The 63409-nt window shown below is 36.1% G+C and overlaps 5 protein-coding genes across 10 annotated transcripts; 2 read left to right on the forward strand and 3 right to left on the reverse strand.

The window, feature by feature from the left end:
* Positions 1 to 11570: 11570 nt before the first annotated feature.
* On the forward strand, positions 11571 to 12739 carry LOC126689928 (uncharacterized). The gene is made up of 2 exons (XM_050385084.1): positions 11571 to 11588; positions 11717 to 12739. Exons 1-2 carry the CDS (start codon positions 11571 to 11573, stop codon positions 12737 to 12739), a joined length of 1041 nt encoding a protein of 346 aa, XP_050241041.1.
* Positions 12740 to 30854: 18115 nt separating this feature from the next.
* LOC126733048 (putative UDP-rhamnose:rhamnosyltransferase 1) lies at positions 30855 to 32393 on the forward strand. The gene has a single exon (XM_050436164.1). The coding sequence runs from the start codon at positions 30903 to 30905 to the stop codon at positions 32292 to 32294; it is 1392 nt and encodes a 463-aa protein (XP_050292121.1). The 5' UTR covers positions 30855 to 30902; the 3' UTR covers positions 32295 to 32393.
* A 10831-nt stretch (positions 32394 to 43224) lies between these two features.
* LOC126733049 (putative UDP-rhamnose:rhamnosyltransferase 1) lies at positions 43225 to 44975 on the reverse strand. Its single transcript, XM_050436165.1, has one exon. It carries the CDS (start codon positions 44842 to 44844, stop codon positions 43435 to 43437), a length of 1410 nt encoding a protein of 469 aa, XP_050292122.1. The 5' UTR covers positions 44845 to 44975; the 3' UTR covers positions 43225 to 43434.
* Positions 44976 to 49470: 4495 nt separating this feature from the next.
* On the reverse strand, positions 49471 to 52152 carry LOC126733050 (agamous-like MADS-box protein AGL18). 5 transcript variants are annotated; one of them, XM_050436166.1, is made up of 5 exons: positions 51828 to 52150; positions 51300 to 51341; positions 50456 to 50497; positions 50225 to 50367; positions 49471 to 49728 (listed from the first exon to the last, which is right to left on the reverse strand). In XM_050436166.1, exons 1-5 carry the CDS (start codon positions 51828 to 51830, stop codon positions 49641 to 49643), a joined length of 318 nt encoding a protein of 105 aa, XP_050292123.1. In that variant the 5' UTR covers positions 51831 to 52150; the 3' UTR covers positions 49471 to 49640. The 5 variants fall into 5 exon arrangements, 2 of the variants coding, with proteins under 2 accessions (XP_050292123.1, XP_050292125.1); XR_007659611.1 differs by lacking the exon at positions 50225 to 50367 and having other exon boundaries at positions 49471 to 49717; positions 51828 to 52142; XR_007659609.1 differs by lacking the exon at positions 50225 to 50367 and having other exon boundaries at positions 51828 to 52141.
* A 2923-nt stretch (positions 52153 to 55075) lies between these two features.
* LOC126733053 (putative UDP-rhamnose:rhamnosyltransferase 1) lies at positions 55076 to 58670 on the reverse strand. Of its 2 annotated transcripts, none has more exons than XM_050436173.1 (2): positions 56885 to 58670; positions 55076 to 55445 (listed from the first exon to the last, which is right to left on the reverse strand). In XM_050436173.1, the coding sequence occupies exon 1, from the start codon at positions 58303 to 58305 to the stop codon at positions 56899 to 56901; it is 1407 nt and encodes a 468-aa protein (XP_050292130.1). In that variant the 5' UTR covers positions 58306 to 58670; the 3' UTR covers positions 55076 to 55445; positions 56885 to 56898. The 2 variants fall into 2 exon arrangements, with proteins under 2 accessions (XP_050292130.1, XP_050292129.1); XM_050436172.1 differs by having other exon boundaries at positions 55076 to 55449; positions 56885 to 58668.
* Positions 58671 to 63409: the final 4739 nt, after the last annotated feature.

Genomic DNA, 63409 nt, shown 5'->3' on the forward strand with positions numbered 1-63409 from the left:
TTGGCTTTTGCAAACCAACAGAGGAATGATCTCACTGCACAACAAGACCTTCCACCAATAGTAGAGGGCCTTACCCGACTGCAGTTATCAATGAAAGCAAATATTTCCTCCGTCCCTACTAAGAGGGTGACAACCTTCGAGTGACGACAAAGGCGCCAAGGAAGATAGCCGCAAACCTATATAGAAACCCGCTCGTCCACCTCTGCACAACATGGACAACACAGAAATGATGATGCCAGACCATCCACCTCCGCACAACACAATATGTACAGCTCTACCCAAGCTGGGCCGTCAACATTTGCTGGTAATGAGCCAACCACCTTCAATGAGTATAATCCAATTAATGTTAACAAGTACTGCATGAATTAATATCAACAGATTGGGTCATCCACTTCCATAGGACAAGGATTTGAGGGTTTGTTTAGCTATGACCATTATCCCCAACCTAATTCAACACCTCCCTCCTATCACCCATCGCCACCTCCATCCTATGCTGGGCAATACAATTATGGCAAAGATAGCCAGTACAACTATGATTTTTGCACACCACAACCTTCCCAACCACCCCCTCATGTTGGTTATTTTTTCACGCCACAAAATACATGGGCATGTACTCCAAACTCCGAGGAAGAGGCCTCTGTAACAGACTCCAAGGAAGATGCCTCAAATGAGGGCAATGGGGAAGATGCAGAAGATAGCCAAGATATGGAGGTGTCTTCAGATAATGAAAATGACGAAGGTGATAATTATCAAACAGAGGTTGATATTAGAACACAGCCAAGGCGCATGGGGAGAAGTCCTATGCAAGCACAAAGGTACCCACAACAAGTAAATAGGCATCCTCCATGTTGTGGAACACAACAAAAATTGAATGTACCCCATTGTTGCAATCACTAATCAATGTAAAATGACTGTTTATTAAAAATATATTAAATTATTATCATTATTTATGCATCATTGTAGCAAAAAATATTATGCCTAGATAGTATACATAGCACATTATACTACTAACCGTAAGACCTTTGTGAAAATAAGAAATGTGTACATATTTTTTGGCATTTGAAATTAGTGCCCAATTAATCTAATCATACATCTATTTACTATAATTGTCCATTCCTGCAAATCCGACATAGAATCTATATGTGTAGCCACAACTGTAGGCGCATAATAGGCAGAATAAAAAAGGTGTCAAACTTCTATTTTTATAATTGATCTTTTTTCCTTTGCATGATGGCTACTGTGGTGTACATTTTTATTTTCATTCTCTACAACCTCTCTTCCAAACCATCGTAAAAGTATCAAAGAAAAATAAAACTTTCACCATCTAATTTTCGTCCAAATTTACAGCAGCAACTTGTGAGTTAATTTCGGCCAACAAAGTTCGTGAATTTCAAAAAACTCAAAACATAAAAGTTGTAGATATTTAAGTCACGGTTCCAGCACATCCAGCCTTGAGTCAATTGGATTTTTGAAGAGAGAGATACGTCTAAAATACTGATTAGTGCTCAAATCTGATTTTTCCTATTCAAATTGTGGCCCTTTGATTTCTTTCCTTATTTGAAGCTTTCAAACATGGTAAATGACCCAAGCACTCCATAAAATTATACATTTTAAGGTGTTATCGAAACCCTAAACTATAATACACAATATATATATAGACACACACAGACACAAAATAAATAAACGTACACCCTAATCCAACTTGCAGTGATAGAAAACTAGGGAGGAATTTTTTAAAAAAAAAAGTGTTACGTTCGCAATATTTTTATAACATTTTCACAATAAATCACTCGTGATTAGTTATCATTAGTTCAAATTTGAATTTAACACTGAGATTGCTTTTTTAATCCAACAATAACAACCTGCCACTTAAAATTTGTTGTAAAAATATTGTAAAAATTGTGTGCACTTATCATTTCTTAAAAGAAAAAAAAAAAAAAAAAAAGAATGGAATTGTGGCAATGGCATTGCCGAAATAGGTGAAAAAAATTTTTGCTGAGGAAAAAAAAAAGTGGTTGCCGAAATCTGGGGAGGAATTTAAAAAAAAAGTGTTACGTTCACAATATTTTTACAATATTTTCACAATAAATCACAGGTAATTAGTTATTATTAGTTCAAATTTGAATTTAACACTGAGATTACTTTTTTAATCTAACAATAACAACCTCCACTTAAAATTTGTTGTAAAAATATTGTAAAAATTGTGTGTACCTATCATTTCTTTAAAAAAAAAAAAGGTGGAATGGATTTGTGGCAATGGCATTGCCAAAATAGGAGGAAAAAAAATTGTTCCAATTAGTTTGTGGCAATGTCATTGCCAAAATAGAGGAGAGAGATATAAAAAAAGTAAGCATATTATTCTTTCAATATTTTTTTGACTGAACCAGTTTGGTTTGTCATGTTCTTTTAGAAATAGATAAGGATAGATTCAAGTACACTCTCTCATACATTGATTCTTATTCTAAAGTGCACGCTGTAAACAAAAACAAAAAAAAGTACATAGATTCTTATAGAAGAAAAAAAATGACTGATGTGCATGTTGTAAACAAAAAAAACAAAGAAAGTATATAGATTCTTACAATAGAAAAGAAAAAATGATTGATGTGCACACTATAAACCAAAAAAAAGCAAAGAAAGTACATAGATTCTTACAATATGGAAGAAAAAAATGATTGATATGCACACTGTAAACCCAAAAAAGCAAAGAAAGTGCATAGATTCTTACAATACGGAAGAAAAAATTGATTAATGTGTACGCTGTAAACAAAAAAAAAAAGCAAAGAAATTACATAGATTCTTACGTGCACGCTGTGAAAAAAAAAGAAGCAAAGAAAGTAAAACAAAAAAAAAAAAAAAAAAAAAAACAAAGAGTCAATCAACCAATCACCTCAACTCCTCATCTCATCTGGTTTGTGGCAATGGCATTACCGAAATAGAGGAGAGAGATATAAAAAAAAAGTACGCATATGAAAAAAAGTACCATATAAGGATAGATTCAAGTACAATGACATTGCAGAGATTCTTTCAGTATTTTTTTGTTATCGAAATAGAGGAGAGAGATATAAAAAAAAGTACGCATATAAAAAAAAGTACCCTATAAGGATAGATTCAAGTACAATGGCATTGCAGAGATTCTTTCAGTATTTGTGGCATTGCAGAGATTCTTTCAGTATTTTTTTGACCGAAGGAGTTTTGTTTGCCATGTTCTTTTTTGATAAAAGTTCCCTATAAAGATAGATTCAAGTACAATGAGTACATTGATTCTTATTCTAAAGTACACGCTGTAAACAAAAACAAAAAAAAAAGCACATAGATTCTTATAAAAAAAAAATGATTGATGTGCACGCTGTAAATAAAAAAACAAAGGAAATATATAGATTCTTACAATATGGATGAAAAAAAAAAGATTGATGTGCACGCTGTAAACCAAAAAGAATAAAGAAATTGAGATTTTTGCAGAGATTATTTGTAGTGAATATATGTTTATAGTTAAGTAATTTATTTGTATGAGTGTCCTATCTGTGTTGTGTTGTATTTAGTCAATTACGTATCTAATTATACAGTTTAAAATCTAAGAATTTAACTGATATGAAACTTGCATCCTATTTAAACAGCACTAATGTCACTAAAATTTCCACAGTTCTTATTTTCTACTCTTTTTCCCCTATAAATTTCATCAACCTTCTTCTCCACTCTTGTTCCCCTCATAATTTTACCAACCATTTTCAAATCATGCATGCCATACATTTTACAAACAACTATAAGTAACAACACTTGTAAATATCTATCCGTTCGTTATCTCTTAGAATGTGAGTTATATTTCTTAAGTAGTTACTTTTCTTTTTATAATATTCATGTTGATATGTTTTAGGGGCATAGCTAAGCATGAAAATCTTGTTTTTGTTAAATTATTTGTTCATGCAAATCTTGTTTTTGTATTATGTGTTTTGCAACATGAAATGATTTGTATGATATGTTTTAAATTATTTGTCCATGAATTCTTGCCTAAATTTCAAAATTGACATATATTTCCTTAAAGAAATACTTAGTTTGTTAGCCTATAATATACACGTTGTAGGCACACGATTTGCGTTAAACCGCAGTTGAGTTGGGTTCGCACGTAAATGGGCCCGTACAATATCATTTGTAGAGAGTGGGATCGAAAGGCTAAGCCATGTTTACCCGGCTGTGTTTTTGTTAAGATATTTATGCATGGTTCCAATATCTTTGCCTCTAAAGCACTTTCTCCTTTCAGTGGGACTGGAGGAGCCCCTCCTTTAGGTTACATATTTTTTCTTTTATACTCACATGCGTTCAATTTCCTTCGTCCACGTGTAGGGTCGACCCTTTCAAGACTGATACTTGTCCCATCAGTTTTAGACCCGAGTTGTTGGGGAGTGGTTGAGTAGGCTAAAGAAACACGACTCTGTGAGAGGCAAAGCTCTGTCTAGAGCAGGTAGTATGGGCAGCCTTTCCTAGATATTTTAGATTTCTTACAAGATTATCCCTATGCCACTTTTGCCCCTTTCCTTAGTGTAGTTCTGGGCCAGCCGAGGGCTGTACCCTCCTCGGCGGCTTCTCTGGCCCATTGATGCTTTGCGTTATTGGGCTTGGACTACTATCTTCTTCGGCTTGGGTCTTAAGTCTTCCTGTGAACAGGTGGATCTGGCCCATCTGTTGTCGGGCCCCACAATAGCCCCTCAAAACCATGCTGTCCGACCCCTTGGTTGGATAGGAGGGTTTTGATAATACAGAGCATTTATAGCGGCTTACTAAATTCGGCCCTTGATCAACGTCGGCGACTTTTCACCTCCCCAAGGAATGTGCCGGTCTACGAGATGTTTCCCTCGATTTGCGCGTGATGCGTTTATACCGTTTGGTTATTCGTAGTGTGCCTTTAATATCTTCCTTTTACGAGGCCTCCCAAATCTTACGGTTACTGATAACGTGGGGGAATGAAATGAATGCGCATTTATTCGCAGATTTCCTTGAGGATCAGAACGTGTTACGTGCCCCTGTTTTAATCCCTTATATAAAGAGAGAAATCCAGAGGTGATTCTTTCATATCTGAATCCCTTAGGCCCTTCTTATAGTTCACTTCTTCCATCTGGTTACTCCTAATCCAATAATACATCCACCATAGTAGTCGGCCATGAATGAATCCTTCCTTTTCCAGAAACGCCATGCCCTAACAAAACTTGAGATGGCTCGGTCAGGGCAAGGATGGCGGAGACTCAAGATTTGTCTCCCCATTCTTTTAGCCAAAATCCGAAGCAGGGACTCGTCACACCTTACTTCCGGTGTGACTGGGTCGAAAACTTCCCTTGTCATCTCCATCCGCTCTCTCATGAGCATACCTAATATGGCTCCCCTTCTCCCTCTTTTGCTCCTTTTACTTTCTTTTCATTGCTTCCCTCTTCTTCTCCTCCTTCCTACTCATGTCCTCCATCTTCTTTTTCCCTTGCTTTCTTCAGTGACAAGAGCTTGCTGAAGTGCTTCCATGTGTTCCAATTCTTCTTCCTTGTCCTTCATTATTTTTGTATAAGGTTCTTCTCCTGATATGAGTAGTACTGAGGTATAGATTTCAGAGAGACTTTGAAGGCGAGTTCAGAAGACACCTGATGGTTCACTTATTTGTATTACGGATGTTGTTACTGTCTTAGCAGTTCATTTTTTGTATAGGCTTGTTTAAGCCCTTCCTTGTACGTTGTAACAATTTTTCATATTAATAAAAGTTATTGTTACTCTATTTCGTATGTCTTGTTTATATATTCTAACAAAGGTGAAAGCGCTGCTCGGCATAATAGTATAGCATTTGAATCAATAATAACTAAGGCCAAAGTAATCGTTGATAAAAAGATGCCAAGATAACTTTAACAAAATTACTATTCAATATAACAATCCGACCAGTAAGGAATGAGACTTATCTTAAGATTAGCCGTGATGGGTATTAAATGCTCGATAAGGTGTAAGGAGTAGTTATCCGAGGACATGTTACCCACCGGATGAATGGCCTCCTTAGGTTGACGATCATTAGGTTGTTCTGCCATCCCCATGATATGCGAGCCTTAACCTTTTCCAGTATTTAAGCCGAGCAATTTATTCATTCGGGCAGTTGATTTCCCAGGAAGCCTGAGTCCGAGGACTTTGCAAAACCTAGGTTTTGCTCAGGACTTATGCGTTTTATCTTATGTACTTGACCTTTCCTTTAGGCTTGAGTCCGAGACTTGTGTCTTTATCGGTACTTGGTTTCCCTTTTAGCTTGAGTCCGAGGATCATGCAAGCCTTAGGTTCTGTCCGAGACCAATGTCTGCATCAGTACTTGGTTTCCCCTTTTAGCTTGAGTCCGAGGATCATGCAAGCCTTAGGTTCTGTCCAAGACTTTGAGTTCAGATTTTCCCTTTCTTTGAGCATTTCCCGAGGTGCCAAACAGGGGTTGTCCTCGGCCATGGCCACTGCTCGGCGTCGGCCACAGTACCTGGGCCCTTACACAAAGCGGGCCCGGGGCCACGAATCCACCTAGCCCATGAATTAAGAGATATTTCTGCAACTTCTGGCCACGTGGTACTCTCTGATGTCACGGTGACCGAGGTGCGCCTTTACGAGGCTCTTTAATCTTGTGGTTGCAGTTGATGTTGGAAGTTGAGCCAGGACTGTTTTGTCTGTAGCGTTTCTTGGGACGCCACGTGAGTTGACTGCCATCACCTTGTCTTTTCCAATAAATGGGAAGGAGAGAAGTTGCTTTATATACGCACAAATCCTTCAGATTTTCTCCCACATCACAGCTTCCATATCCAGAGTTCTCCTTTCTTGGTATAACATGTTGAAAGTGAGGGTTGGGAAGAAAGAACTGTCTCCGCCGCAGAAGCGCCGTGTCTTCATGAGGCTTATAACAGTAAGGTATGGGCACAGGAAGCACAAGTTCAGGAGAGTACTCCATCTCCACCGAGGGAGAACGGCGTCTCTCCCTCTTTTAGTCAAAATCCGAAGCAGGCTCTGTTCATGCCAGCACTTTGGTATGGCAGAAGAAAGATTTTCCTCCATCAGCGCATCTGCTTTGCGGCAGGCGTATATTTAGAGAAAGGCCCACCACCTCCAACTCCCTGCACCTTTTCTTCAACGGTGTCAGGTTCAAGTTGGGTCTCTTTGGTTGCCTGAGTTATGGGCATGTAAGGGTGCGGGGGAAGAATAAGGTCTCGGAGCTGTAGCCAACCTTTCCTCCGACATACCTCCTCGGCTTTCTCCAGCTTTCTTGTATTTTTCTTTTTCTTGCTTATGTAGTAAGCTTTGAGGTAAGCTGATTCCAGCTTTTCATTTGTACACTGTACTATTTCTTCATCGTAAAAAATGGAAATTGATTTACATGTTTTAAGCGTTGATCTAATGGGCAACACAACTTTGTGAACGAATGTGCTCTATGTATGTGTTGCTTTGAGAATATTTGTGATAAAGCTACTTTGAAGCATAATCTAATCAACTCTCATCTGTCAGCACTATCAGGCATTATATCGATAATTTGTAATAAATCAAACTTAAGAAACTAACCGGGATATCAGTTGGATATTCTGTGATAAGCGCGTGAATATCGTCCAAGGCTGATGATTTATAAATAATCCATCCGAGCAATCGACTGGGAGTTAGGGAACTCCGATGGCGCTTTTGTGTACTTGGTTTCCCCATAGGCTTGAGTCCGAGGACCATGCAATGCCTTGGTTCTGTCCAAAATTTTTTGTTTTTCTTTTTAAGTAGTTGGTTTCCCCAGAGGCTTGGGTCCGAGGACCATGCAAGGCCTTGGTTCTGTCCAAAACTTGTATGCTTCTTTTTAAGTAGTTGGTTTCCCCAGAGGCTTGGGTCCGAGGACCATGCAAGGCCTTGGTTCTGTCCAAAACTTGTATGCTTCTTTTTAAGTAGTTGGTTTCCCCAGAGGCTTGGGTTCGAGGACCATGCAAGGCCTTGGTTCTGTCCAAAACTTGTATGCTTCTTTTTAAGTAGTTGGTTTCCCCAGAGGCTTGGGTCCGAGGACCATGCAAGGCCTTGGTTCTGTCCAAAACTTGTATGATTCTTTTTAAGTAGTTGGTTTCCCCAGAGGCTTGGGTCCGAGGACCATGCAAGGCCTTGGTTCTGTCCAAAACTTGTATGCTTCTTTTTAAGTAGTTGGTTTCCCCAGAGGCTTGGGTCCGAGGACCATGCAAGGCCTTGGTTCTGTCCAAAACTTGTATGCTTCTTTTTAAGTAGTTGGTTTCCCCAGAGGCTTGGGTCCGAGGACCATGCAAGGCCTTGGTTCTGTCCAAAACTTGTATGCTTCTTTTTAAGTAGTTGGTTTCCCCAAAGGCTTGGGTCCGAGGACCATGCAAGGCCTTGGTTCTGTCCAAAACTTGTATGATTCTTTTTAAGTAGTTGGTTTCCCCAGAGGCTTGGGTCCGAGGACCATGCAAGACCTTGGTTCTGTCCAAAACTTGTATGATTCTTTTTAAGTAGTTGGTTTCCCCAGAGGCTTGGGTCCGAGGACCATGCAAGGCCTTGGTTCTGTCCAAAACTTGTATGCTTTTTTTTAAGTAGTTGGTTTCCCTAGAGGCTTGGGTCCGAGGACCATGCAAGGCCTTGGCTCTGTCCAAAACTTGTATGCTTCTTTTTAAGTAGTTGGTTTCCCCAGAGGCTTGGGTCCGAGGACCATGCAAGGCCTTGGTTCTGTCCAAAACTTGTATGCTTCTTTTTAAGTAGTTGGTTTCCCCAGAGGCTTGGGTCCGAGGACCATGCAAGGCCTTGGTTCTGTCCAAAACTTGTATGCTTCTTTTTAAGTAGTTGGTTTCCCTAGAGGCTTGGGTCCGAGGACCATGCAAGGCCTTGGTTCTGTCCAAAACTTGTATGATTCTTTTTAAGTAGTTGGTTTCCCCAGAGGCTTGGGTCCGAGGACCATGCAAGGCCTTGGTTCTGTCCAAAACTTGTATGCTTCTTTACTTGCTTATTCTTCCGAAGGTTTTGCTCTTCGAATAAGGTGGAGGAAGTCGGCCTGATGTTTGAAGCCCCTAGGCTTGCCCATGTCGTTGACACCGTGGAACGTAGCCCCTAGTGGGAGCCTATGTTGGAATAGCAACAATGTGTCGCCGGTGATACAGGCGTCCTCATAGTCCCTTGTTCGACAGAAACTCAACCTCGCCACCGCTCGAGCTAACACGCAAGCCTTCCCACAGACGGCGCCAATTGTAGGCACACGATTTGCGTTAAACCGCAGTTGAGTTGGGTTCGCACGTAAATGGGCCCGTACAATATCATTTGTAGAGAGTGGGATCGAAAGGCTAAGCCATGTTTACCCGGCTGTGTTTTTGTTAAGATATTTATGCATGGTTCCAATATCTTTGCCTCTAAAGCACTTTCTCCTTTCAGTGGGACTGGAGGAGCCCCTCCTTTAGGTTACATATTTTTTCTTTTATACTCGCATGCGTTCAATTTCCTTCGTCCACGTGTAGGGTCGACCCTTTCAAGACTGATACTTGTCCCATCAGTTTTAGACCCGAGTTGTTGGGGAGTGGTTGAGTAGGCTAAAGAAACACGACTCTGTGAGAGGCAAAGCTCTGTCTAGAGCAGGTAGTATGGGCAGCCTTTCCTAGATATTTTAGATTTCTTACAAGATTATCCCTATGCCACTTTTGCCCCTTTCCTTAGTGTAGTTCTGGGCCAGCCGAGGGCTGTACCCTCCTCGGCGGCTTCTCTGGCCCATTGATGCTTTGCGTTATTGGGCTTGGACTACTATCTTCTTCGGCTTGGGTCTTAAGTCTTCCTGTGAACAGGTGGATCTGGCCCATCTGTTGTCGGGCCCCACACACGTATGCTATAAGAAAACCAAAAAAAAAAAAAGGTTAGTATATGTTCATAAACCTTAATAAAATATAATTTAATACTATTATTATCAGTGAATATTTTTAATAGATTACCTTCTTGTATTGCATTGTAATGGTTGTGTAGTGTTAATTTATTAATACTATTATTATGTTTTAGTGTAGATGGCAGAAAAGTTGTTCATTTTTCTCATCCATTCCGGTGGAATAATTAAACATGGAGAAAATGGGGTTTATTACGAAGGGTCACCTCCTTCTATGCTTCCATTAAACCGGGGTGTTACATTTGAAGATCTATGTGATGGAGTAACATCCACACTTCATATAAACAGAGAAGATTCAAAATTGACTATTTGGTATAGATTTCCATTTCAATGTCATCTACATCCTGTGACTTACCAGCAAGTTTTGGTAGCAGATGATAATGGTGTCAATGCAATATTCGATATGTTAGACTGCCAATATGGATTTGTAGGTGCAGAGTTATACGTGGGTGTAGAGTCTATAAGAAGCCACCAAGATGTTTTTCCCATTCGATATGCCAACGAAAGACCGAGTGCATCGTTTAGTTATTCACATAGCGGACACTTCCATGATCCATATGCCACTCATACTGGTCATTATTCTCAAGATGCGGCTCATTCCCCAATCAACATTGGCGGTGCTGACTATCATGCTCCATATACCCATGTTGCAACTGAGGACCAACATGTTCCTTCTCGGCCAATGAACAACAATGATGCTGACTATGATAATCCAACTGAGCATGTCACACAAGAGACTACTTGTTTTGAGTTTGAAGCTCAGTATAACCAAACCGCCACTCAGAGAGCTGCTAATGATCCCAATGATACACATCGCATAGCTGTTACTACTGAAAATGCAGTCCATACATTAACAGAAAGGATGCGGACCATGGATAGTGATGACCAACTTGATGACAACGAGGTCCTTGATGATATTGGAGATGAACAGGAGCCTCCAAATGAAGGTAATCATGAAAGCAGTCCAACTATGGCATTCCATCAACCTTCATCACTAAGCTTTTCACAGAATACGTGGGATAATATGATTGATCCAACCCCACCATTTGAAAAGCCCACTCAGAGTATTTGGGACCCAACCTAAGAGTTTTATGTGGGCTTGCTTTTTGCCGATAAGGATGAACTACAAGCTGCTGTTAAAAACACTATCACATCAAGAGGAACCAAACATTTTGTGTAAGAGAGTCAGATCCAGAATGTTGGTTTGTAAGGTGCAAAAATTGTTCTTGGCGTCTTCGAGCATGCTTCCGGGATACATATAGGTTGTTTGAGGTTAGGAAATATAATGGTTCACACACATGTACAGAGTCCACCCTCACACAAGATCACGAGCAATTAGACACCCATGTTATTGAGAAAGAGTTGAGGGATGTTGTCAAAAATGATCCAACCATAAAGATTGCTTCACTTCAACAGACTTTTTACAATAAGTACCAATATAGGCCTTCTTATTTTAAGGTGTGAGAGGCGAAAGAGAAAGAAATTGGTAGAGCGTTTGGTGATTGGGAAAAATCTTACCAATTATTGCCAAAATGGTTAAAAGTTTTGACTGATTCAAACCCGGGCAGCAGGGTTATTTGGAGAACAATACCTGCTACTATGCTAGGCTGTGCGATATTCGAGAGAGTGTTCTGGGCTTTTGGTCCATCAATTGAAGGTTTTCAACATTGTAGGCCAATGATTAGTATAGATGGAACTTTCCTATATGGTAAGTACAAAGGTACGTTACTGATTGCATCAACGTGAGATGGTGACAACAGACTTTTTCCACTTGCCTTTGCCATTGTGGAGAAGGAAACTGATGATAGCTGGTATTGGTTTATGCGTTGTATTCAGATTAATGTCACTAATCGGGAAGGGTTATGTGTCATATTTGATCGTCATCCTGGTATAATGGCAGCGATATGGACTATATGTCAATCAACACGTTGGTATCATCGTTTTTGCCTTCGCCATATGGCTAGCAATTTCAATCAACAAATTGGGAATAAAAACTTGAAGGCTATGGTAATGTGGGCAAGCATGGAGAATCAGTTACGAAAGTATCAAATAACCAGGGATAGAATTACTCAATTAAGTGCAGATGGTGAGAAGTATTTAAGGGAAATGCCAGTGGAAAAGTGGACGTTAGCATACGATGGTGGACATCATTATGGGGCAATGACCACAAACTTGTTTGAAAGCTTCAACGGAATTCTAAAGAATGCTAGAAATCTACCCATAACTGCGTTAGTTGAATTTACATACTACCGTTGTTTCGCCTACTTTGCCGATCGGTATACTAAGGCATGTGCAGAGGTTACTGCCGGTGAACACATTACGGCCTATGCAAAATATAAATTCAATAAATGGGAAAAAAAGACACCAAAGCATTCAGTTACTGTGTTTAGTCATGAAGATGGTTTGTTTGAAGTCAGAACACCAATAAACCCTAACTCTGCATATAGGGGTAATCATCGTCATGAGGTAAATTTGAGGCAGAACACTCGTAGTTGTCAAAAATGGCAGGTTTATAAGATTCTATGCTCACATGCCATTGCCATGTGTAAATATCAAGGCATCTCTGCAATGCGATATATCGACCGCTGCTACCATTTGGAAGAACAAGTTGCTTGTTATGCACCTAGATTTCACATGGTTCCAAACAATGTACATTGGAATGAGCCTAATTTCCCGGTCTTGTATCCTAATGTCAAGCTGCGCCGTGAAAAAGGTCGACCAAGAACAACTCGGCTTCGAAATGAAATGGATGAAGGGGCAGAGCATCAACCAAGGCCATTGTGTAGTCTCTGTAGGCAAGAAGGCCATAACAGAGGAACATGCCCCACTCGAACTGTGGCTGGCTCCACTAGTGGCTAAACTGAATGACCCAACATAAGTATTCAATCTACTTTAGTGGATTGGTTGGACTGCTGTTTTTTTTTTTTTTTTTCTTTTTTTTAATTATGTTTTTAGGAGTTGGACCATATTGTTAGTTTGTATTATTTGAAAGAACATGGTACTAATTCCATATGCTACGATGTTTTCTATCACTGCAAGTTGGATTGAGGTGTACGTTTATTTATTTTGTGTCTGTGTGTGTCTATATATATATATATATATTGTGTATTATAGTTTAGGGTTTCGATAACACCTTAAAATGTATACTTTTTATGGAGTGCTTGGGTCATTTACCATGTTTGAAAGCTTCAAATAAGGAAAGAAATCAAAGGGCTACAATCTGAAGAGGACAAATCAGATTTGAGCACTACGTACTTTAGAATAAGAATCAATGTACGAGAGAGTGTACTTGAATCTATCCTTATCTATATCTAAAAGAATATGACAAACCAAACTGGTTCAGTCAAAAAAATATTGAAAGAATAATATGCGTACTTTTTTTATATCTCTCTCCTCTATTTCGGCAATAGGAACAATTTTTTTTTCTCCTATTTCGGCAATGTCATTGCCACAAATCCATTCCACATTTTATTTTTTAAAGAAATGGTAGGTACACACAATTTTTACAATATTTTTACAACAAATTTTAAGTGGAGGTTGTTATTGTTAGATTAAAAAAGTAATCTAAGTGTTAAATTCAAATTTGAACTAATAATAACTAATTACCTGTGATTTATTGTGAAAATATTGTAAAAATATTGTGAATGTAACACTTTTTTTTTTTAGTTCCTCCCCAGATTTAGGCAACCACTTTTTTTCTCCCATTTTCGGCAAAAAAAAAAAAATTTCACCTATTTCAGCAATGGCATTTCCACAATTCCATTCCATTATTCCCCTTCCCATTTTCAGCAATGGCATTGCCACAATTACCCAAAAAAAAAAAATCACCTATTTCGGCAATACCATTGCCACAATTACCAAAAAAAAATTTCGACTATTTCGGCAATACCATTGCCACAATTCTCTTTTTTTTTTTTTTTTTCTTTTTTTTTCCCTCACATTTTCGGCAATGGCATTGCCACAATTACCAAAAAAAAAAAAAAAAAAAATCACCTATTTCGACAATACCATTGCCACAATTCTATTCCTCTTCTTTTTTTCTTTTTTTTTTTCCCTCACATTTTCGGCAATGACATTGCCACAAATTTTTTTTTTTTTTTCCCTCACATTTTCAGCAATGGCATTGCCGAAAAGGTGAAAATTTTTTCCACCTATTTCAGCAATCCCATTGCCACAATTCTATTCTTTTTTTTTTCTCTCACATTTTTGGCAAGGGCATTGCCGAAATAGGTGAAAACTTTTTCCACCTATTTCGGCAATCCCATTGCCACAATTCTATTTTTATTTTTTAAGAAATGATAGGTGCACAATTTTTACAACAAATTTTAAGTAGCAGGTTGTTATTGTTGGATTAAAAAGGTAATCTCAGTGTTAAAATCAAATTTGAACTAATAATAACTAATCACCTGTGATTTGTTGTAAAAGTATTATAAAAATATTGTGAACGTAACACTTTTTTTTTTAAATTCCTCCCCAGATTTCGACAACAACAATTTTTTTTTCCTCCCATTTTCGGCAATGACATTGCCACAATTCCATTCAATTTTTTTCCCCTCCCATTTTCGGCAATGCCATTGCCACAATTACAAAAAAAAAAAAAAAAAAAAAAAAAAAAAAAAAAAAAAAAATTCACCTATTTCGGCAATACCATTGCCACAATTCCATTCCTCTTTTTCTTCTTCTTTTTTTTTTCTCACATTTTCGGCAATGGCATTGCCAAAATAGGTGAAAATTTTTTCCACTTATTTCAGCAATTCCATTGCCACAATTCTATTTTTTTTTCCTCACATTTTTGGCAATCCCATTGCCACAATTCTATTATTTATTTTCTTTTTTTTAAGAAATGATAGGTGCACACAATTTTTACAATATTTTTACAACAAATTTTAAGTGGCAGGTTGTTATTATTGGATTAAAAAAGTAATCTCAGTGTTAAAATCAAATTTGAACTAATAATAACTAATCACCTGTGATTTGTTGTGAAAGTATTATAAAAATATTGTGAACGTAATACTTTTTTTTTTTTTAAATTCCTTCCCAGATTTCGGCAACAACAATTTTTTTTTCCTCCCATTTTCGGCAATGACATTGCCACAATTCCATTCAATTTTTTTCCCCCTCCCATTTTGGGCAATGCCATTGCCACAATTACCAAAAAAAAATTTCTTTTTTTTTCCCTATTTCGACAATGGCATTGCCGCAATTGGTTTTTTTTTCGGAGCACTCCACACTCGGGGCACACAGGACAGGACATAGGACTCGGGCAGGGAATTTGGGTAGAGGAATTTCGGTAATAGCGTTGCCGAAATTCAAAATCTTTCTCTCTCCAACTTTTCCTCTTTCTCTCTCCTACTTTTGTTGAATTTCGGCAACACTGTTGCCGAAATTCTCTATCTTTCCTCATTTTGCCAATTAAGTTAGAATAGTACCTATAATGCAAATAAATTTCAGATTTAGCAATATTAAGCCAAAAGGCTCGAGCCTACAACTATATTTAATATATTTTTATTGAATGTGAAATTTGACAAATCTACCATTGGATTATATTTTCTTCTTATGTCCTCCATAATTACAAAATAATAAGAAAATAAAAAATTAATAGGTATATCATCAATTAAATGTTTGAATTTCAAGTTTTTGTTACCTAAAATTAATTATACATAAAAAATAAGTTTATGAATTAAATAGTAAATAACATCTGATTGATATAAAAGTTGACATGTGTATTAAAAACATAAAGAACATATAGTTCAACTGTTAGATTTTAAATATATACAATCATGTTAAATTTTTTAGTGGAAATTGTAACAATTGGTTACAAATACAACTAAGTTGTTAGCTAAATTTTGTTCGAATCATTAAATGAAAACATTAACATTGGCACAAATTATAAAATTTAATATACTTTTTATAGTACAAGTATTGAGTTATAAATTATTTAGTTTGATTGCTTCCAAAAAAAAAAATTATTTAGTTTAATTACAATTTAAAATTTCTTTGTAGTACACTTTTATACTATTCTACCTAACAAAATTATGACATATACAAAAAAGTAATCTTGATAATTATATTTCAATTCAATCTCTAAGAACAATTTTCTGGTTCAGTCATTGTAACAGTGTGATTGGAATCGTCAATAGTCCAAGATGGCGCCATGGTAAAACATAAGATGTTTCATAATTGAGTATGGTTAATGACTGCCTTAGAGTATTTGTTAATGGATAGATTTAAAAAAGTTTTGATACCATTTTTATGAAAAATATAAAAAAATTGTCAAAAAAACTAATCAAATATTTTTTATGTAAAGTTTCTAAAAATATTTTTTAAACTAATGTTTTTAAAATTTATTAACTTTTTCCTTTATAATTTGCAATTAAAAAATTGTATATTCACAACTTTTTTGGAAAACACACATGAATCGGAATCCCGTTTGGTAATGTTGTACTAGTAATATTGTTTAAGGATTGTGGAAATAAGTGTGAGTAAAAAAGTGTGGTGAAAATACGTGTTGTGTTATTTAAATAACGAAAACTGTTGTTTAAACAACACAACTAAACAAACCCATTTTTTGTGATCCCACATGTATAATGGTTCCCACTTCCATGACCGGATTTGTAATTACCATTGAAATGTAAAAGTTAATCAAATTTAAAAAGGTTCGGATTAATGTATGCCCTTAGGGCATTTATTAATCATCTATTTTTAGAAATATTTTATGAAAAATTGAAAAAACTATCAAAAAAATTGGTAACTTTTTAATTTTTCCATAAAAAATTTCATAAAATGATTTACTAATGTATGCCTAAAAGCACACGTTAGTAAAACTCATTTAAAAAATTAAAAATTAAAAAAAAAAAAACCTTTTGACCCAAAAAATGATTTTTTTAAAACTTCTAATGTCAAACATCTCAAATATATATATTTTTTGCACCGATCTCAATCCCTGTTTTGAGTTTTAATTTTTTGGTCTGTATATGACTGTCTAGTAGTGTTCACTGTTTAATACTATTTTTATTTGGTACGCTCTTCTAACCTGTATTAAACAAGTCTTCATTTCATATGATAATTCAATTTCCAGTACTTGTTAGGGGACCATCCTTTTTCCATCGAAGAGTGTCTAGGAAGAAGGGTTTTTCTTTTTCATTTTTTTTTTTTTTTCTCGAAGAGTGTTTAGGAAGAAGGGTTGGTACTTGGTAGAATGGTGGCTATGTTCTTTATTTTATTTTTTATTTTTGACTCGATCCTTACATTAGAATATTCTTTTCTTTTTCCTTTCTTACCGAAATGCGTTAAAAGAAACTAAACCAAACCACCGTAAACAGGCCACTGCCTCTCATAATATAGACTAGAAGTGTCATAAAATATAAGCATACACAAATTTATAAACAAACTATCAAAAAGTATAAAATCTTAACTTAAATTTGATCTCATTCTAGTCAAAGCATTCACATATTTATTCGCTTCACAAAAACAATGCTTCATCCTCACTTGAGCGAATTGGTTAATGAGGGTTCTGTTTAAACTAATATAAAGCCTTAAACCATCCCTACGAACCCAAAGCTCGGCATCGATCCACACTAAATGCCACTACTATAGAACGGGTGAAACCCTTAACCTAATTCCCCCTATGATCCCGGATTAAGCCCCCCTCCACTCAGTGCCGGCTCAATAAGTGATGTAATTGATGCAATCGCCTAAGCCTTGAAATAAAAGAAGGGCCTACTTGTAAAAAAAAAAATATATATATATATATAGAGTATATTTATCTATATATTTTAATTAAAAAAATTTAAGCACTTTTATTGGTTAATAAAATGCATTAAAAATGCTCATTGTATCCTAAAATGCAAAAGATTAAAAAGGGAAAAAAAAAATAGTCAAACTTCAGCTAGCAAAATTAAATTTTAGGAGACAAATTTATTAACTCATTCTTGAAATATGCTAAAATCAAAATTAATACCAGATAAATTCCTTAATAATATAACATAATTATCTTAAAATATGCTAAAATAAAGATTATAAATTTAAAAAAATAGAAGAAAAACCTCTCCTCTTTCTATCTCTCTGCCTCAATGCCTTTCATCTATATTCTTATGGTCTTACCTTTTTTTTCTTCATCTTCATCTTGATTCTTGATCTTTTTCCATAAACTCAATCAGTTAGTCTAGCTTGAAATTTTTCTTTGTTGATTCCAGTGTACCAATCTCCCAGTCACCAGAGGTATTCTTCTTCAGTTCTTCCCCTCTTTCTCTTTGTCTTTCCGAAAATGAAGACTCAAAGTATTCTATTTATTTAACTTAAATTATATGGAGTATATTATCTTAGTTTGTTTCACACTTTCACTGCACAATTGTTTGATGGGAATCCCATCATGGGACACGTTTTTTGCTATGATAATTTTTCTGCCCCTCTTTGGACCCTTTTCTTCTATGATAATTGATAGGACACGTTTTTTGCTAGGATGATAGGAGTAGTGGAGTATAGGTTGGACGGTTCTCACTTTTTTTTTTTTAATTTTTTTTATAGGAGTACAGCCACAGTTATAACTTACACAATTTCTCACTTTTTTTTTCTTTTTTTTTTTTTTTTCTAACAATTTATCTATTATTATAATTCCAATTAATAATTTGATGTGTAACATATCAATTCATTTGTATTATAGTGACACTAATTTATTAAACCATGTATTAAATTAATTTTTATTTGTGCAGGTTTAGACTTTAAAGAGGTCACTGCTTTAGAAAAATTACAATAATCAGGTTCTATTGTTCTATAATTTAAATTTTATTTTTAGTTAAATTATCATTTTTAATTATAAATTGTGTTTTATTTATCTATAAATATATTCTCATTATAAATGCCTACTACAAAATATTTAATTATAAAAAGGTCCAACTTAAAATTTTCTCCTAAAGCCCCAAAACTTGTTGAGCCGGACCTGCCTCCACTGGGAGAAATTATATGATCTATATGGTGGACAAGTGATGTGGTCCACCATTCCATTAAAAAACTTCCACTTGTTTAAAATTGTTAGTTAGAAATTTTTTTAAATAGAAATTAATTACTGACTCAGCAATTTTAAAAAAGTAGAAGTTTTTTAGTGGAATAATGGACAAGTAACGTGGTCCACCAGAGGACTTTATAATTTCTCCTGCACTGGCTATTAGAGTAAGCCCCCCTCCAGATGCCTTGTTGCTTATTCCATAAAAAAAGAAAAAGAGGCGTGCCTTATTGAAATATGCATCTATGACTATGATAATAATAATAACTAGTCGGAAACCCGTGCAACACACGAGATCTTACCTATTTATAATAGACTAAAATAATTTTATAAAATTTTAAATTGATTATGAAACTATACTATTGCGTGAATTGCTCCTATTTTTTTGAGTTACAATTTGATAAATAAGCCATTGCTTGAACATGCAATGGGTTGCAAAAAATCTAGCTATCAAATTTAGATATTGAAAAAAAATAACTAAAAAATTCTAATGTTAAAATGTCCGAAAGGAAAAAAAAAAAAAAAAAAATATATATATATATATATATACTACCAAATACAGAAAATATAAGAGAAAGATAGGTTACCTTCAAAAGAATAATCCATAGTTATAACAGTTGAAATTTGCTAAACTGTTTTAAATATTGCAAAAAATTGAACCCAAAAATTTAGATGGTCAAACTTTCAAAAGAAAATAAAATTTAAAATCAAAAGATTCAGAACCTACAAATTATAAAAACAAAACAAAAACAAAAAGTCATTATTGCGAGACAATTTTAGTAAGGATGGAAAGCTTTTCTAAGTTTTTTTTATCCAATTCTTCCTAATTGATGAAAAATTTGGTTCAAACATTGTCAAACTCTTTGAAAGTGCAAATAATATAGGCTTCCAACATAATCTTTAATTAATAAACAAAGAAGCATGACACCATAAGAGAAAACATAAGATAACATATAGTGCATATACCTTACTCCACAGCTGTGAAAAGATATCCACACAAAAGGAATTGAAAACTTGTACAACAAATGCAATAAGCTACTTCTGATGTGAGACAACCTAACATACGTCTCCATAAGGTAAAGCTTAAGGTTATATAATCTAAAATAATATAGAATATAGCATCTTTGAACCACACAAAAAGAAATAGAATATAGCATCTTTGAACCACACAAAAAGTTAGCAAACTTACCACAATACTTGTAGTTATACTATATATTGTAAAGTACTACTCCATCGCCAATGAAAGTCATGTAAAATCTCATGGGACCTGGAAGAACAGACAGCCGCATGATCACTTCCACCAGACACAAAACAAAAGCAAAAAAAAACTTATTCACAAAAAAGAGAAAAAGCAATAGCAAGCGTACCAAAGAAATTGAAGCTTAGGGTTTTCTCTCTTAGTGGAGACGGACAAAGGAGATTGCTTTAGGGTTTTCAAAGATTTTGTCTCTTTTATATATATATATATATGTGTGTGTGTGTGTGTGTGTGTGTGTAGCACTTGACGACCCTCACATCTTGAAGGTCCTCACCCTCAACATCAAAACCCATGGAACCCTTGTGTTACATGGCACCAGACAGCTTGCTCTTATATACAGAGTGTATTATAAGTGCATGAGGACAAACATGTCCATCCAAGCAGTAGATAAGAGAAAGGCAGGAGAAACTACTCTTATCCAAACCTCAGATGTCAGATCCACAGTTCAGGTACCCAGAACCCTGAAATGGTCTAAAATCACATTCCCAGCACATTGGACTATAGAGAATGAAAATTATCCTCTACAGATCCAGAACCCTGTTAGGAACCCAGATCTAGATTCTGTCCAGCAGTTAGCCGATAGAACGGTTAAACTTAGCTTTGACCAATCTAGGTTTAGGTCACCCTTAGAGTATGATGAACTCAGGCCCAGATCTCCAGTAAATCTATACCAGGAACCAAGGTCCAGATCCGTAGATCTACGCCAACCCCTTAGGCAGCCAACTATCCTCCTAAGAAATAGACCTACATCCCAGTATAGTTTGTCTAGAACACGAGCTCCCTTTCCCACATCTAGAAGAGACTTAGGTCCACAGTTTCAAGGTGTTAAAGACCATTCCCAGGTTAGTACCCCTTGCTACACAGCCAAGCAAGACTCAGTTGTTGATCAAGAAGAAGACAGCAACAGTCAGGACAGTCTTAAGCCTCCCTCACCATCAGGATTTGATATGAGAAATCCTATTCAGCAAGAACCTGAATATGACTATCAGCTCATGATGTTGACAAAAGAATTCACCCCTGATATGGACGCTCTTGAAAGAGATTTTAATTCTGAACAGAACAGAGTTAAAAGAGAAGCCTATAGAGCCCAACCATACCAGAGAACAGAAGATTAAAGTTTTGGAGAAATGGAAATTATTCATGAAAGAGGTAAAAGCTTAATATCCTTTCTTTGAATACTTTGAGAAACATTTCAAATGGCATAAAAAGTCTTGTGTCATTTCCAAAACCAACTGGAAGTTACTTCCTAAAAGGGATGCACCAAGTTCTAGAAAACCAGAAATTGTTAGGTCTAGTCATCCTCCTCAGGAAGCCCTACTCTTTAATCACCATGGTACTGATGTTATTGCCTCCCCCTTCAAGTGTACAACAACCCCAGAAGAAAAGGTTGTCAAGAAGGTAATAGAGCAAAACAATTATACCAACCAGTGTTTAGGAGTCATTGGAAAACAGCTTGATAGGATAGAGGATAGGATTGACAATAAGATTCTCCTTCAGCCAGGAAACCCTAGCAAACCAATCCAAACTCTAGAAAAACCCTTAGTCAAGCTCCCCACAACTAGACAAGCTAGCCTCAAACCTAAGGATCAAACAACCTTACAAATTGTGGCCCAAAAGCTTGATGATCTTGTGAAAAAGGAACCAGTCACCCCTTCACCAGATCACACCACAACTAGTAGGGACCCCAGGCTAGAAACCCTACATGCCCATACAGCCTCTAGCAGTTCTAGCAGAACCTCCTCAGAAACTGAAAAGGAGATAGAACACCTAGAAGATCAATTTCAAGGATTACAGGTAAATAAGCTTTACCAACCCAAGGTAAGCCCAACCAGCTTGACCAAGAATTGGTATCCCAGACCCACACCTCCTGACCTCCAATATGAGGAAAGGTCCATACAGTTCACAGTTTCCAGTGGTAAACTCTATGAATGGAACATAGATGGTTTATCTGAACAAGAAATCCAAAACAAAATCCAGCATATAACAATGGTAGCCAATAACTATCTAAATGATGGTATTTCAAATACTGAGGTTGTAGAGCTCATTGTTCTAGGATTTACTGGAAAACTGTTACATTGGTGGAACAACTGTCTTGCAGAAGCATCCAAGGAAGATATTAAACATGTTGTCCAAAAAGATGAGGATGAGAACCCTATCTTTGAAGAAACGCATAAGAAGAGGTGTTCCCGATGGAGTCAATACCCTGATCTACACGATCATGAAACACTTCATAGGTAAACCCAGCAATATCACATCTAGGATTTACAACCAGTTGAGTAACCTTAGATGTAAATGAAGATGTGTTCACCACCCGTGTCATGCATAGAAGCGATTGTAACTCTCCATTTTGGAAGGAGAAGTTTATCAATGGCTTACCCACATTGTTTCGACAAAAGGTCAAAGAAACTCTTGCTAGCTCCTTAGGTGTCATAGACTATGATAACCTGACCTATGGAGACATCTCTAGCACAATCCGGAATGAAGGAATGAAAATGTGTAGAGATCTCAAAATCCAGAGTCAAGCTAACAAGAGCAAAGCCAAGTATGAAATAGGAAGTTTCTATACCCAGTATGGCTTACCTTCAATCATCCCCAAAAGGAAATCCAAACACAGAGAAAAAGAACCCTCTGAGAAACCCCATAGAAAGAAACCAGCCTCCAAACACTATAGAAAACAGAAGTTCAAAACTGATGATTTCTATAAGGAAGGCAAATCCAAGTCCACAAGAAAGTTCATACCTAGAGCATCAGGAACATGTTTTAAGTGTGGAAAGAAAGGTCATTTCCAGAAAGAATGTAAAGCTAAGGCCAAAACCCTTATCAATACCCTTGTTAGTGACCAGACCAGTAAGGAAGAAATCTTCAAACTCTTAGAACTCGATCACCTGAGTAGTGAGTCCAGTGACCAAGAGAAGCACTAGTTGTTTAGGACATCTTCTGAAACCTCTAGAGTATCTTCTAGTTCCTCTAGTGACATAGATGAAATCCTAGCCTGTCAGGATAGTTGTTGTAGAAACAAAACTGTCCATGTTCTTTCTAAGCAAGAAGAACTGCTCCTAGATCTCATAGAACATATCAAGGATCCCGAAGAGAAATCTCAAAGACTTAGTGAGTTCCACAAAACCCTTGTCAAGGAAGCTAGTACATCCAAACTTAGGATTCAGGAACCCAAAGTTGATTTGGAAAAAATCTACAATAGGTTTACCAAATCCAAGATAGAGATAACTGTCCAATATCTCCAGAAAGAGATTAAGGATACCAAATCAAAGATGAGAAACCTTAAGCAAGAGTTAACCATCCTTAGGGTTGATCACGGTCTTATGGACCTGAGAGTCAAAAATCTAGAATATACTTCTCATCAAGGCAATGAGGACAGAATCTCATTACAAAACCCTTCTGATGATGAAGTAGATGAAACAGTTAACCCTACTGCAAATATGGAACTAGAACCATCCAATGGATCGTTCTTGCAAACCATCATTAGAATTAACTTCCAGAAATGGCACTCCAAAGTCAGGATTGTCATAAGTAAGGATTTTCAATTCGAGGTAGTTGCCTTAATAGATTCAGGTGCCGACCTCAACTACATTCAGGAATCATTCCCTCTAAGTACTTCCGGAAAACCAAAGAAAGGTTGACCTCCGCAAGTGGTGGGAAAATGCAGATTGAATTCAAAATCCCAAAAGCACATGTTTGCCAAGACAATGCGTGTTTTAAAACCACCTTTGTTCTTGTCAAAAATATGACAGATAGGGTCATCCTAGGAAACCCATTCATGTGTCTGTTGTATCCTTTCATTACGGATAGTGAAGGAATCACTACCCATCCTTTTGGCCAACCAGTCAAGTTTAAGTTTCTTAGGAACCCAGAACCTAAAGAGATTGAAAGTCTCCAAGAAGTTTCTATTTCTAAAAATCTTTACCTCATCAATGCCAAAATCCTTTCAGATGATCCAAATCAAGCCAAGAACCTTGATCAAATTGTACCATCCATCATATTTGATAATTCTTTGAGTCCCCATCAACCTCATAAATTATCATCTCATCACATTGCATATAAAAGTATTTACTCCATGACATCTCAAGATTTTAACAAATATGTTTTCAAAAATAACCATTTTGTTAATATATGGCAGGAAGAAAAGCAAATAACTTTTTTATACTAGCCCCACTAGTAAGTGGAAGATGGCTTCTTCAAGCAGGAACAAAGGAAAAGCCCCTGTTCAGGGTTCTCCTTCTCGAAAGCATGAAGGCGCTTCTTCTGGATCAGAACCCAGGGAAGCAACATCCCTTCTAGAACATGTTCCGCTTCAAATAACGTTTTCAGGTGGTAATATGGCCATTACTTTACACGAAGTTTTATCCAGTAATTTCCAATTTGCAAATGGAGTATATACAGGACTTCCACCCTCCATTAAAATTGTCCTTGATAACCTTCAAAGAGCCTTTACCCAAAGCAACAATCGACTTTTCTAGAAAACCCTCAGAGCACTAGAAATACACCTAGTAAACCTTGAGGCAGAAATTGAAATAGGCCAAATGTCTATTAGTCAACTCTTTGGCAAAGAGGATGTCCATTCAATGGATAAAACGACTATTATGAGCACCGATTATGCTAGGTTAAGTCTTAAGACTTAAAACCAACTAAGAAGTGTTGTTGCCAACTTGCCTTCCGATATACAAGCAGGTATCTTGGAAAGTAAGGCTATGACTGAATCATGTGACCAATGGTTCAAGCATTTCAAAATTATGGTCATCACCCATTTCCCGATTTATGGTGAAAACTCAAAAGATACTAATAATGCTTTCATCCTATAAACCTGGGAAAAATACTTTGGAAGCAGCCACAGAGTCTATGAAAAGAAACATCCCTTCCCCGGCCTAATAATCAACTATGAAGATTGGTCCGTTGAAGAAGATCCAAGCTGGCTTTCACAGATGTTTGGATATGGTTTCATCAAGCTAACAAGCCATGACCAGATCAACCAATTTCCTCAGATCGTCCGACAGGTTGTCTCAAAAATCAAGAGTCCATTTGTCTCCATCAGATGCTGGAGTACTCTCCCACAATGGGACAGAAACAATTGGATGACTGTCCAACCTGCGCATCATCTGGTACTAATCAATGGGTACACCCATAATGGTCCTTGGTATGAAGGAGACTCTTATCTCCATAATGAAGACCCTAAAGCTCTTGCAGATTGCTGGAGAGGTTACTTCAATAATGAGATTATAGATGTCACCAGTGAGTTATGGCAGAATTACCATTTTGTTGGAAATACTGGCAGGATTTCAGTATTCACCACCAGACCATACTCTGAAGCTCTCCATACAGATAGGATTGACTACATTGAACCCAGACAGTTAGTTCTGCAACAGGCAGATTATGAACCTATCCTGTACTGCGGTTTTTGTGATAAATATGCCAAGTATCATGAGCACAATTGTGACTACGACCCCCCATGGGATCCCTATGATGGGTACCCATCTGGCCATGATACTGATTAAGGTATTTCCAGAACAGCTCCCGGACGCTCTAGAACAGCTCTAGAAGCCCCAGATTAGCTCAAGAACCACCTTTGCAAATTCGGTTACTATTTAGAACAGTACCCGCACCAGCAAAGTTGCCGACAAGACTACTATTCACTGCACAGTTCAGAACACTATGCAGAACTACTATTCAGAAAAGTAAGGGGACAAAACACTGTTCATAAACAGTGACCAGTTACTGTTCACTCTTCAGTGCCCTGACAGAATCATTGAAGTTTACTATTGCTTTCGGCTGAAAAGATATTCACCTGAAGGTAAAAGCATTTCACCTTCCGTGATTCCTGCAGTCTCCTGATCTGATCCAAGGCTCCCTCAAGCTATAAAAGGCATCCTTGGCCTCAGTCTTAGGCAAGCTTGGTCAGACTTACCTTCCTCAGAGCTCTAATTTACTTTGTACTTAGAAATACTTTGTAAACTCAAATGGCTCTCTTCTCTTCTCCCCTAGTTTACACTTGTACTAGAACTACACTTGTAACCTATCTATGCTTCCGCCCCCAGTGCCCTCTGAACGGCACCCCTTGTTTATAGCTTACCGGAACTGAAATATCTTAGTGCGTCCTGTAGGGGTTCTGGGAAGTTCTGTGGAATTGATCCAAACATTTCCCACCACTTGAGGAACCACGAAGGAATCTGTCCTTTGAATTTCCTGTCAAACTGAATGAACCATGAGTGGTCATAGGTTTCATTTTGGAAGAATAATACTTTTTCAAAAGCAGCCATATAATCATAATAATTGTACAGGGGTTCTGATCCCTTGAGTACTGTAAGTGTTCTGAGTGTGGAGGGGTGTCTCCAATCTTTGCAGCTTACAAAACTCTAAATTATGAATTTATGGTATAGGACTATTGAAGGATTATTCCTGTCCCTGATGTCTTCTATTTTGGCAGACTTTTCTTGAATGAGAATGCCTTTATAGAATTTGATGTTCTTCTCTGGGCTTTTGGGAAGGAAATGCCATTCATGGGGCAATACTTCCATTGCTAATACCAATGCTTCCGTTATATGAGCTAAGTGTGGCTCAATATAAGAGATGTGTTGGACAAAAGGCTTCTTGATGTAAGTGGCTCTTCCTGTTCTAGGAGGGAGAGTAAAAGAAGTTTGCTTAGGCACAATCGGGCCAAAGGGTTCTTCAACTGTATATGGAGAAGGAGCTTTGGGTGGTAGTGTAGCTAAAGTAGAACTATAATTGTGTTGTCCTTGGGGCCTTTGGTAATTTGGTTTTGGGATTGTAGAGACCAAATAACGTTTGGCAACAATGGATGGTGGCACAGGTGAAGTTTTTTGGGAACTAGAAAAGGGTACTAAAGAGCCAGGGTTCTGTGCCTGACTGGGACTCCTAGTGGTTTGCTGTTTAGTCAACTTGGGAGGTTGGGGTTGTACGGGTTTCTTCCCGGACATTTTGTTCTGGATTCTGCAAAAATTCACGGGTTAGGAAGTCAGGGATACTATTCTGAGTTCCGGCTATGAATTCTATGTCAAAATCAAAGACTGAAAGAATGGCTTGCCATCGTGCAAAAATCTGTTTTGATGCAATGTTTTGAACATCTTTTTCTAAAACATGTTTTGCAGATTTACAATCAATTCTTAACAAAAATTTTTGATTCAAAAGATCACTTTGAAATTTTGAAATGCATAGTACTACAGATAAAATCTCTTTTTTAATAGTACTATAATTAAGTTGAGTGGGAGTCCAAATTCCTGAATGAAAACAGACAATCTGTTCTGGGGAAGTGAGACTAGCACGCTGAAGGAGAATGCCACCATAACCAATGTTAGAGGCATTTATCTGGACTACCTTGAAGGAATTTTCTGAGGGGATTCTAAGGCAATGGAGTATCTTGACATATTTCTTGATTTGTTGAACAACCAATGTATGAGTGGGTGTCCAAGGAGGAGGATTGGTTTTAAGTCTATCAAAGAGAGGCTTGCATTGTTGCCTAAGGTTTTGATAGAAATCAGAAATGTAGTTGAGGGATCCTAAGAACCTTTAGAGTTGGGTCTTTTCTAGGATTTCATCCGGAAACTTTTCAGCAAACTGAATAGCACGATCTATGGGTTTGATGACTCCATGTCTTATATCAAAACCTAAGAACCTGATATTGGTTTGGAAAAGCTTAATCTTTGGGGCCGAGACAACAAGACCATTTCTTTTGATGGTTTGGAAGAATGTTCTAAGATGCTTCCAATGTTTGTCTAGGGATTCAGAAAAGATAAGTACATCATCAATGTATACAATGGTATGACTGGAGAATGGATTAAAAATCTCATTCATGATGTTTTGGAATTCAGAAGGTGCATTCTTAAGTCCAAAGGGCATTACATTCCATTCGTAATGGCCAAAGGGTGTGGTGAAGGCTATTTTGTACCTATCAGACTCTCTGATTTGTATCTGCCAAAAACCACTCTTCATGTCAAACTTACTAAAGACCACTGCTTTACTAAGCCTATTAACTAAGTCTCTTTTGTTGGGGATAGGGTATCGTATCCACTCTAAGACTTTGTTAAGGGGCTTATAGTTGATGACAAGTCTAGGGACACCTCTTTCTATCTCAGCATTTTTCTGGACATAAAAGGCTGGACAAGACCATGGTGACCTAGAGTTTCTGATGATTCCTTTTTTAAGAAGATCCTCTATTTCTGCTTTGCAAGTATCCATGAGTTCTTGGCTCATTTGGATAGGTCTGGAGTTCCAGATTCCAGGTAGACAAGCATTCTTCTCAGTTTCCAGCCATCTTGCATATGACAGTGCAATACAAGATCCACTGGATTAGCATGTGGAATTATGCTATCAATCAAAATCTGCTCGATAGGGAATTCTTTGTAAAATGTTGGGATAAATTCAGGCCTACTGATACCATCTCCAAACTATATAAAGACTTTCCTCTTCTAGTACAGAAATCTATAGCTCATTGCACAAGATCACAGTCAAGTCTAGATTCTGTCCAAATCTCTGGAAAATCTAGTAAAGAACTCAAAGATCTTGCCCAACAGCTACTCCTCCAATCCAAACAGCTAGAGTCAGCAGAAAAGAACTCTCCTACCTCTTTAGAAGCCTCATGCAATCGTGCTCCGGTTGACCCATTCCAGGACTCTCAGGATCCTTATGATGGTTACAACTTGGATAGCGATTAAGGCGATCCCAGAATTGCTCCCGGATGCTCCAGAACAACTCCAGGCACCCCAGAATAGCTCAAGAACCACATTTGCAAATTTGGTTACTATTCAGAACAGTACCCGCGATAGCAGAGTTGCCGACAAGCTACTATTCACTGCACAGTCCAGAACACTATACAGAACTACTATTCAGAAAAGCAAGGGGACAAAACACTGTTCATAAATAGTGACCAATTACTGTTCACTCTATAGTGCCCTGACAGAATCATTGAAGTTTACTATTGCTTTCGGCTGAAAAGATATTCACCTGAAGGTAAAAGCATTTCACCTGATCTGATCCAAGGCTCCCTCCAGCTATAAAAGGCATCCTTGGCCTCAGTCTTAGGCAGGCTTGGTCAGACTTACCTTCCTCAGAGCTCTAATTTACTTTGTACTCAGAAATACTTTGTAAACTCAAATGGCTCTCTTCTCTTCTCCCCTAGTTTACACTTGTACTAGAACTACACTTGTAACCTATCTATGCTTCCACCCCCAGTGCCCTCTGAACAGCACCCCTTGTTTGTAGCTTACCCTCCTTTGGTATCAGAGCCAAGTTTGTTGGCCGATCATAAGTGTTTGTAAATTACTGTAATTATTTTTATCAATCAAGTTGGCTGGTGATACCGCCATAGTTATCCATTATTTTTATACATTACTTTGAAGTATGTTATCTCTAACAAACATTATTTTACATCTATTTTCTGATAGCACTTCCACTTCCATATGTTGCATTCTTCATCTACTACTTCATCTTAGTCAATGTTTACTGTTCTTTCTTTTGGTGGTAGGCTGAGCCTCCCGTTCATTCAAACTATTTATTATCTTGTGATTACCTGTTTAAGCTAATCATTTACTTACCAGTTATCTTTTCCTTCTTGTCTTTGTTTCTTACCCAAAGTTTGTTGCAGATGTGTACTAAGCTAAGTTCTGTGAAAGGATGTTGTCCAGTAAGTCTAAGAGTAAGTCCGGTTTTGTGTCCGTCTGTTACCCAGTAAGTCTAGAGTACCGAGGTTGAGTGTGAACCAAGACCAAACGATATTCCCCTTGTTAGCCATTAGCCAGGAGGGCGTTGAGCCGTTTTTGAGGGATAAGTGTGCGGAAAGGTTCGTAAACACCAATAATAGGGAAAAGCTACGGTCAGTAGTAACAAACACCACAAAAGGCGTCCGAGCGGCAGTAAGTAGGTAACTATTCACAGAAGGCGTCAATACACTCCTTGTTTCAGATATAAGGATAGATCCAGAAATTGGAAGATAAAGGTAGTCTAGGTTGTAATTGATTTCTTAGGCTTTTAATCCAAAATGATAAATAGGATGTTTAGAAGGAGTGACTCATCCACCAGCATTAGATCTAGCAGTACTTCCCTCCCTGAGATTCCACAAGAAGATGGAACAATCAACTTGGAGTCGTACCAGCTTTCAGATCTAGATCAAAAGTTAGGAGATTGGAACATACCCAAAGTTCCCACAACCCAGGTCTATAAGTCATCATCATGGTCCTTGAAAAAGTCTTTCAGAACAGACTACCATGTTAGGACTATAGAATAAGTCTACAACATAAACAAGGAGTATGAAACATGCTACTTGTTATCCCCTGCAGCCGTGAAAGCTCACAGAGAAAAAGATCATAAATTCCTCCACATAGGACTTGTCCAAGTAGGAGTAAAATCATTGATCAGAGAAGGGTTGAACAACTCAATCCTATATATATATAAGAGACTCCTGTTAGGACTCTCTCACTATTTAGTTTTAAAAATTAAAATTTTTTTAAATTAAAATAATGATGTTGAAAATTGTGGGAGTTTCAAAAATTTCGATTTTATAAATATATATATATTTATAGATGTTGTCCACCATGGTTGCAAGTTGCTCCTCTTCTCGGGCCGTCTCGCCCATAATGGCCCATATAGAGTCAGAAAATAATAATAATAAGGATGATGACGACCATAAGGAAAAGTCGTATACCCCGGCAACCGCCTATATATAAATATATATATCAACCATCTTAGAGAAGAGGGAAGAGAAACTGGGAACACAAACACCGGCCACCACCAAGAACACAATGGCTGAGCCTAAGAAACTTCACATAGCTATGTTCCCATGGTTAGCCTTTGGTCACATAATCCCATTTTTAGAGCTTGGCAAGCTCATAGCCCGAAAGGGTCATCATATTTCATTCATATCCACACCAAGAAACATTGATCGCCTCCCGAAGATCCCTCCACATTTAGCACCCTTGATAACTTTAGTGAAACTTCCTTTACCTCATGTAGAGAACTTGCCAGAAAACGCAGAGGCCACCATGGACGTACCATACCACATGATCCCATACCTTAAGAAAGCCCACGATGGTCTCCAAGAACCTTTATCTAACTTTTTAGAATCTTCAGCTCCTGATTGGATTATTCACGACTTTGCTCCTTACTGGTTACCACCGATCGCTACTAAGCTACGTATCTCCATGGCTTTCTTCAGTATTTTCAATGCATCATCCTTTTGTTTCTTTGGACCAACAAAGCCGAGTATAACGGAGGTCCAAGAACCACGTTCAGAGCCCGAACACTTCACGGTCTCTCCCAAATGGGTCCCCTTCCCATCCAAAATTGTGTTTCGGCTATTTGAGGCAAAGAAAATCTTCGAGAACTATGAAGAAAATGCTTCCGGTGTTTCGGACTGGTTTCGTTTGGCGACAGTGATGTCAGGCACCCAAGCCTTCGCTGTTAAAACCTGTATGGAAGTCGAAAATGAATGGGTGAATATCCTTGGAGAGCTTCATAACGTGCCTGTGATTCCAGTGGGCTTGTTGCCACCCTCGGCTCAAGAAAGAGTAGAAAACGAAGATAGTTCTTGGGATACAATTGTTGAGTGGCTAAACAAGCAAGAGAAAGAGTCTGTGGTTTATATAGCACTCGGAAGTGAAATTCAACCAAGTCAAGAAGACTTCAACGAGTTGGCTCTTGGGCTTGAGCAATCTGGGTTGTCCTTTTTCTGGGCTCTAAGGAAGCGAAGTGTTGCTGGGGACTCGGTTGAATTACCAGAGGGGTTCGAGGAACGAACCAAAGATCGTGGGATTGTTTGGCCAGGTTGGGCTCCTCAGTTAAAGATACTAGCTCACGAGTCAGTTGGAGGTTTCTTGACACACTGCGGTTGGAGTTCAGTGACTGAGGCATTCCAATTTGGACGTGCACTTGTTATGTTGCCATTCTTGGGGGACCAAGGATTGATCGCAAGGTTTTTGGAAGAGAAGCAGGTAGGAATTGAAGTGCCGAGAAATGAGCAAGACGGGTCATTTACTAGGGATTCGGTTGCTGAGACGTTGAGGTTGGTGATGAAGGATGAGAAGGGAAAGATTTACCGAGACAAAGCAAAAGAAATGAACATCATTTTCGGAGACTTGGACATCCAGTACCAATGTATAGACAAATTTGTTGAGTTTCTTGAAAATAAATCTTAAAAGTTTGAAACATCTGAAGATTGCAAATTAGACTTGTCTCTGTAATCAAAATAAGCTAAATGCTAATAATAATAATAAGCAATTTTCCATGATTTTGTTTTTCATATGTTTGATCGTTATTGATTGTGTCCAATCATACATTGAAATTTATTTTACTTGGAAATATCTTCCAGATGGAGGGTGTCTTTTACTCAGATGTTTTGTTTTGTATTTATTGTCTCTGTTGTTGTTTGTTTGTTTTTTTTTTTTTTTTTTTTTTTTTTTTTGAATTTGTTAAAATCTCTCTTGCTCTTACCTGACTTTGTTAACCTTAAGAGATGGGTTTTACCGTTTGTGTTACAAAAAGAGAAGACAGAATTATGAAGAATTGCAAGTTGAAGTTGTTTAAGTTAGTTGATGAAACAAGTTATATGACTCGTTGTATAGTTATACACTTATATCCTCTTCGGCATGACAAACCGTTATGAGCTTTAGAAGTTTTACACGCTACACTACAACATGTCCATGTCTAGCATCATTTCCGTTATATTGATTGATTCCGCAAATGGTTTTTCTGATGCATATTTCTGCAAGTATTATATTTTAATTGGTTGAAGGCTTAGTTAGTGGAGTTACTTTTCAAGTGTAAGTTGGCATTATTATTATTATTATTATTTTCCTCCCTATTACAAATATTTTTAATAGAGGACGTGCTCCACGCAAGGATGTCAATACCGTATCGGAGGCCGTACCGGTTTGGCTATCGATACGATATATTTTAGATACCGGTCAATACCAGTGTACCGTTTCGGGTTTACCGCTATTTTTTATATTTATAAATATATATATATATATATATGTATGTATGTATGTGTTTGTATATATATATATATATATATATTATAATAAATATAAAAGTTTACCATAAAACATTTCCTCAATTCAAAACTAATTATTCATGGTTTTAAACTTTAGTATCAATTAAAAGGGAAAAAAAATAAAAAAAATAAATAAAATAGAAAGCTTAAAAGTTACCATTGCATACTAAAACTAATAAGTTAATGCAAATAAGTTACCATTCTTTCCTAACAAAAATTCAAAAATTACAAAACTTAAAAAAAAAAAAATTTCTGTACCGGCCGGTATTGGCCGGTATGGTCGGTACGAGGCCAGTACGGCCGGTATTTTTACCGGTACGAAACGTAGGGGTTAACCGTACCGGATCACCGGCCGATACAGTATATTCCGGCCGTACCGGTCGGTACGGTACGGTATCAACAACACTGGCTCCACGACTTGCGTGCTCGATATTACTTTTTTAATAACATGCATGTTCATTATTACTTATTTTATAATACTCATGCGTATTATCATGTTTGAAATTTCGATTATATACTATTAACCTTATCACACGTGCTTTGCTTAGTATCATATATGTAGGGGAACAATTTGGTGACTCAATCCTTATTGTTCAAGTCTTGGTCCAAAAAGTCCAACACAATGGATTCTTGTAGAGTATGAGCTAAAGAACTCGGTTTAAATAAGTTTAAACAGTTTGTTGCATGGGTTAAGGAAATACACGAACAAGAACAAATGCTATTGTGTCGAAAGGTCACCAGGAATGATAGGGCTAAAAACTTGATTAATGGATACAGATCAGTGCAATAGGATTCCTCTTAATGCTACAGTATTCTCCTCTTTTTTCTTCAGCTAAGTCTAGATTTCTCCCCAGTAACTCGTCATTGTTTTTTGGGGTAAAGGTGCTAGATTTCAATGTGGGGAAGCTGGCCTCGAGTGGGAGTACGACTTCAGCTCCATAAGTCATTGAAAAAGGAGTTTCTCTCGTTGACCGTCGCGGCGTCGTTCGATAGGTCCGTAAAACGTGTGGTAGCTCTTCCACCCATCTCCCCTTTGCATCATCCAACCTCTTTTTCAACCCGCTCACTATGACTTTGTTCACGGCCTCGGCTTGCCCGTTTCCTTGGGGGTAGGCAGGAGTGGAATATCGGTTTGTGATCCCAAAGTCGCAGCAGTATTCCCTGAAGTTTTTACTATCAAATTGAAGACCGTTGTCCGAGATGAGGGTGTGAGGGGTTCCGAAGCGCGTAATAATGTTTTTCCAAATGAATTTCTTGGCATCCACGTCCCTGATGTTGGCCAAAGGTTCAGCCTCTACCCATTTGGTGAAATTATCGGTGCCGACTATTATGTACTGCTTATTCCCTGCTGCTTTAAGGAAAGGGCCGACAATATCAAGACCCCACTGAGCAAACGGCCAAGGGCTAGAGAGGGGGTTAAGGACTCCCCCCGGTTGGTGGATATTTGGGGCAAATCTCTGGCATTGATCACACTTCTTTGCATATTCTTGGGCCTTTCTCTGCATGTTCAGCCACCAGTACCCTTGGGTAAGTGCCTTGTGCGCCAGCGATCTTCCTCCTGTATGACTTCCACAAATCCCCTCACGTAGTTCTTCAAGTAAGGACTCGGATTCCTCTGGGTGTATACATAGTAGGTATGGCCCAGAATAGGAACGCCGGTATAACTTGTAGTCCTCTGACAACCAGAACCGAGGAGCATTCCTCCGTATCTTCTCGGCCTCCAGTTTTCCTTCCAGTAATGTATCGTCTTTGAGGAAGTTCATTATAGGATCCATCCAGCTGGGATTCCTCCTAATCTGATGGATCTGAGCTGTGTCTCTTCTGATTGAACTTGTCTGGCATAAATCCTCAACCAGGATCATTCGTGGCAGATCATGCGCAGAGTACGTGGCAAGAGTGGCCAGCGAATCCGTATGTGTGTTCCTACTTCTAGAAACATGCGTCAAGTTAAAGGATTCAAAGTCTGACTGCAGGCATTTGACTCGACCGAGATACTCTTGCATTCTAACATCTCTAGCTTCTAACTCACCCATCACTTGGCTTACGACCAATTTGGAGTCCTAGAATGCTTCCATTGCCCTTCCGCCCAATTTTTGAACCATCATCATTTCTTGAAGCAAGGCCTCGTACTCGGCTTCGTTGTTTGTAGCTGAGAACCTGAGTCTTATCGATTTTTCAATGGTAATACTTTCGGGCGATATCAGAACTAGCCCGATCCCGGATCCTTTTTGGTTGGCCGCGCCGTCCACATAGACCTTCCAACGCGAGGTTTCTCGAGCTGAGATTATGCCAACCGATTTTCCATCCATATTTTCCCATTGTGTTACTGTTTCCACAGAAGGCTCAACGAATTCTGCGACTAGATCAGCGAGTACTTGACCCTTTACAGAGGACCTAGGCATGTATTTAATATCAAAAGCCCCCAAGAGTGTACTCCACATGGCAATTCTTCCCGTGTAATCGACGCTTCAGAGCACCGATCAAAGGGGAAGCTGGGTTAGAACAATGACCGTGTGTGCCTGAAAGTAATGGGGGAGTTTTCGCGTGGCATGCACTACTGTCAGAATTGCTTTCTCCAATGGTAAGTAGCGCACTTCAGCCTCATGTAATGATTTACTTACGTAATATACTGGTCGTTGTATTTCATTATCATCCCGTATCAGTACCAAGCTTACAGCATGAGGGGCTATTGCTATGTATGCGAACAGTGCCTCGTTCGCCTCAGGGCTAGACATAATGGGTGGTCGCGACAGGTATTCTTTAAGTTGCTGGAAGGCTAGGACACAATCCTCCGACCACTCAAACCCTTTCCACTTATTTATTAAGAGGTAGAAAGGTCGGCATCGGTCTGCAGATCGTGATATGAACCGGTTTAACGCTACGATCATGCCAATGAGTTTCTGCACTTCTTTCGGATTCCGAGAAGCCTGTAGGCTATTAATCGCCTTGATTTGATCTGGGCTTACCTCTATTCCTCTATGGGTTACCATATAGCCTAGGAATTTCCCAAACCAGACCCCAAATGAACACTTGGAAGCATTGAGCCACAACTTATGCTCCCTTAAGACGCCAAAGATGATCTCCAGGTCTTTCACGTGCTTGGACACCACCTTGCTTTTTACTACCATATTGTCTATATAGATTTCAATAACCTTTCCTAGCTGCGGTTCGAACATTCTGGTCATCATCCTTTGGTAGGTTGACCCTGCGTTCTTTAGTCCGAAAGGCATCACCTTATAGTGGTAGTTTCCGACGGGTGTCATGAACGTCGTTTTCTCCTGATCCTCTAATGCTAGTGGTATCTGATGATAGCCCTGGAAGGCGTCCAGGAAGCTCATTCGAGGGTGGCCCACAGTCGCATCTACCACGTCGTTTATCATGTTTGAAATTTCGATTATATACTATTAACCTTATCACACGTGCTTTGCTTAGTATCATATATGTAGGGGAACAATTTGGTGACCCAATCCTTGTTGTTCAAGTCTTGGTCCAAAAAGTCCAACACAATGGATTCTTGTAGAGTATGGACTAAAGAACTTGGTTTAAGTAAGTTTAAACGGTTTGTTGCATGGGTTAAGGGAATACACGAACAAGAACAAATGCCACTGTGTCGAAAGGTCACCAGGAATGATAGAGCTAAAAACTTAATTAATGGATACAAATCAGTGCAATAGGATTCCTCTTAATGCTACAGTATTCTCCTCTTTTTTCTTGTCCCCTTTTCTTGGGGGACTTCTACATATTATATAGGCCCTTTCCAGTCATCTGGGTTTTACACTTGTTGATCATCCAAACCCTCACTTGAGCACCTGTCCCATCAGACACCTCTCTCAGTTCTTTGTGAGTTATAGTAGCCAAGGTTGCACTGTTCAGGGGTCTTCTCCACATTAATGCGGTCAGGAGAGTAGTTGTAATGCATTTAATGTGGTGGTGGCAGCTTTTGCTGAGATATTTCGGGTTTCCTTCCTTTTTACATATTTAGAAGATAGGCTGTAGTGGCTTGGATGTACCTTTGCTCCAGATTTTCAGTATCCGAGGAGAAATTACTCCTCGGACATGTTTTCTTTGCCCCAGCGGGTCTGAATACGGATTGCTTGAGTCACGCTGGCTCCTCGAATAGGCTGCATCCTCGGACAAGCCCAGGGCCCAGCCTGTTATTTTGGGCCGGTCCCCACAATATATTTTTCATTTATCTCAATTTGAGATTTACACTTTTTCTCACAAAATTTGCACATTTAGAACTACTAATATGGTCAAAAATATCATAAGGCTCGCTCTAAAAAATGAAAAAATCCATACAAATATATGATTTAAATACTATTTTAGTATTCATTTTTTAGAATATACTAACATATAACTCATGTAAGCCCATGGATGCATTTAAAATTAAACACAATTTTTATTATAGAATATAAATAATTAGTCAAATAATTAAAAAAATAGCATGTAACACATGCATACGTATATATACATTTAAAATTAAACACAATTTTTATCATAAAAATATAAATAATTAGTCAATTTTTTTAAAGTAAACGTAATTAGTCACATATTAAAATTCCTATCTAAATTTAATACTACTCATGATCATTTTTTTTTTCTAATATTTAAAAAGATAGAACATATGAAGATTTTTGTTGTGTGGTGAATTTTATTGAGTATATGTAATTGGTTTTTTTTTTTTTTTTTAATTTCGTAGTTCATTAATATTAAATTCTTAGTATTTTGTATTCATTAACTCACTTGACACAAAAATTAAAAAACTTAAGTGGACACATGGCACAAATTTAAGTGAATAATTATAGTGTGGTTCTCTTATAAATTTAGACACATGACGCAAAATTGGATTTTAATTTCAAATTCTAATTAAACTTTCTCTAAACTTTGCCTATATATATATATATATATATAATGAAGAAAAAAATTTGTAATCCGACATATCCATAAATAACCATAATTATTTAGATCCTAAAATTGCCACCACATGCCTATTGATTTTTTTTAACATGTGTATATTTGCTATTTGGTTCCCTTTTTCCTTTTTTTAGGAGTATTTTTTTTTTTTTTTTTAAAGAACTTTTAAGGCTGAAAACATAAGATTTATGGTTTATAATTTTTAATTTGTAAAATTAAATATACATGTCAAGAGACCTAAAAATAATACCTCGGTAGAATAGCAAAATACAAAATTCTACTATTTCATATATCAAGTTTAATTTCACATACATCTAAATACCTCAATCACTTGTAAAGATTAAGCACTTCCCAAAAATATAAATAAACACAAATAACATGTATAAAGACTCTATTTCTTTCTCAAACATACATTTTAGAAACCCAAATGCTGTTAAAGCATTGTATCTAGTTTTGACAAAGTTGCTGAGAAGTTTAGATTAGATGCACCCAAAACCAAAGCAAATCTCATACTCTTCTTTGTTTCCTCTAATTACTTTTATATCATATATAGCTTATTAAATTAAAATGAATTTAATGTATACTGATGTGTATGAAATATATATATTTTTTATTTAGTTAAAATTAATAAATTTTAATTTTAATTTAAATGCTGATGTGGCATTTTTTTAATGTCAAAATAGATTTTTTTTTAAATTATTATTTTAATGTGTCATCAGTCACGTCAACTTTTTCGGTTAGTTGGGTGACGATAAGAACTTAAATATCACGCGTTAATTGGTTTAGAAATTAAAAATGATAAAATGAAAAAAAAAAAAATCAAAATATGAGGATTAAAAATGCATTTACATCAATTTTATGGTGTGTTAAGATTTGTTCCCATAGGTGTGAAGTTTCTGCACAATTTTTCTTTAAAGAATAGTGACCTAAGTACTGGACTTGATGATATACAAAAGCCTAATAGTCTAGGCATGCTTGGAGGTCTGACATAGACTCACATGCTTTTGGAAAAAAAAAAAAAAAGGTGTGGTGTATTTGTAAATGTCCTGGTGCTTTGATTTTTGTATCATATAGTACTTAGTTTGTCATCATCTCAGGAGAACTAATGCCGGCAAGAAAAGAAAAGGAAAAAAAAAAAAAAAAACACCTATAGACCCGTAAAAGGAAAAGAAAAGAAAAAGAATGTTGCGGTGGATTTTTAAATGTCCTGGTGCTTTGATTCTTGTATCATATAGTACTTAGTTTGTCCTCATCTCAGGAGAACTAATGCCGGCAAGAAAAAAAAAAAATATATATATATATATATATTATATATATATATATATATATATTTATATATGGTGCGGTGTATTAAAGAAACAAAAATATTATGACTATGTGAGTTTGGTGTTAAAAACAGGAGATTATTGTTAGGGTTAGTGAGGAGGCAGAATTTATATAGATAAATTAAAGATAATTCTGAAATATATAAGATGGATCTTTTTAGCAGTTTTTCTCCTGACTAGGTACCGTTACAAATTTTTCTTAAATTATTTGATTATTGAGTAAATGGTAACTGCAAAATTGTTTTGGATGATGTCTAAAGATTTTAAAAGAAGTGTTAGGGAGAAGTTTCTTTTAGTATGGCTTTTAGAGATAAGTAACCTCATCCTAATTGAATTTTATTTTGCTTATATTAATATATTTTTAACTACTGAAAATTGTTTATAATTGTTAGAATTTTCATTTCTATAGTATCACTGATTTCAAGTAAAGGATTATTACAAATATATTTTAATACTGAGTATATGATTTTTATATACATGCTTGAATAAGATATATTTTTGTTAGAAATTATGATTTCATATATATGATTATGGACAATCTAACAATGAATTGATTCTGATACCTAGCCAATGGGGTTATTCATTGATGCTCAGATACTCAAACCAATGAGATTATTCATTGGTACTCTGATATCCAGCCAATGGAGGTTATTCATTGGTATTCTGATACCCAAATCAATGGGGGTTATTCATTGGTACTCTGATACCCGGCTAATGGGGGTTATTCATTAGTACTCTAATGCCCAATCACGGGGATATAGCGTGACCATAGTCATAAGATTGTTAAGAATATGAATTACGTTTGCATATTTGAACTATTTTGAGTCCTTAAAACTACATATGTGATTTTGGAAATGTTTGAGTATTTAAACTATTTTGAGTCACTAAAACTGCTTATGTGTTTTTGGAACCTATTGTAAGTTATAGCTTTTGATAACTGAATATTTTCTAAACCATCTAAAACTGCTTTTGATGTTGTGTTGTGAGCAGGAAAAGAAGTTTAGTGATTTTGGGATTTGATGGTCTTCTAATAGTTTTATATTTATTGGCCAATTGGCATTATGTACATAAGGTTTGGATTTTGTTCCTATTAAATTATTAGAGATCTATTCATAAAGAAATTGTTGAGGTATTTTTTAGGATAAATTTTAGTTGTTATGAAGGCCTTGCACACTTGTAGGACGCTTACTTTATAAGCATGCGGTGGTTGTCATGTACCTCTCTTTATAGTTGAGTTTGGGGCGTGACAATTTTAATGGTATTAGAGCTTAGATTATGATCTTGTAGACTTTATGCTAGGTTTTGATTTAGAATGAAATATGCGCCCTAGGCATTACAATTCTAGTTATTGTTTATGAAGGTTATTAGGTCATAGATAGTGTTCTTTTGATGACTTGATGAGAAGTGTAAGTGAGGTTCCATCATATGATGATTTGTTAGGTCATATTTGAAGGATTTGATATTTATGTCTATGTGGTTATGCGTACGTGACTTATATATACAAAAGGGAGGATTTTAATTGATATACTTCTATGTTCTTATACTAGTATTAAGTGGGTGTGTTTTATTCTTGAAATTTTGTAATTGATCAAATTGGTTATTAAAACTTCTTCTTCTTATTAAAAAGGAAAAGAGAGTGAGAAAAGAACAAGCAAAGGAAATCTTTCTACTGTTTTATGACTGATCTTTTGAAAACTCATTTGATAGTTTTGCCTAATATAAACTTATATATTTTTTGGAACATATATGTTGTGTCTACAATGAATTTTTATTTTAAGAAGTTAATTAACTCGAGCAACATAATTTTAACTATAATTTACTTATTAATTATTACCATAAATTTTTAAGGGGTTTTAGTGTTGGTGTTTACAATATATGGGAAAAGAACAAGGTAAAAAGTAGCTTCTAAACAAGCCCAACTTGTTCAATAACAAATTAACCAAACTTAAACATGTAATTATTTTTGTTGATGGGCCCAAACTTGGTTCTTGTTCGAAATAAAATTAAATGAACAATCTTGAACTCTTAATATTTGGCTTGGCTTGGTTTCGCTCATTTGAAGCCCTAAATTTCACAACCAGTCTACTAGGGATAGTCTAGTTGAAAAAATGATGACCTCATCTTCTTCTATTTCTTTTTTTTTTTCTTTTTATATAAGATAGAAATTCTACTCTAATCTAATTTAAGTGTATATGTATGTGAAATTTCCTTCTGAAAACTTAAACCCCAGCCTTTACCCGCCACACCCCATAAGCACTTATTAAACTGCAAATTAATTATGTCAATGATTACGTCCACAACAAGCCAAATAGGCCTTGATAATGGGTGTCGATTCTAGATTAAGGTAACACTTTTGCTTGATTTATGAATTGTGTGTGTGTATGTTCTCTTTCTTTTATCTTGTTGATATTAAGGGAATTGCCACCAATCATTGATTTTTTAAGGTGTGATTAATTAATCACCTATGTCTAATTGATTTTATAATTTAAGCTATAGGGGGTTCTAACGAATCCTAAGCTAAATTAGGATCTAAATTATGTATCGAACCAAAAGACATGAATTCAAAAGTTTGGTTATTTTTAGTGGAAAGTGTTAGGGACCCCGCAATATCCATATAGAGATGATATGATGTAATGAGCTATGTATTGTATAAGAGTAAAATGAAAAAATTAAAAATAATGCATTAGTCATTACATAAACTTATATATTTTTTGGAACATATATCATGAATACATTTTGGTTGAGCATTAGCTTAATGACATTGTCTAGTGTTTATAATAGAGATACCTAATGTTTGTAACCCCTACTTATATTTATATATATATATATATATATATATCAATCCGTTTAATGAGCTAGATATCTTATAAGAGTAATAAACGTAATAATAAAATAAAAAATGACATTGTAATAATTTACAAAAGTGTAGTACAATTTTTTTTTTTAACTAATTAGGGGGTTATTAGGTAAAATTTATATATAGCTCTTTAATTTTAAAAAAATTATTGGAGTTTGATTTTTCATACGTACCAAACATCATAAAATATTTTAGGAGCATTTTCAAAAATGCAACAAAAAAATAGTAGTTTTTTCTTAAAATATTTTCTAATGAAAAACATTTTTCATCAAAACAAATGCGGTTTAATAGAGCATTTATACATAATCGATCCACAAGAGAACATTAGCCCAAAACCCACCATATACACGATGCAACTAAAAGGTAGTTACATCTGCCAAAATGGAGTGGAAGTTGGTGTTGGCCTAGGTTTTGCAATACTTTCAGAGCAATGCTACAGGCACATAAAATTTTACAATATTTTTTATAATTGTTAAGTTGACAAGTTTTTATTGGCTTTTAATTGGCTCCATTACTGACATCACATTTTGACAATCTGCATACTACATTAGCGGACTAAAAAATTTGTTAAATTTTTTTATGTATGTAGACATTTTCGTACTTTTATGAGACTTATCATTGACTGGGACTTAGACAAACCACTCAATCAACTCTACAAATTCTAAAGACTTGTATACTTAGTGCCCGTTTGTTTCAGCTTTTAGAAGTTAAAACAGGCTTTTTGAAACCAAAAAAAATTAAAAGTATGCTTGGTAAGATTTAAAAGTTGCTTTCTCTAAAAGTGTCCGTCTGTTTCAACTTTTAGTTACTTACTTTCTATTTTTAGACATACTCTCCAATCAAATGCGCCTTCCCATGATAATAAAACTCCAATTTCATGAGTAAAAATGACTTTGTAAATATTTTTTAATATTTTTGCAATTGACCCCAGCTAATATGATTTTGACCCAGCTAATACTCAACAGCCCAACAAATAGTTACCATCACAACGTCCAACTTTTACAAACCCCAACAGGAACAAGTAACACAGCAATGATGCACAAAACATCTTTAACAAGGAAAAAACTTATTACACACTTGAGTGTAAGTACACACAAGTGTCTTGCAACTGGCTTTAACCCACGATTAAACAAATAAATAAAGAACAGCCTTGTTTACGTAATTCTGGCGCCTACTCTTTTTACATTTTAATTACCGATGGAGACATTGCTTCGGTGTTCAAGAAACTCAACAAATTTGTCTATACATCGGTACTGGATGTCTCGGTTTCCGAAAATGTTGGTCATTTCCTTTGCTTTGTCTCTGTAAATCTTTCCCTTCTCATCCTTCACCACCAACCTCAGTGTCTCAGCTACCGAGTCCCTAGTAAATGACCCATCTTGTTCATTTCTAGGTACTTCAATTCCTGTTTGCTTCTCTTCCAAAAACCTTGCGATTAATCCTTGGTCCCCCAAGAAAGGCAACATAACAAGTGCACGTCCAAATTGGAATGCCTCAGTCACTGAACTCCAACCACAGTGTGTCAAAAAACCTCCAACTGACTCGTGTGCTAATATCTTTAACTGAGGCGCCCAACCTGTCCAAACAATTCCACGATCTTTGGTTCGTTCCTCGAACCCCTCTGGTAATTCAACCGAGTCCCCAGCAACACTTCGCTTCCTTAGAGCCCAAAAGAAGGACAACCCAGATTGCTCTAGCCCAAGAGCCAACTCGGTGAAGTCTTCTTGACTTGGTTGAATTTCACTTCCGAGTGCTATATAAACCACAGACTCTTTCTCTTGCTTATTTAGCCACTCAACAATTGTATCCCAAGTACTATCTTCGTTTTCTACTCTTTCTTGAGCCGAGGGTGGCAATAAGCCCACTGGAATCACAGGCATGTTATGAAGCTCACCAAGGAGCTTCACCCATTCACCTTCAGCTTCCATACAGGTTTTAATGGTGAAGGCTTGGGTGCCTGACATCACTGTCATGAGACGAAACATGTCCGAAACACCGGAAGCGTTTTCATCATAGTAGTCGAAGAGTTTCTTCGCTTCAAATAGTCGAAACGCTATTTTGGATGGGAAGGGGACCCATTTAGGAGGGACAATGAAGTGTTCGGGCTCTGAACGTGGTTCTTGGACCTCCGTTATACTCAACTTTGTAGGTACAAAGAAAGATAAGGATGATGCATTGAAAATACTGAAGAAGGCCATGGAGATACGTAGCTTAGTAGCGATTGGTGGTAACCAGTAAGGAGCAAAGTCGTGAATAATCCAATCAGGAAGTGAATTTTCTAAAAAGTGAGATAAAGGTTCTTGGAGACCATCGTGGGCTATCTTAAGGTAGGGGATTATGTGGTGTGGTATGTCCATGGTAGCCTCTGCGTTTTCTGGCAAGTTCTTAACACGGGGTAAGGGAAGTTTCACTAGAGTTATCAAGGGTGTTAAATGTGGAGGGATCTTTGGGAGACGTTCAATGTTTCTAGGGGTGGATATGAATGAAATGCGATGACCCTTTCGGGCAATAAGCTTGCCGAGCTCAAAAAATGGGATTATGTGACCGAAGGCTAACCATGGGAACATGGCTATGTGAAGCTTCTTAGGCTCAGCCATGGAGTTAATGGATTGGTGGTGCTGGTGACTTCTGAGTTTATCTTCACTTTTATAATTAATATTAATTTTGAGGGCGAATGTTCAAGAAACTCGACAAATCTGTCTGCATATCAAATATGGTAGTCAATAGGTTTTTCCGAAAACATTTTCCAAATTTTGGCGTTAATGAATTGAAACTGAAAACAACAAGGCATAAATTGTTTTACAACACATAGCTCATACCGTTGTCTCTACTCCTAGTCCTAGTCATACATAGCCCAACCAAGCCGCCATCACCTCTCCTGGCCCATACACACACACACAATTTCCGTCTATATTGTTGATTGCTTAAGTCTTTAATCTTTTTCTCTCTTCCACTCTCACCACATTGGGTCCGATTGACTGGTGCTAATTGTTAATTAATTATTTTAGAAAAAATTTTACATAACTTTATGGGAAACATAAAAGGCGTTTTAAAAAATGAAAATGCTAAAGGCAAAAATTATTTTACAAACTTTTGACGTGATGAATAGTTTTTGGTAAGTAAAAAAATGATGTTAATAGTGAGTCCAAATAAGAACAGGTAAGGTGGGTTTCAGTTATAACTAAACTCTTTTTTGATACAAGATAAAAATTCTACTCTAATCTAATCTAAGTGTATATGTGTGTGAAAACTCCTTTCTGAAGACTTGAACACCGGCCTTTACCCCTACAAGCACTTATACTTGTGAAGTGGCCATTGCACTAAACTCTTAAGGCTTCACAATTTTACATGTCAGTACTATTTTTTGTATTACTTAGATTTTTTAGTTAAGTTTTTACATTGTACGCAATAGACTCTTTCTCTCTCCCCGATAAACCCTTGGTCCTTACCTGGTACAGTCGACCATGAAGAAGCCAGAATTCTTGATAGTAAAATCCATGTTGCTTTACTCAAAGAAGACCGATCAGGGCACGATTTGTACGAGTCCTCCAAGACCAACAGTCGCACAGCAAATTAAAGGTTTTTTTTCCTCTTTATATTATAGATTTATGTTGCTGTTAATAATTGTTTGATTAAATTTGCTGTATATGATAGTGTATTTTGAAAAAGATTGCCCCCCTTTTTCCACCATTATTTTCTGAAGACATTTAATTGCTTTTGGAAAGCAAAAAGATTTTCCTTTTTAGCAAGATGTTGCATGGTCAACCCAAACTAAACGGTATAGTGAAATTTGAAACCAATTCAATTTTTGTTACGGATCATTTTGAAGTTTTTTCTTCACTTCTGTCAATGTTCAGTTGTAGTGTGCTTAGTTTAGGTGATTTTTTTTTTTTTGGTGTATTCATGCTCTTTTCATTCCCATTTAGAACATGTACACCACGTGTTTGACAAAAAGTCTCACTCAAAATTGAAACTTACCACTTAAATTGAAACTTACCAAATAGTATTGTTTGAAATTCCAACCAATGTAGCAGTAACTTCTTATCACTTTTAACCATTCCTTATTGTACTTCTTATCACTTTTAATTTGATGTAGAAGGAAGACGTAATTGTCTACAAATTTCAAGATTGATTTTATTTTTTAATTCAAATAAATATTTAGGAAAGACAAATGGCATTTTTGCATTTTGCTAATTTGATTGAACAACACAATGATGAACTTGCTATGCTTGAGACATGGAATGTTTAGTGTGATACTGTGTTGGTATATCCATTGATATAGTTTATCTGCTACTTTATAAATTTTGAGTATTCCCTACATTTTATTCATTTTTTTGAGATTCCTAAATAAGAACTTTTAGGGTGGGTGGATAAGGTCCATGTCTCACTGTTCAGGGAAGGAACCAGGATTTGAACTTGGGGGGTCAAAAAAATTCTTTGTTTGAAAATTTTTAGAAATTGATATGTCAATAGTATAGGTTGGCAAAGTTGCATTATCAGTATTGGTACTCAAAAATAATTTGTATATATATTTTTTTGGTAAATAAATTGGACATTGTAATTGACTTTCCCATAATCTATGCATCAAATAAAAATCATTTTAATTATAGAGATTTATAATCAATACTTTTGTAGCTCAATTGACAATTTCTAGTATTTTCTACAGAGTAATTCTACGGTACCCCCCCAAAAAAAGAGGGGGTACGGTATCCATTAGAAAGTAACCTGCTATACCAGGTTACTTTTTTCTCACATTTGACGGTTCCATTCTCACATTATGCAGTTCCAATATCACATGTGACAGTTCTTTTCTCACATTTGGTGGTTCTCTTACTTTTTTCTCATATTTGACGGTTCCATCCTCACATTGTGTAGTTTCAACATCACATGTAACAGCTCTTTTCTCACATTTGGTGGTTCCCTTACTTTTTTCTCATATTTGACAGTTTCATCCTCACATTGTGTAGTTTCAACATCACATATGACAGTTCTTTTCTCACATTTGGTGGTTCCCTTACTTTTTTCTCACATTTGAAGGTTTCATCCTCACATTGTGCAGTTCCAACATCACATGTGATGGTTTTTTTCTCACATTTGGTGGTTCCTTTATTTCTTTTTTCTCACATTTGACAGTTTCATCCTCATATTGTGCGGTCCCAACATCACATATGATAGTTCTTTTGTCACATTGGGTGGTTCCCTTACTTTTTTCTCACACTTGACGGTTCTATCCTCACATTGTGCGGTTCCAACATCACATATGACAGTTCTTTTGTCACATTGGGTGGTTCCCTTACTTTTTTTTCACACTTGACGGTTACATCATCACATTATGCAATTCCAACATCACATGTGATAGTTTTTTTCTCACATTTAGTGGTTCCCTTACTTTTTTTTTCTCATATTTAATGATTCTATTCTCACATTGTGTACTTCTAACATCACATGTGATAGTTTTTTTCTCACATTTGGTGGTTTACTTACTTTTTTTCTCACATTTGACGGTTTCATCCTCACATTATGCGGTTCCAATATCACATATGACAGTTCTTTTGTCACATTGGGTGGTTCCCTTACTTTTTTCTCACATTTGACGGTTCCATCCTCACATTGTGTAGTTCCAACGTCACATGTGACAGTTTTTTTTCTCACATTTGGTGGTTCTCTTACTTTTTTCTCACATTTGACGGTTCCATCCTCATATTGTGCAGTTCCAACATCACATGGGATAGTTCTTTTGTCATATTTTGTGATTCCCTTACTTTTATTATTATTTTTTCATATTTGACGGTTCCATCCTCACATTGTGCAGTTCCAACATCACATGTGACAATTCTTTGACCTTACGATTTTGTAACCTAAATGACCCTGAAACCTAAAAATGACCGAAATGATCTTGTAACCTAAAAAATAACTGAAATACCCTTAAAACCTAAAAAACGACAGTAATACACTTGAAACCTAAAAAAATTACCAAAATGCCCATAGAACCTTGAAAATGACCGAAATGACCCTAAAACCTAAAAATTGACCGAAATACCCTTAGAACCTAAAAAATGACCAAAATGAAACCTAAAAAATGACTAAAATGACATTGTAACCTAAAAAGTGATTGAAATACCCTTAGGACCTAAAAAAATGACCTTAATGCACTTGAAACCTAAAAAATTACTAAAATACCTTCGAAACCTAAAAAATGATCAAAATACACTTGAAACCTAAAAAATGACCGAAATGGCTTTGAAACCTAAAAAATGACCAAAATACCCTTAGAATCTAAAAAATGACTGTAATGCCATCGGAAAAAAAAATAATTATAAAAACACCGAAATACCCATATAACTTAAAAATTACCAAAATGATGTCGAAACCTAAAAATTGACCTAAATACCCCCAAAACCCTTTAAAATCACCAAAATATTCTTAGAATTTAAAAGCTTATCAAAATACCCATAGAACCTAAAAAAGACCAAATGACCCTGAAACCTAAAAAATAACTGAAATATTCAATTGTGATGAGTTATGCTCAGATGATTCACAAATGAATTTTGATCTTTTTCTTAGAGATGGAGAATTGGAGATACAAAAATAAGGTGGTTTTGTTTCCACCTCTTATAGTCTTCCTTGTTTGACCACTTATTGAATAAATTTACATAATAGAGCATTAGTATTGATGGAGGCAAATTTCTAAAATGCTAAATTTACTAACCAAACATAACAAAATGCTCATGCATTAGTGGAAGCAAAGCCAAATTTTTTGGCTTTTGAGCTATGGTGCACAGCTTTCTTTGCATGTGCACTGTAGCTCAGATGCTTAAGAAAAAAAAAACAATATTTTTTTAAAAAAGATATATTATTTTATTGTGTTGTTGGTGGTGGTTGTTGTTTATTGTAGTTGATATATTATTTTATTGTGTTGAATACTAAAATAAAACCACTAATGTTGGGTGCTTTGTAAAATGAAATGGTAAACTAGATAAAGTAGCTTTTTGTGGTACTAAATTGCTAAATTTTTGGCACCACTAATGCTGATGCTAAGGGCGTCTTTTACATAAGTATTGTTGCAGCACAAAGGTAGAAAGAGCTTTATAATTAGTCATTTTTTCATATCAAAATTCAAGGCAATTTCTTTTTCTTTTTTTATTAATCTTTCAGTTCTCCACATTATATCAGGGTAATTTGTGTTTTGCATTACCACCCTAGCGCATCAAATGAACTGAAAATTTTGTTGAAATGCCTTATTAGCCTTAGCATTTACAGAAATCTAAAAACACCTCAGCTTAGTTCAAGACATCTACCCCTATTTGTCAAAAGAAGAAAATTGACTATTTTATAGTTGAAACTAACTAGATAAAGCTTCTAACTGCAAGACAATAACTTCTTAACACATATATCACTTTAGTGCCGCTTGACTCCCTAAGTCATTGCATGTGTGATCGATCTTCTGTGATTTTCTCTTGCAACAAACATCTATGGACAATCTGAGAAACAAATGTCAAAGAAAAATAAGAAAAGATCAAATTAAGAGTTAGAACCAATTTTACATTGAATTTTGATTAAAAATATTTCTAGATTTGATTAAAGCTGTTAATATATATTAGAATTGACATCCTCAAACAAGTCCAATTGTCAAGCACAAGCTCATGACAAAGAAAACCAATGCTATGCTTCTGCATTTGGTTGTTGCTGGAAGGTCTAGGTAACTTGCAGCAACATTCATTTCTCAATCAAGTAACATTGCACTTTTTCTACATAGCTCACTAAAATGAGTCAAATGGAAGTGTCATTACCAACAAGTTGAGAACAATGCGCATATATGAAACTTTTCCCATTTTCTTGACAGTTTTTATATTAGGATAAAACTTACCTAAATCCTTACTTCATATCCAAGAAAGTAGGAAAACATTGGACAAAAAATTGAAAAGAGACATCGAAGAATGCTAGGAATAACTGAACTCATGCAAAATTGATGCATACCCCAAATGCAAAGAAGTGTCTGAATGTTCATTTTCCTCAGATGCAAAGGTAGAAACAACTTTTGAGCCTGAGAGTAAAAACTTCCTCTCCAAAGGGTTGAATTCAAGGAAAGGTGACTTGCAGGTTCGCCGTATTTCATCAAGCTTTTTATGATTTGAACATGAAAAATGAAGGCAATAGATTTTGTTTTATGCAAAAATTATTGTATAGAAGAAATGGTTTTGATCTCACCTTTTTGCTCAGAGCCTCATTCTCTAGCAGGGCCTTTTGTTCCTAAAGGTAAATAAAGCCAAAAAGAAGATAAAGGACATACCAAAGTTATTTATTTAAAAATGGAATGGTAATCCAATGAAACATGCTCATTGGGTTCTACACTACTATTTTCATTAGCCTAAGTCTGTTTCTTGCTTTCTATGATAATACAACCATGGACACTTCAACAGAAGATATCATTTACTTACTAACTCCCTAGTAAATGCTATGCCAAATTGCACCCCCACACCCAAGAAAAACGTATGAATTCTTTAAAAAAATTTCATCTTTCCAACTTTGGTCAAATTATTTCAAACCAGAATTCCATATTTTCTTTTATGTGATTTCAGTTGAGCCTATATGTTCACCATCACCACATGCGAGCAAACTTTAAGTGTGCTTGGGTGGAACCAATACATAAGCTATACTAATTACTATTCCCGAATCCCAATTGAGTTCTCAAACACCAAAAGAATGATTTTTAAAAATAAATCTCCAGATTGATATATGACATAACCCAAAAACAGATCTTACTAAAGAGGTTATAAATTTATTTTACTTTTTCATACCAAAGGGAAACATTCAAAGGCACCCTCTTTTTGGGCCTTTGCTGGTTGGACCATGTTAGTGACCTACCAAGTTAATATGTGAAAACTTTGTGCTCTATAACTAAAAGGGTCAATCATAAACAACCTTTTGTAGAAAGAAATCCTTTCTAATTGTTGAGACCCCCTTTTTTTTTATTGATCCTAATCAAGATGCTCGTTCATAAAAGCAACCAAAAGACAGAAAGAAAAAAAATTAAAGAGAATATTTAGTTTACCTGTATTTTGGACTTCTTAAGTTGCTCCAAAAGAACTTCCTCCTGCAATATTAAATTTTAAATTAAGTCTTGTGGAAGAAGCCACATAATCACCAAGCTTTATTAAATTGAAAATTGGTTGCCATTTTGCTAACAATTGAGGGACTAATTACAATTTGGGTGATCGCCTATATGAAAGAAAGCAGATCTTCTATATATACATGTAAAACAATTCAGATTTTTCTTAGAAATCGGTAGAAATTTCCATAGTTTTGGTCTCTAAAACTTCCGGTTTGCAATTTCTTACCCAAAAAGAAAAAAAGTTTGTATTGTAAGATTTGGACCGAAAATAAGAAGGAAAAGAAAAAGATTGACGTTTTCCAGAAATCCAAATCTTCCATTATGAGTAATATGACCCACAAAAACTAGGTTTGTTTGACAATTAATATAAGCCATATTGTGCCACTTAACAAATAACAGATCAAGGAAGAGTAAAAAACAAACCCAAAAATTAAATTAAAATGATTAAGTAAAAGAAAAAAATCTAACCATTCTTCATGACTCAATGAAGGTCATGTAGGTGTAGGATTTGATCTTTCTAGGTTCCAGTGACTTCAACCAATAGAGAGGAAAATGATTAAAAATCAAAATCTTGATTTGAATACCAAACACAGGAGCCATGAAGGTTTGAGAGAGGCGGCTAGACAGAAGAACCATGATCTCTCTCAAACTCTTTGTCAAAAGAAGAACTTTGTTTTGTTTTTTTGGGTTTTATACAAAACCTAGATGATCGGTAGCAGGTATCTTAATAAAATTAAATAAACGGACCAGATTAAAATAAGCAAGATCTATGGCTAAGAATTAAGTGGGTACCGTACCCCCTTATAAAATAGGGGGTACAGTAGAATGACCCTTTTCTACAAAGACATATTGGTTAAAATCCCCCCTTCTTTTTGTTATAACTATCAAATTATTATAATAAAAAAATTATAGGAATTTATTATGGATTTAAAGATACGATTGTAAAGAGAACTGAAAACTTTTCTAATACTAATTATAGCAACGTTTTCCTTTAATTTTGCAAGAGTCATATATAAATGATATTTTATATTTAATAACTTAGGTGTGTCCTGAACTGTCCATAACACATTAACCTATATTAATAACTACATGTTAATCTGTCCCCTCGTTCTAAGTTCTAAGATAAGGTTCTTCTCTCTCTCTCTCTCTCTCTCACACACAAAAAAAAAAATCTATAGTTGAATTGTCCAACCTCACTAGTCACGCACCCCAACGTAGAGAAAAAGAGAGGAGGAGAAAAGATTCGATCAAAGAAGGAAGAGGAATCCATGAGACCATCTAAAGGTTTTTTGTTATCCGGTTTTGTGAATTGTCTAAGGGATAGTCTTAAGATTTTTGTTTTTCTTGGGGAAATGGAATGCAGGAATGGTCAAATTAGTTTTCTGTTTTGATTTCATGGGTCAGTTTGAAAAGTATTTTGAGGGGGGAATACAAATTTCAGGGACAAGTCTTTGGTTATTCCAGCCCACATGTAAATCCGTCTCTGTCACCGTATATATTTTCTTTATTAGTAACCAGTTAATTCAAGTATTTGCAAGCATAAGAGCAACCGCACCCGTTTGTGCAAAATTTTCAACTATTTTGTAAGAAAAATATACATTTTCTATTTTACACATCCACTATTACAAAATATCCACATTAGTTTATCTATTCTATCATCTATTTTATTTAAATAATAATATTTCTTTAATTTTTTATTATATCAAACAAACCACTACCCACATGGCCCCACCCACTTTTTTCTTTCTTTGTTGTGAGAAGAAGACAGATGAGAGAGCAACTTGACGGGGAGAGAGAAAAAAAGAATAAAAAAATCATTTGCACATGAACAGTAAATATATGCACGGTCACTATTCAATTGCAAAGTAGTTTTGTATATTTGCACATTTTTACAAGTACTAATGTGAGTGTTTTTTGTGTTAAAATGTGCAAAATTAAGCACTTTTTGTATTTTGCAAATTTTTGCAACAATTAATGTGGTTGCTTTAAGATATATTGAAGGAAAAAATAGGTTTGCTTTGTTAGTAGTAGTAATCTCTTATGTATATTTTCTTTTTCTTTTTTCCAAGTGATCATAACTTTAAACGAAGTAAAATTTAAAAAAAATTATTCAGTTATTCCGTGCATTGCATAAGTTAGTGACTAGTTATGAGTAATGTTAAGATCGCAATTTTTGCTACAACTTTGTCACAACTTATTCACATAGCGAGTTATGAGTGGTGGTGGACCCATTACTTTTACTCCACAACTTACAACTTTGCCACAACTTATTCACATAGTGAGTTTTGAATAGTAGAGTTGTGGATCCATCACTTTTTCTCCACTACTCCACTACTCATAACTTGTCACATGTACAAATTATGGCAAAAATTGTAATACTAACATTTTTCCATAATTATTGTTGTTAGACCAAAAGTTGTCACTAGTTTTACGTTATTGCGAGTGGCATTTATCGGATCCCAAAATTATTATTTCCTCGGCCCACATCCTAGCGTGGTGGAAGCACTTTTTTTTAAGAAAATTAATTATGAGTTTGATAATTCAGCCAAAAAAAAAAATTATAGTCCACGAGACACTATTCATATTTGTGGTCGGATCCCTTTCACCTCCCTTTCTATGTAATTAGGGATGACAATTTTGCCCCGCCCAGCTTAACCCGCCCCTCCCCGTTTCGCCTCGCATAGGTTTTTCCCGCCCCACAAAGGTGGTGGGGCAGGGATGGAGCAAGATTTTAGTCCCGCACCACAGGACGAGGCAAAGATGGGTTTAGACTTTTTAGACCCACCCCGCCCCGCTTGTCCCTGTCCCCATCCCCGCCCCACCCCACATTGCTAAGGGTTATAATTGTAAATTTTTCATACCCTAAAACCCTACTATTTAAACAAACATATCAATATTAACTTATTTTATTCTACCTAATGTAATTCTTTGTCTTTATTTTGTTATGTGTTATACTATGAGGTTTTTTTTTTTTTTTTTTTTTTTTTTGTGATTGTCTTGTTAAACACTTGGATATATTATTAATTTTTTCTAAAAATTGATTTGATTTGATGGGATAAATTTAGCTGTAATTTCAAGTATATTTTTCTAAATGAAATAGGTTTCTTTAAAAAAATTGTACTAGTTGTAGGGAAAATTTACAAAAAGTAGAGTTTTACGGGATGGGGCAGGGCTTCGCGGGGCCCCAAGAGGTGGGGATGCGGCAAGATAAAACCATGCAGGACCGGGACAAAGAGCCCATCCTTCTGCCCCACCCTGTTCCATTGCCATCCCTGTGTGTAATAAATTTTCCTTGAGGTTGAAAAATATTTTCCATCATAAAATATCTTATATCGAAACAAATGCAGCCTAATAGAGCGTTTGAGCTTATCCTACCCACAAGAGAACATCAGCCCAAAACCCACCATATGTACCAATTAACCAAACAATAATATCTGCCAAAATGAAGTGGAAGTTGTCATTGTTAACACTATTATAAAGGAAAATTTATTGTTTCACACTTCCTGGACTACACTACTTCACACAATGTTCACAATTTTTCAAAGCTAAGTATACACATGTTTCAAAAATGTCCACACTTTAAAATATCTTATATCGAAACAAATGCAGCCTAATAGAGCGTTTGAGCTTATCCTACCCACAAGAGAACATCAGCCCAAAACCCACCATATGTACCAATTAACCAAACAATAATATCTGCCAAAATGAAGTGGAAGTTGTCATTGGTAACACTTTTATAAAGGAAAATTTATTGTTTCACACTTCCTGAACTACACTACTTCATACAATGTTCACAATTTTTCAAAGCTAATTAAGTATACACATGTTTCAAAAATGTCCACACTTTACACATGATTTAGAAACTGTGTAGATACAGTTTAGAAGTTAAAACTAAAAACAATCACAACCCTAAAGGAACAACGATGCTCCAAACATTTTATAAAAAAATTAAAAAAAAAAAAAAAAAATCTCATAACGGTTGAAAAAAGAGAGTAACTTTTGGCGAGATTTTACTTCCTTTTTCACCTTTTAATTATTGATGGAGAGGCTCAGAGGCTGTGGTGGTGTTCAAGAAACTCCACAAATCTGTCTGCATATCAAATATGGTTGTTAATACGTTTTTCCGAAAAGACGTTTTCCTAATTTTTGCGTTAATGAATTGAAACTGATCTAATAATTTCAGTTTTACATGAAAACAACAAGGCATAAATTGTTTTACGCCTCTCAACCCCACATTGACATAGCTCATACATACCGTTATCTCTACTCCTAGCCATATATAGCCCAATCAAGTCGCCATCACCTCTCCTAGCCCACACATGACACAACCACAATTGCCATCTCTATTGTTCATTGGTAAGTCTTTTATCTTTTTCTCTCTTCCACTCTCATTCGCAATCCTTCATTTATTTCTTTCTCTTTAATTTCTCTATCAATTTTTTTTTATATAGAAAAATATCCTCTTATGAGTGTTAGGTTTTAGCATCCATTATTTTACATGAAAAGTTTCCTTAAGATGATTGTTACAAAAAACTTTGGTGAATTCCATTCACATATCTTAAGGTTTGGACTAATCTCAACTAGGTCAATTTTTATTTTTTTAATAGAGAAAAATTACTAATCGAATAAGTTTTGAAAAATCTTGAACCTGATTGACATTAATTCAAATCTCATGATACGTTAACAAAATTTTACCAAAAAAATTAATTATTTTTTCTTTTCCTATGAAAAAAATTCCAAATAATATTTTCTAAATTAATATCTTTAAAGTATTTGTTAATCTTTCCTACTTTACATCAATACCTATAATTAGGGGTGTTTACCAAACTACACAAACTATAAAAACCACACCATAACTGCCCGCAAAATAGCATAACTGCACCGCACCACAAGTAATAGTGCACCACACTGCAAAGCGCAGTGCAATTTGCTGTTTTATAATAATAAAACCGCACAAACCGCACCCTCTCTATATATTAATATATTTATTTTTTAATATTAAATATATTATTAATAATTTAATAACCCTAGTTTTTTTAAAAAAAGTTTAATAATCATAGTAAGCGTTAATTAGAAAAGTCAGAGCAAAATAAAGAAAAACTAGCTCAATAGTTTAAAACTTGACCAAAAAAAAAAAAAAAATCAGTTTAAGGCTAGGCAAGAAAGCCAAAAATTTGAAAAATATGTTGACTTCAAAATGCATCTTATACACTGCACCACATATGTGACCGCAAAAATGAAGTGCGATGCGGTTATGATTTTGGTTAAACTCTAAATCACACCATACCACACCGCACTGCACCGCACATATGACCACAAAAAATGAGGTATGATGCGGTTATAATTTTGGCTAACCTACTACAAAATGTGGTACTAAAAATTGCCCAAAAACGCACCATACCCTAAACACCCCTACCACAATATTAATACAAAAAAAAAAATTCCACATTTTTAAAAATAAAAAACTAGATGTATAAAAAAAATAAAATAATTAAAAATTTTTGAGGAAGTTAGAGTATCATTACCCTTTCTTTCTTTTTCACATTTTTGCATGTCGTTCAAGAAATTCAATAAATTTGTCTACATATCGATACTGTAGGTCCGTGTCTCCAAATATGGTAGTCATTTCCTTAGCTTTGTCCCGGTAAGTCTTTCCCTCCTCTTCCTTCATAACCAGCGTTAGTGTCTCAGCTATGGAGTCCCTGGTAAATGACCCATCTTCCTCATTTCTAGGAACTTCAACTCCTACCAGCTTCTCTCCTAAAAACCTTGCGATTGGCCCTTGGTCCACCAAGAAGGGCAACATAATAAGTGCACGTCCGAATTGTAAAGCCTCTGCAACTGAACTCCAACCACAGTGAGTCAAGAATCCCCCAACCGACTCGTGAGCTAATATTCTTAACTGAGGTGCCCAACTTGTCCAAACAACCCCCCGACCTTTTGCTCTTTCCTCGAACCCTTCAGGTAGCTGAACCGAGTCCCCACTGGCCGAGTCACTTTGCTTCCTTAGAGCCCAAAAGAATGGCAACCCTGATTGCTCTAGCCCAAGTGCCAACTCAGTGAGATCTTCTTGACTAGGTCGAACTTCACTTCCGAGTGCTATGTAAACCACTGACCCTTTCTCTTGCTTGTCTAACCACTCAACAATTGAATTCCAAGTGCTATTACCTTCACTGTCACTGCTCTCTTGGGCCGAGGTTGGCAATAAGCCCACAGGAATTACAGGAATGTCATGAAGCTCTCCAAGGAGCTTCACCCATTCATTTTCGATCTCCATGCAAGTTTTGACAGCCAAGGCTTTGGTGCCTGATAACGCGGTCATTAAACGAAATGAGTCAGAAACACGGGAAGAATTTTCTTCAAAGGATTCGAAGATTTTCTTCGCCTCATACAACCGAAACACTATTTTGGTTGGGAAAGAAACCCATTTGGGAGGGACCAGTAAGTGCTGGAGCTCCGTCGGTGGATCATGAGCGTCTTGATTTGTTGGTCCGAATAAACATATTGTTGATGCCTTGAAAATACTGAAGAAGACCCGGGAGATGCCTAGCTTAGTAGCGATTGGTGGTAACCAGTGAGGGGCAAAGTCGTGAATAATCCAATCAGGAGCTGAAGATTCTAAAAAGTGAGACAAAGGCTCTTCGAGACCATCGTGGGCTAGCTTAAGGTAGGGGATTATGTGGTGTGGTACGTCCATGGTAGCCTCTGCGTTTTCTGGCAAGTTCTCTACACGAGGTAAGGGAAGTTTCACTAAAGTTATCAAGGGGTTTAAATGTGGAGGTATACTTGGGAGGCGATCGATGTTTCTTGGTGTGGATATGAATGAAATACGATGACCCTTTTGAGCAATGAGCTTGCTGAGCTCTAAAAATGGGATTATGTGACCGAAGGCTAACCATGGAAACATGGCTATGTGAAGCTTCTTACGCTCGGCCATAGAGTTCATGGGATTGGTAATGGTCTTCTGACTACTCCGTTTATCTTCTCACTTCTGATGCTCTGCTAAGATAGAAAAAACTAGAAGAATAAAAATGGCATAATCGTCCCACACACTGTGGGGTTGGTTTTATGACTTTTTCGATGGCATAATTATTGCTGTTGCAGGGCGAAAGCATGACGTGCCCTGATTTTGGGCTTTTGTAGTCATTATTGGCCACTGAGGCAAACACACGAGCGGATGTCGACGATATCCAGTAGCACATACCTAAAAATGCTTTAGGAACGCTCCATGTAGATGGCAGGCCTTGTTGGACAATAATCACAACATGTGTGTGTTTTGGGTGGAAGTAAAAAAAAAAAAAAATCGTCATTCAAGAATCAAGATTAAGGAATATGTTAAGATTAAAATTAAATTAATGCATAATAATAAAATTAGTATCTATTCAGTGTCAAATAAAATTAGACGACAGATGAATTCATTCATGTATCAAATAGAGTTTGGTATTTCTTTAACATGGTGAAAATCAGATTTAATTGATTTTGTATTAACTTCCATGGCAACTTCCCTTCGATACTAGTAACTTCAAACAGTCAACAGATCACAACCCAGACGATATGCATAGCCCTTTCTTATAGTCCACCACAAGGCTTCTTTAAGGTGTGGGACCCGATGCATCGTAAGGATTGTCGGTGGAGGAAGTTTAGGTAGGCATAAATGCATAACAATTAACGATCATCACAAAATTTATTCAACGAGCCAGATCTGGAGGAACTTTAGGTAGGCAATCAATATTTCGAGGTGGGTTATTAATTTGTGGCTTTTTATCCCAGCTTTATTTTGGATAATTTAACTTTTAACTTTTTGAAAATAAGTTAATTTTAAACTATTTACCTCACATTATGCAAATAAACTATAGAAAATAAGTTATTCTCAACAGCTATAGCATGAGAAAATGACGATGCGAAGTGTATTAACATCGGGCCACAAATTCCAACCCCAAAAACCATATTTTTATTGAGCCTCAACAATATTAACTATACTTAAACTATTAGATAATTAAAGTCGGCGATAACTTCACAGTTATTATCGCTATTACAGAACCATACATGAGATTTTCGCTTTATGCGGCTTCTTTATGGCCATAAATAAATCTAAGGACCGAGTCCGTATTATTTATTTTGATTTATAAGATAAATGGGTTCAAAATAGAGTAAACGGCCCCAAATTCGACCACTTAAATTTTTTATATTTTATAATAACTAAAAAAATGACGTCTGAATTGATCTTATCCTTTATTTAATTAATAATTAAGAAATAATTATTTGCTGAGTAATAACTTTGGGTCTTTAATAAAATACTGCTTGTAGAAATATCGATAACCCGTTGTTTTCAATTTTGAAAAAAAAAAAAGAAATTGTATTATTTCTTTTCTTCTTTTTTTTTCGTTCCTATTCTTCTTTCTTTTCTGAAAAAAAGGGGGGGGGGGGGCTTATTGAATAAAGGATTATTTTGTTTCTGACAGTTATTTATTTAATCGGTGAATAGGAGTATACTCTGGATAGGAATCGTGGGGAGTACAGCCTAATCATTTCTACTAACTTAAAGCCTCAATCCGTATTCTTTTTATATTACATGTAAATATCCTTGGGGATAAATGACACAATCTCTATTACTAATCCTTTACGTAATTTGGCATTTCTAACCATCCACTCATTTTTACTAACCCCCCGCTTTATGGTAACAAACATTAGTGAAAACGTAATACGGTTGATTCTTTGAACCCGCTTCAAGCTAGGATGACATGACCAATCAACCAATCTTGGGGTAAATGGGCTCTTCTTCTTCTGTTTATTTACGCTTAACCCTTTTTTAATTCTTCTTATACATTGAAGACGAGACTTAAGAATTTTACTGCGAATATATAATATTTTATAATTATATAGCTGTTTTCTTTCACTCATACAACTATCTAATTTAATTCATTAATCCGAATAATGAATAAAAAGATGAGGATATCTATTCAATTCATTCTAACCCTTTTTCTATAAAGACTAGAAAGAAATAAATAGGGAAAATTTTATCTTTCAACGAATCGCACATAAAGATATTGCTAATACACATAGAGTTAATGGTATTTCATAACTAATCGATTGAGCAGCAGCTCGTAGACCACCTAAAAAGGAATATTTATTGTTTGAGCCATATCCTGAGATAAAAAGTCCAATGGGAGCAATACTTGAAACCACAATCCACAAAAAAAACCCCGATATTGAGATCGGCTAAAACAAGGTGATAGCCAAAAGGAATTATTGAATAACTTAGTAGAATTGCTATAACTGCTATGGATGGTCCGACACTGAATAACCGAGTATCTCCTCTAGATGGAAGAAGATTTTCTTTGAAAAGTAATTTTGTCCCATCTGCTAGAGCTTGAAGAACTCCTAAGGGACCGGAATATTCGGGTCCAATATGTTGCTGTAGCCTTGCGAATATTTCTCTTTCTAACCATACAATTACTAGTACGCCTATTGTGATTCCTAATACAAGAGTCAAAATAGGGACAAGCACCCATATAATTCCATAGACCCCTTTTAAAGATTCCACTCTGTAAAAAGAATTGATATCTTGTACTTCCCTTATATCAATTATCATTTCAACGATCAACTTCTCCCATAATGATATCTATGCTACCTAGTATTGTCATTATATCAGCCAATTTCATTCATTTAACTAACTGAGGAAGAATTTGCAAATTAATAAACCCAGGTGGTCGAATTTTCCATCTCCAAGGAAAACCACTCTGATCCCCTATCAGAAAAATTCCCAATTCCCCTTTAGGGGCTTCAACTGATGAGAATCAACAAGCATTCAAGGATCCATTGCATGTTCCAGTTTGGCTTATTACTAAAACAAGATCCAAGAAGATCAAAGAAGCACTTAATGGGTTGATTCAAGAGATTTGGGCTGATTCTAATGCAGGAAATTCCAAGCTTGGCCCAAAGGAAGATGAAGGAGTAATAAATTTAATCTAAGCTATTGAGGGTTGATCTAACTTGATTAGGCATGATTTATGGCATGAATCAATGGCTAATTGACTTTCAGCCTCCATATCAGTTAATAGACACTTTTCTTATTCTAGAGCTTCTAATTTCAGACCAAATCTACCTTAATTTTAGGCTTCTATTATTTAGAACGTTTTTTAGCTATTTTCCTATTTTGGATCTGCTAATTTCAGACAAAATCAACTTTTATTTAGGGTTTTATTATTTAGTACGTCTTTTTTTTTTTTTATATTTTTAGTCAAGACATATAAATAGCATGCACTCATTGTAATAGGGAATGATTGAATAAAAATCAGAAAAAAGATGAGGCTTTGCTCTTCTTTTGGTTCTTCAAGAACTGTGAACTTATCAGAGATTCTTCCTTGTGGCGTTCAAACTTTATACCTTTGGTTCGTGATTCAATTATAATCATTGGGTCAAGGTGTTATACTTATACCTTTGGTTCGTGTTTTGATTATAAACGTTGGGTCAGGGTTTCTATCAAAAATCTGAATTTTAGCTTTCTTGGGCAAGTATTCCAATATTTTTGTTGGGTCTCAAAGCGTGTCGATTGAGGTTCGCATCATTTGGTATCAAAGCATAGGTTCTAAAATCAGTTTTCTATCCCTTTATCTTTTGTTTCCTGTTATCGTCCTATCTTGTTCCTTTTGTGTTCTTTATTCCTTGTTCTTATTTTGTGACAAGCACAAGGTTAAAATCGTGCACCAAGCTCCCAAAAAAAAAAATTTGAAAAAAAAAAAGAAGAGACTTCAGAAAAGAAATAGAAAACAAAAAAACAAAAAACAAAAATATTGTTTGTAGTTTCAATTCACTCAGACCAAAATATTATTTTCTTTTGTCCTCTTCCTTTGATTTAGTGTTTCTATCATATTTTCTTGCCATTGGTATTAGTTTAAATACTACAAGTTGAATTTCTTGATCAAGTTTATTAGTTTAAGCAGAACTGAAAAGGAGAAGCTACGAGTGGAAAAAGGCAAGAGAGTGTGAGACTAATATCGGGAAAAAACCAATTTAAGAGTGAAACACGAGTGTGAGTGACATGATTTGAGTGCAAACACGTGAGGGAGTGTTGTGAAGAATTATTTCTAACATTTCTTTGTAGTTTCAAAATATGTCTTCCAGGGATGAAACATCAAATAGGGAAGGAAAGGAGGAGTCATCCCTCATGTTGCAGGCTATGCAACAATAGTTTGAGCGCATGAACGTGGTGCTTAATGATATTCGGGATCGAATGGATAGGCAAGACGCTGTTATTGCTTCTTTGCATGAGGAGCATCCCCAAAGAGCCCCTAATGCTAGAAGGCAAGAAAGGCGTGCACATGTGGATGATTCTGATGCCTACCATGAGGATGAGTTTGAAGATGAAGAGGATCAAGTTTCATTGAACAATGAGGGCAGGTTTGCGCCAAGGGGAGAAAGGCATGGTAGAGGTTTCCGAAGAGATCCAAGATGGCAAGATGGGACTAACAGAAACCTACGAAACATCAAAATGAAGATACCATCATTCCAAGGGAAAAATGATCCAAAAGTGTACTTGGAGTGGGAGAAGAAGGTGGAGTTCATCTTTGAGTGCCACAACTACTCCGAGAAGAAAAAGGTAAAACTAGCTGTGATTAAGTTTACTGACTATGCTCTTATATGGTGGGATCAACTTGTGATGAACAGAAGGAGAAACTATGAAAGGCCTATTGAGACGTGGGAGGAAATGAAGGCCACCATAAGAAGGCGATTTGTCCCTAGTCACTACTATAGGGACTTGTATAAAAAATTACAGAGCCTTACTCAAGGCTATAGGAGCGTGGATGACTACCACAAGGAGATGGAGATTGCCATGTTCGGGCTAATGTAGAGGAGGATAGAGAAGCTACTATAGCAAGGTTTCTGAATGGGCTGAATCGGGACATTGCCAATGTGGTGGAGTTGTAGCACTACGTGGAGTTGGAGGACATGGTGCATATGGCAATAAAGGTGGAACGACAGCTTAAAAGGAAAGGAACTCGATCGTTTCAAAATCCGGGCTCCTCTACATCATGGAGGTCAAATGGGAG

Source organism: Quercus robur, chromosome 6 (assembly GCF_932294415.1).
Source record: "Quercus robur chromosome 6, dhQueRobu3.1, whole genome shotgun sequence".
NCBI classification, from domain to species: Eukaryota; Viridiplantae; Streptophyta; class Magnoliopsida; order Fagales; family Fagaceae; genus Quercus; species Quercus robur.

Excerpts from the sequence above, each read along its gene's own strand:
- LOC126733048 (XM_050436164.1), top strand. The coding sequence starts at position 30,903 with ATGGCTGAGCCTAAGAAACTTCACATAGCTATGTTCCCATGGTTAGCC.
- LOC126733049 (XM_050436165.1), bottom strand. The coding sequence starts at position 44,844 with ATGGCTGAGCCTAAGAAGCTTCACATAGCCATGTTCCCATGGTTAGCC.
- LOC126733050 (XM_050436166.1), bottom strand. Across the intron at positions 50,498-51,299 it reads TTAAGAAGTCCAAAATACAG|GAACAAAAGGCCCTGCTAGA; the intron begins GTAAACTAAATA and ends ATTTACCTTTAG. Across the intron at positions 49,729-50,224 it reads GACACTTCTTTGCATTTGGG|ATTGTCCATAGATGTTTGTT; the intron begins GTATGCATCAAT and ends TTTGTTTCTCAG.
- LOC126733053 (XM_050436173.1), bottom strand. The coding sequence starts at position 58,305 with ATGAACTCTATGGCCGAGCGTAAGAAGCTTCACATAGCCATGTTTCCA.